This window comes from Microtus pennsylvanicus, chromosome 4 (assembly GCF_037038515.1).
Source record: "Microtus pennsylvanicus isolate mMicPen1 chromosome 4, mMicPen1.hap1, whole genome shotgun sequence".
NCBI classification, from domain to species: Eukaryota; Metazoa; Chordata; class Mammalia; order Rodentia; family Cricetidae; genus Microtus; species Microtus pennsylvanicus.
Window position 1 is genome coordinate 106747885 of NC_134582.1, and position 68248 is coordinate 106816132.

The following is a 68248-nucleotide window of genomic DNA, read 5'->3' on the forward strand; positions in this document are numbered from 1 at the left end:
CATTTCTATCCTACCAAACCTACTAGGTGAACAGTAGATAGCAACATGTCTACCACATAGTAAATTGTTTAGGAAATATGGGCGGCTTTGGTGGTAGCAAGAAAAACATTAAAAAATGTGCTTTAACATCTTGAAAAGTCGTTAATTGGGAGAAAGTGAGATGTTAACTTATTGGTCATTAACCAAAAACCCGGTGATTTCTCCAATTCTTTCCAGGTGTGTGATGTGCTAAGGGGGTATTCACTCTACAGACAGACCCCCACTGGGTAATAAAGCTGGGGTCCTAAAGCTAGTCTTTCCATTCCTAAGCCAACCCAAGTTGTAAGGTTTCTTTGTTCTTGATCTGAGTTTATACCTGCATCTTGCTAACAAGCAAAAACTATCTCTATAGATCTTTCTCTTGGTTTGTGAGCCTACATAAGGCATCTTCTTACTCTGGAAATATAGATTATCAATTTGGGAACCCACTCGCGTACAGTATTCCTGGTCAAAGGTCAACATTTAGTGCTCACGTGTTCATTTTGATGCCCCCTCTGACGGCACAAGATTCCCTTGCCCCAATAACACACCCTTTAAGGAAAAAGACCGCAGTTGCCTTACTCGCTAGCGTACCCTCCACAAGTTTTCAACTTAGGTCCAGTAATTAACGGACGCCCAGGAACTTACCTGCCACCTTTGCCTTATTCATTTTCCTTCACTTTTTGGAAAAGTATATGAGGCAAAGCGTCTGGGCAGGAGCCTTGTAGACACTTGGTGCCAGCAAACGCACGGGGTCTGACAGAACAGGCTGGACGCTAAAAGGAAAAAGAACTTAAAACGTCCCCACGTCCGCAACAAAAGAAGCGAGTGCTACAACTTTTTTTGGTGAAAGCGTAGGTGGCTCTGAAAAGAGCCTTTGGTTTAAGAGCGAGACGGGCGCGCTCACTTGGAGCTGGTGTACTTGGTGACGGCCTTGGTGCCCTCGGACACGGCGTGCTTGGCCAGCTCCCCGGGCAGCAGCAGGCGCACGGCCGTCTGGATCTCCCGGGACGTGATGGTCGAGCGCTTGTTGTAATGCGCCAGGCGCGACGCCTCGCCCGCGATGCGCTCGAAGATGTCGTTGACGAACGAGTTCATGATGCCCATGGCCTTGGAAGAGATGCCGGTGTCGGGGTGGACCTGCTTCAGCACCTTGTACACGTACACCGAGTAGCTCTCCTTGCGGCTGCGCTTGCGCTTCTTGCCGTCCTTCTTCTGCGCCTTGGTCACGGCCTTCTTGGAGCCCTTCTTCGGGGCTGGTGCGGACTTCGCTGGCTCAGGCATGGCGACACAGTGCAGCAAAACTGTAATGGCGAGTGGGCCGGGGCCTCCCTTTTTATTAGGCGTTATTCAAATGAGGATTAGAAAAGCACACTTCTAATTGGGTAATATTTGGGCGATGTCATCTTAAGCATGGTCCAATAGAAAAACGCGATGACAAAAATGCTTCCCATTGGTCTAAATGAAAAGAAAAAGGCAGCTAATCGGAAGGGTCCTTTTTCGCGCCCAGAGAAAACTATAAAGTCCAAGCTCTTGCTATTTTTCACCTAACACAGTTGCTAACAGCTGTTAAATCTCCGAGATGTCTGGACGCGGCAAACAGGGCGGTAAGGCTCGCGCCAAGGCCAAGACCCGCTCCTCCCGGGCCGGCCTGCAGTTCCCCGTGGGCCGCGTGCACCGTCTCCTCCGCAAGGGCAACTACGCGGAGCGGGTGGGCGCCGGCGCCCCGGTGTACCTGGCGGCCGTGCTGGAGTACCTGACGGCCGAGATCCTGGAGCTGGCTGGCAACGCGGCCCGCGACAACAAGAAGACGCGCATCATCCCGCGCCACCTGCAGCTGGCCATCCGCAACGACGAGGAGCTCAACAAGCTGCTGGGCCGCGTGACGATCGCGCAGGGCGGCGTCCTGCCCAACATCCAGGCGGTGCTGCTGCCCAAGAAGACCGAGAGCCACCACAAGGCCAAGGGAAAGTAATTTGGCAACCATCAGAACTTTAAGAAACCTCAGACCCAAAGGCTCTTTTCAGAGCCATCTACAATATCTCTTAAAGCGCTGAACATTTTTTAACAGTGACACTTTCATATCTAAGGTTCCTGGTGATGTTTCTCTTAACATGTTTGCGATTTCTGTCCTGGAAAGGTGCGTCGGTATTTGTGGGCCTATGTCTAAAAGGCCGGGCGTTGATGCTGTACACCATTTCTCAGCACGCTACAGGCAGGGCCAGGCGGATCACTTGTTCCAAAACAAGCAAAACACAAAATTGAGGTTTAGTTCATCTGGTTTTTCCCTGTCAGCTTCCCATCTGGAATTTAGCGTTAGACGCCCCACGAATTAACATCTATTTCAACCATGAAGGCTAAAGAGTATAAGTGTTGACAATCTCGTGGTAGCAACTCGGGTGGCCACTTTTAAATTTTGAACCTGTGGATTTTTTTTTTTAAAATTGCCTTCCGAGACAGGGTTTCTGTGTTGTATCCTTGTCTGTCCCTGACCTCACCGTGGCCTCGAGCTAACACATCCGCCTGCCCCTGCTTCCGGAGTGCTGGGATAAAAGCACACGGGGCTAAAAAAAAATCTTGGTTTGTTTTTCGAGATCGGGGTTCTCTGTGTAGCCAGGGCTGACCAAGCTGGCCAGATCCGCCTGCCTCTGCCTCCCGAGTGCTGGGATTGAAGGCTTGCGCCACCACCGCCTGGCGACTCTGTATATTTTATAATAAATTGTGTTTTATACCGACACGTCAGGGATCACATTGAAAGAAAATTGTCAAAAGCTCTTTAAAAACTCGCAAACATTGACTGCGTGCCTGACTCTTCGGTTGTTCGATACGTGTGAATTAAGTAAGCATGGTCCTATACAAATAATACTAAAGAAGAATATTAAAAAGTGGGATTAGCTTCCTTTTCGTCTATAGTCTGTAGCGTAAAATTGACGCTGAGGGCCCCTCCCCCAGACACGGGTAGTTCCCGCCACTGCGCTTCCTGTTTTCACTCCGGTCCGCACATTCCCTATAAGAGAGCCCTGGTGGCTAAGGCAGGCCGTCAGTCGGCCTCTGAGTTAGCGATGTCTGGACGCGGCAAAGGCGGGAAAGGCCTGGGCAAAGGCGGCGCCAAGCGCCACCGTAAGGTCCTGCGCGACAACATCCAGGGCATCACCAAGCCCGCCATCCGCCGCCTGGCCCGGCGCGGAGGAGTCAAGCGCATCTCCGGCCTCATCTACGAGGAGACCCGCGGGGTGCTGAAGGTGTTCCTGGAGAACGTGATCCGCGACGCGGTCACCTACACGGAGCACGCCAAGCGCAAGACCGTCACCGCCATGGACGTGGTCTACGCGCTCAAGCGCCAGGGCCGCACCCTCTACGGCTTCGGTGGCTGAGTTGCTCTAAGTAGCTTTTGTCGATTGCTTTCTTTCCAAAGGTCCTTTTCAGGGCCAACCACCTGTCTCCCTGAAGAGCTGGAACATTGTCGTGAGCTCATCCTGTCCTTGTGGGCTGTGATCGCACAGTGAGTGCCTCCTGTTGCTGTGGTAATCGCGGTTATCTGATGGCGTCTGCTGTATTCATTCGTGTTTGTCCAACTTGTGCAGCCAAATGTAGGACCGCAGGTAGCTTGGACGTGTGCGTCTGCTCAAAGGGCTTTAGACATAGATGTAGTTAATATGAGTACCTGGTGGGACGTTGAAACGGTAATGAGAACTTCCAACAGGAGTGGCTTTCTTTGCAGGAAAAACTAGCTTTGTACCCTTTGCCATTCCACCAGGAGCACCTCTACCGACTCACCTGGGTAACATGTCAAGAGATATGCCAGCAGTTTGGACACTTCATCCTTCAGATCTTAATGACTTGCTCTTAATTGGGAGTAAAACGAACCCAACTCACAGACATCTCACTGTGCCACGGTCTTAGCAGGGTCAGCATTTTCTAACAGCTCCTGTGGAACTCTCATACTCTACGGTTTCTCTTAATTCAGTCCCTTGGAGAGCTCATCCGCCCAGGCACTAAACAGCATCTGTCCTTCAAGGCCTTCTAATTTTATATCTTTTTTCTTTTATCTCCAAAAACAAAGCAGAACCTCCAAACCCCCAACCACTTGCGCTGAAGAGATAGTTGATCTCTGTCTGGGTTCAAGGCCAGCCTGGTTTATAAGTGAAGTTCCAGTACAGCCAGAGCTACTAAATAACACTCTGTCTTAAGCCAAACAAAGAAAAAGAATTTAGAAATTGCTAATGCTTATTTTCTGATCTAACGAAACATTAAGTGGATGTAACAAACAGAAATATAAGATTATTTTTATTTTCTATTAGCTGGGCCTGGTGGTGCATGTCTTTACTAAGTATTTTTATTCACTGTGTAAGTATTATACACAGGTGTCCATGGAAACAAGAAAGGGGTATAAGATTCCTAAACACAGGGTACAGGAGGTTATGAGCCCCTGATGGGTACTGGGAACTGCTCAGGTATTGGTATATGCTCTTAACCACTTAAGGTTAACTCTTAACCCTCCAGGCTCGTGATATAACAACTATTTCTTCTTTCTCTCCCTTTCACAGTCAAAAACCACATTTTGAAATAATGGAACTATTAAAATATTAGTTGTATCTCAGTTATCTTTGGAGTTTCCCAAATGACCACAGCCATTACATTTCTTCCTCATTTTACAGAAGACATACTCAGTGTGTAAATACTCATACAATTGTGAAAACTGCTGTGTATAGAAAGGGGCAAATCACAACAGGAAGTTCACCAGAATAAACTCATAAGTAAGAATGTTTACCTGGCAGAAACTTCATACCCCACCAGAGGCCAGGTTGGTATCCTGACACCAGGTATGATGTGGGATTCCCCTCTGTAAGCTATAAGTATGTTTTATTACCATTGCTTATTAAAGAAACTGTTTCGGCCAATGGTTTAGTAGAGTAAAGCCAAGCAGAGCTAGAGGAGAAAGTAGGTGGAGTCAGTGAGACACCATGCAGCCACCTAAGGAGAAAGACAGGATACTACCACCAGCCAGAACCTTACTGGTAAACCACCAGACTCGTGGTAAAATATAAAATAATAGGAATGGGCTAATTTAAGATGTAAGAGTTAGTTAATAAGAATCTTAAGCTAAGCCGGGCGGTGGTGGCGCACGCCTTTAATCCCAGCACTCGGGAGGCAGAGGCAGGTGGATCTCTGTGAGTTCGAGACCAGCCTGGTCTACAAGAGCTAGTTCCAGGACAGGCTCCAAAACCACAGAGAAACCCTGTCTCAAAAAAAAAAAAACCAAAAAAAAAAAAAAACAACAACAACAAGAATCTTAAGCTAATAGGCTAAGCAATGTTGTAATTCATACAATTTCTGTGTGATTATTTCGGTTATGGGAAGTCAGGAAACAGACAAGCAGCCTCCACCTACATAGGTAGGACCGCCTTCCAACCCACTCGTGGTCAACTAGCATAGCCAAAACGTCCCTTACCTCCTTGTTACTATATCCTGACCCACACCTCTGATGAAAGCCTCCTACCCCACTTGAGCCTGGCCTGCTCCCTGAAAACCAGGTAAGTCAATCTCTAGCCATATCTCCAGTCCCAATTTGGGCTGGAATGCCCTGCTGGACCAGAGGTCATCCAGCCATCAGAAGGTCAGCCAACTTGGGCAGAGACCCTCTACTCAAGCACAGATCACTCTAGCCAGAAGATGACAGAACAAAGAGAAACCAAGGAAGAAAACACTCATCCAACAAATACAAATCCAGAAATCAACACCCAAACCAGTAATCACTCCAAATGCACATGTCTAATCTAATGCCAGTAAAAGAATACAATCAACAACAATCAGGGCAACATGCCACGACCAGAGCTCAGCCATCCAACTAAGCAAAGCCCTGAATATTCCAACACAGCTGAAGCAAAAGACAACAACCTTAAAACCAACTTTATGGAGATGATAGAGGTCCTTAAAGAAGAAATGAGTAAATCACTTAAGGAAATTGAGACATTGGAGAGATGGCTCAGTGGTTAAGAGTAAGAGCATTGCCTGCTCTTCCAAAGGTCCTGAGTTCAATTCCCAGCAACCACATGGTGGCTCACAACCATCTGCAAAGAGGTCTGGAGCCCTCTTCTGGCCTTCAGGCATACAGACAGAATATTGTATACATAATAAATATTTAAAAAAATCCTTGCTTTAAAAAAAAAGGAAATTGAGACAAAGACAATCAAAAATATTGAAGGAAATCATTAAATCCCTTAAAGAATGTCAAGAAAATGACATTGAAGGAAATGAATAAAACTGTTTAAGACCTACCTAAAAATGGAAAAAGAAGCAATAAAGAAAACACAAATTGAGGGAATCCTGGAAAAGCAAATTCTAGGTAAGTGAACAGAAACTAAAGATGCTAGCATTACCAACAGAAGACAAGAGATGAAATCGACAATCTGAGATTGAGGACACACTAGAAGAAATACATCAAAGAAAATTTCTTATATAAAACAAGAAACCTGGAATAGTATGAAAAGACCAAACTTAAGAATAATAGAAATAAAAGAAGAAGATTCCCAGCGCAAAGACCTAGAAAATATTTTTAACAAAGCCATAGAAGAAAATTTTCCTAATCTAAAGAATTACATCCCTACAAAGGTACAAGAAGCTTCTAGAACACCAAATAGATTGAACCAGAAAACAAGGTCTTGTTGCCACATAATAATTGAAACACGAAACACAAAACAAAGAATATTAAAAACTGAAAGAAGAAAAAGGCCAAATAACATATGAAGACCTGTTCGAATTAGACCTGAATTCTCAATGGAGACTCTCAAAGCCAGAGGGCCTAGACAGATGTGCTGTATACTCTAAGTGACCACAGATACCAGACCAGACAACAATACAGCAAAATTTTTAATCACCATAGATGGAGAAAACAAGATATTTCATGATAAAGTCAAAATTTAATAGTATCTCTCTACAAATCCAGCCCTACAGAAGAAAGGGTTCCAATCCAAGGAAGTTAACTACACCCAGAAAAACACAGTCAATAGATAATCTCACACCAGCAAAACCCAAAGAAGGAAAACACACATACACACACCCTTTGGGAGACTTCCTACTCCCTGGATCAGTTTTGCCCACCCTGTTACAGCGCTTGGCTTCTCCTACTGTTCTGATCTGTCAAATACTAACTCTGCAAGGAGTCACTACTCCATTGTTCCTGTGTTCTGAACATTCTGACTTTTCTGCATGTTACAGTTAGGAACTTTCCGCCTGACCATTAGACCATGGTTAGGTTGCCTAGTAAGTTGGCTTAGTTACCCATATACACGAGGAGAATTTCCTTTTTTTCCCTTACCTTATATTTACCTGGCTTATTCCCTTAAAAAAATGAGACTTGGTAAGAATCTGTCTTGTCTCCATCTCTTATGTCTCTTGTCCCATCCCTTTCTCACTCCCCCTCTAGGGTCTCCGTTGAGCCGGGGCAACACACGCGCGCGCGCACGCACACACACACACTACCACCATCAACTACAACAAAATAACAAGAATTATCATTGGTCATTGATTTCTCTCAATATCAATGGACTAAATTTCTCAATAAAAAGACACAGACTAACAGAACGGATGTAAAAACAAGATCCATTCTTCTGCTGTATGCAAGAAACACATCTCAATATCAAAGATAGACATTACTTAAGAGTAAGAAGTTTTTCATGCGTTCTAATTGGTATTAACAATAAAACCTGGAGTCAGGTGTTAGGGGGTGAAAGCTGAAAGAACAGAGAAGTAGAGCAGCAGCCACTGGAGATCTTACCTCTGCTACTCTCAGCCCAAATAGAGGATGAGTTCCTGTCTCCTCCTACCTTCTATATCTCTCTCCACTCAGTCATATCACTTCCTGTCTGTCAGTACAGACCTCCAGACATTGATGGTTAACTAGTGGCTAGCTTTGTCCTCTGATCTTCAGGCAAGCTTTACTTGTTACAGCATAAAGAAAATAATCACCATTAAAAAAGGTTGAAAAAAAATTTCCAAGCAAATGGCCCTAAGAAACAATCTTGTGTAGCTATTCTAATATCTAACAAAATAGACTTCAGAAGAGAAGGAAAAAGACACTTCATACTTATCAAAGATGACATTTCAATTCTCAACATCTGTGCCCAATGCAAGGATACCCACATTTGTAAAAGAAACATTACTAAATCGTAAATCACCTATTGACCCTTACATGTTGATAGTGGGAGACTCCAGTACTCCATTCTCATCAACAGTAATGTTTATGTCTATAAACTAAACAGAAAAGTAATGAAGTTAGCAGACATTATGAACCAAATGGACCTAACATACATCTACAGAACATTTTACCTAAATACAAAAGAATATACCTTCTCCTCAGCACCTCATGGAACATTGTCCGAAACTGAATGCATACTCAGTCACAAAACAAGTTTCAGTAAATACAAAAAAATTGAAAAAGCCCCCTGCATGCTATCAGGCCACTACAGATTAGAGCTGAATTTCAACAATGACAGAAACAACAGAAAGATTAACAACTAATGGAAACTGAACAGCTCTCTACTGAATGACCACTACTGAGTCAAGGCAGAAATAAAGAAGTAAATGATAGACTTCGTAGAATTCAATGAAAAGGAATGCACAATGTACCCAAACCCATGGGACATAATGGAAGCTGTGTCAAGAGGAGAGTTTCCAGCACCAAGTGCCTGCATAAAGAAATTGGGGAAATCTCACACTAGCAACTTAACAGCACTAGTGAAAACTCTACAACAAACACAACCAGGAGGAGTAGATGGTAGGTAGGAAATGATCAAACAGAGGGCTGAAATCAATAAAATATAAACAAGGAGAGCAATGCAAAGAATCAATGAAACAATGAGTTGATTCTTTGAGGAAATCAACAAGATAGATAAGCCCTTATCTAAACTAACCAAAAGGCAGACAGAATATCCAAATTAACAAAATCAGAAAAAGAGGGCATAACAAGAGACACTGAGGAAATCCAGACGATCATTAGGACATATTTCAAAAGACTGTACTCTACAAAACTAGAAAATATAAAAGAAATCAACAAAATTTCTTGATAGATAACACTTATTTATCAAAGTTAAATCAAGATGAAATATATAATTTAAATAGACCTGTAACCTCTAAGGAAATAGAAGTAGTCATTAAGTGTCTCCCAATAAAGAAAATAAAAACAAAACAAAACAAACAGGGCCGGCCGGATGGTTTTATCACAGAATTCTATCAAACTTTCAAAGAAGAATTAATATCAAATAATCCTCAAATTATTCCACAACATAGAAACAGAAGGAACATCTCAAAACTCATGTTACCAGGCCACAGTTACCCTGGTACCCAAACCACACAAAGGCTCAACGAAGGAGAATTACAGACCTGTTTACGTCTTGAACATTGATAGTAAAAATACTATCAATACTATGAACCCAAGAACATATCAAAAATATCATCTACCGGGCTGGAGAGATGGCTCAGAGGTTAAGAGCACTGCCTGCTCTTCCAAAGGTCCTGAGTTCAATTCCCAGCAACCACATGGTGGCTCACAACCATCTGTAATGAGATCTGGCGCCCTCTTCTGGCCTGCAGGCAGACACACGGGCAGAATATTGTATACATAATAAATAAATATTTAAAAAAAAATATCATCTACCACCATCAAGTAGGCTTGATCCCAGAAATGCAGGGATGATTCAACATATGAAAAACTGTCAATGTAATCCACCCCAAAAACAAACTAAAAGAAAAAAACCCGCATACCTTCTTGACCAACACTCTTTCAGATGTTTTCACTTTCAAATTGTCCTCTCAAACTTTAGAAAAACATTTTGTGAAATGTCTTTCAATATATCAGGAACTTAAGAACAATGCCTTTGGCTGGGAGTGATGAACTATGCCTTTAATCCCAGAACTCGGGAGGCAAACACAGGCAAAATTCTATGAGTTTGAGGCCACCCTGGTTTTCATAGTAAACTCAAGGTGAGCCAAGGCTACATAGTGAGCTTTTTGAAAGAAAGAAAAGACAGGAAGAAGAAGGAGGAGGAGGAGGAGGAGGAGGAGGACGAGGACGAGGAGGAGGAGGAGGAAGAAGGAGGAAGAGAAGAAGAAGAAGAAGAAGAAGAAGAAGAAGAAGAAGAAGAAGAAGAAGAAGAAGGTGGTGGTGGTGGTGGTTGTAAGGTATTTACCAGAGTAAATTCATTCATTGGTTTAAGCCAATAGAAAGTCTTTACGAGCCACCCAGTTACTATACTTCACATTCAGGATCCCAGTGTAGATGTAAGACTGTTTGCTTGTTTGTTTTGAGTGAGACAGGTTTCTCTGTAGCTTTTGGGCCTGTCCTGGAACTCCCTCTTGTAGACCAGGCTGGCCTCGAACTCACAGAGATAGGCCTGCCTCTGACTCCGGAGTGCTGGAATTAAAGGCGTGCTTTTAATCAGGGTGAACTTTTTAAAAAACATGTTTTGGGGGCTGGAGAGATGGCTCAGCGGTTAAGAGCGTTGCCTGCTCTTCCAAAGGTCCTGAGTTCAATTCCCAGCAACCACATGGTGGCTCACAACCATCTGTAATGAGGTCTGGTGCCCACTTCTGGCCTTTAAGCATACACGCCAACAGAGTATTGTATACATAATAAATATTAAAAAAAAAAACATGTTCTGGTGTGGGAGCCATGTGTGACTCAGTTTCCATCTAGAGTCCATTCTGACTTATAAGTCATTCGAGTTCAAGCTTGCCTGCTCTGCTTTTGAGGACTGTGAGACTTCTGATTTAGCCCGAGAAAAGAACACTCTATCTAGTAGACAGTATACTGCTGAAGACAGACCTCAGGAACATCAAGGATCAAGACAGAAAGTGAGGTTGCTTCTGAGCAGCAAATGTGTGTTAGATAGGAGGCTGCTCGGTCAACGACAGGAATGGCCTTGCGGTTAGACACTGACTGACCGTCGGAGCCCTGCTTTGTTCTGGTTTTGCATATAAGCAAGTTCTGAAATAAACTCTGGGCTGTTTGACTGTTTCAGCATGACCAGGAACCCTAGCTGACTTTGTAGGAGGGGCTCCTACAGGTGGCGCCCAGCAGATTCCTCAGGCACTAGGAGGTGCCTTAAGCACATCCCCGGAGTATAAGCAAGCAGTTGCACAGTGTAAATACAAAAAGGAGGTTAGCTGCACAGCGTGAAAAACCAGTACGAAGTAACTTTAGTACAACTGTAAAAAGTAATTATGGGCCAAGAAAATACTAAACAGCTGTTTGTACATTTACTGAAAGATATTTTAAGTTAGAGGTGCCAAGGTAGGGAGGGCATCAACAACTGTGCAAAATTTTAGAATTTCTACATTTACTTATAGATATTTTAAAGGCTAGGGGTGCTAAGGAAGGACAACGGCAAGGGTTTCCGCTTTTGAAATGTGTAAACGCTGTGTGCCCCTGGTTCCTGCAGAAGGGCCGTGAGCCTAGAGATTTAAAAAGGTGTAAATGAGCACGCTTTGTCCTGGTCTGTGTTTGGACTGTTACTATGTTGCTCTTCTCTTTTGTGTGTTCATTGAAAGACCCCCCAGTGCTGAGGAGATTCTCACTCAAGTCTCGGGATAACACGACCCCCCCCTCCCCCCCCCCCAGTAACTCACGAAAGACCGTCCTTGATGCAACCACAAGAGGCTTTAATTGATGAGATGAAACAGGAACCAGTGCACTGGGGCCGAGACTCATAACCCACGCAGGGGAAGAGTTCGACCCCGAGTGACCTGGAGAAGGGGTTTTTATAGGAAGAAACCACAGCCCAATAATAGGGGCAGGGAGAGTGTCACAGAAAGTCACAAGGGGATAACTCCCTGCCTCTCAAGATCACTCAAGGCCATAATCAGCTAGTTCCTAAAATCACAAGGGGAAACTCCCTGTTTCTCAAGATTACAATCTAATTTTATCTTCAGCTAGTTCCTGAAACACAGTCACTGAACCGGCTAATCCTAGATTTTTGATTCTTCTCTTCCTGCTTGGGTTTTTGGCTATTTTCTTCCTGCTGGGGAGGTCTGGATTTATCCAGGTCTTTCACACGTCCCTGAAAAGGTTAAGTGGCGCCCGTGTCTGTTTGTCTGTCATTATAGTCCATTTTTGTCTACTGACCTTCTTTGTTGTCCTGGAGGAGATGAGGCAGGCAGCCTCTGCCTCTAGGTCCTTGTCCCTGTGCATTTTTATTTTTATTTTATTTTATTTTATTTTATTTTATTTTTTTGGTTTTTCGAGACAGGGTTTCTCTGTGGCTTTGGTGCCTGTCCTGGAACTAGCTCTGTAGACCAGGCTGGTCTCGAACTCCCAGAGATCCGCCTGCCTCTGCCTCCCGAGTGCTGGGATTAAAGGCGTGCGCCACCATCGCCCGGCCCTGTGCATTTTTATTGATTAGGTTCCAGGACTTTGGGTCCTGAAAGAAAAATTTCTCAAAGGAGAGGCAAGGCAAGGGCTCCCTCCCTCCGTTGTTCTTTGGTCCGCAGTCAGCCAGCAGCTCCTGCTGAGAGCGGGAGTGCGCATGCTCAGGTAGGCAGAGCGCCTACACAGAGATATATACTACAGAGAGATGCTCAAGTGGACGGGGCGGCAGGGAATTGGTTGCTTGCAGTTGAAAAACTTCACGGATGTGAACCAGAGATTGTTTGATTGTGGCCTGAAAAGTTAAAATTCTTTTTTTCAGGGATACTGGAAGTCAAGGACATATTCTGTGCCCACCAGCGCTGCTCCCCCTCTTTTCTTTCCTAAACCCAAGTTCTTTCCTGTGGTAACACTCAAGGTCTCTTCCCAGGGCCTGCAGCTTCCCTTCTTAACCCTTCTCTGTCTTGATACTGCTTGTAAAAAATGTTGAACTATACCAAACTGGATATTTTAGGAAGTGCTGATTTTAAAGTAAAAGTCAAAGATACTTTATGTTTGGGGAAAATTATGTTTCTGTTTTCACAAGAAAGAGATATATGGGTGTTAGTTATTTAGATCCAATGGGTTACAAATACTTATCTTTTAAGGAAATTGGGTGCAAATTATTACTGATTAAGACCAAGAGAATTCATATTGATACAGGTTTTTATGTTAATGCAAATTTAAGTTATTCTTTGTTCTTGTTTTTTGAGACAGGGTTTCTCTGAAGCTTTTGAGCCTGTCCTGGAACTAGCTAGCTCTTGTAGAGCAGGCTGGCCTTGAACCCACAAAGATCTACCTGCCTCTGCCTCCCAAGGTTTGGCTAGTTGTTCTTGTTGTGATACATACACATATTTTGGTAGGCTCTTGTTTGAAATGTATCTATGCAATCTTTTGGACTGCTGGAAGAAAGACGAGACATTGATGGAGATTTGCATGTAGGACTAGGGGACGAACAAGAGATTGAAATGATCTAGGAAAAGGAATTCATCTACGTATAATACTGAGTTTTAAGGGAAACTATAAAAAAGTTAAGATTTTACCATGTGAAGTTAATTCTGGTTGACTTTCTTCATTAATAAGGCTGGTGATTCGTCACTGCAGAATAGTTATGTTAATAATAGGATCATGTTCTCTAAAGGTGAAAGGAGGACTGAGGTCCTAAATACAAGTTACTAATTAGCCGGGCGATGGTGGCGCACGCCTTTAATCCCAGCACTCGGGAGGCAGAGGCAGGCGGATCTCTGTGAGTTCGAGACCAGCCTGGTCTACAGAGTGAGTTCCAGGACAGGCTCCAAAACCATAGAGAAACCCTGTCTCGAAAAACAAAAACAAAAACAAAAAAAAAAAAAAGTAAAAAACAAGTTACTAATTAATCATCATGTTGCAACCCTCTGTGTAAACCACTTTTGGGTGGGTTACTCAGTCTATGGGTTGTAACCCACCCTGCAGTCAGTTATTCCAGGGTCACGGAGAGGCACTATCTGGAAAATAATGGGGTAAGAAAGAGGAAGAAGGCCAAGCGGGGGTTCCTGACAAAGCCTCCGTTTATTAGAGACGGGGTACAGCTTATATAGGGTAAGGAGTTGGGGGGTGGGCACAGGGGCCTGGACTCTTGCCGCATAGTTCACGTTGGTCACATAGGCCAGGAGGTTACGTTCGGTCATGTCACGTAGGCCAGGAAGTCACAACTAGGAGTTGACACACCTAGTTCTCTAGATAGTTTGGAATGTGGGGCGGGTTCCGCTAACAGATAGCTCTCCATCAACAGCCAATTTGGGTGTGGGGTAGGCTTTGTCAATAGAACGATTCCTAACACAATTAGGGGTGTGGGGTTCTCTGCAGACTCCCCAGGGTGATGGTTCCTGCAATAATCCTAGGAGGAAACGGCTCCTGACACCTCTGAGTTACAGGGTTCTATATGATCGGCCTCCTATGAAATGACAAAGCTAAAGCTCTTTGCTACTCAGACTTTCATAGAAAAGTCCAAACATGTTCCTTAAAAATTGTCAACATCACATCTGAGGTCTGAAAATGAACACTGCATTCCAACTGCTCCTATAATGGTTATAAATAGGGAAAAATGCTTATATTTTGAGTCTATATAAATTCTGAGGGTCTAAAAAATATAATGGCCTAAGGTCATCTACATAGGTTGTAAGGATCTGAAGGCATAAAAGTGTGGATTATATGGGTCTGAGGGAATATCCAGAAAACTTATAAGAAATAATGGCTGAAGGGGTATACAGAAATTATTACAAGATTTCTTGCTATTAGGAATATTTCCTAACGCAGGCTCTCTGCCAACGCAAAAATCCCAATCAAGCCAAATCACAACAAGCCAAATTAAGAAATATCCAGGTTTAATGGAATTCCTGTGCTCTCGAGTGGCCCCGAGGGGGAACCGGGAGGCTGCGAACGTGACCACAGTGGGGGAGAGGAAAGAGACAACGAGAAAACTTTCCAGGGAAGCAGTTTAAATAGACTGAGGACATGGTCAAGATTTTCTACAATATGGATTTTAGTACAGATTCACAATGCTAATATATCTGAAAATTTTATGTCCTTTTATAAAATGGAGATTCATACAAACGTCAGAACATGGAGAGAAGTATAAAACTTGGATCCACTTCTCACAAATAAAAAGGATTGTGATATTTTCCCTTTCTCCTGGTCTTGAGACCCTTCCCCTTTCTCAATCACTGAGAATGAATCTACAAGTTTCAAATGAGTTCGTAAATTTTAAGTTCTGCTCCCAGTCTGCATCAGTCTTGCCAGGTTTCCATTTGCCTGACAAACACATCCACGCATCATTTGCTGATAACAACCTGCTCCAAATGAGTCCTAAACTTGCTGAAACCTGATGTGGACCAATCCAGTCAAAGTCATTGCCTTTTCAGCTTCTCAATGAACCAGATGCTTCTAAGTCCCTATGTTGCCTTTGGCTCACATTCTAGCCTTTCAGGGCTCTAAGAACAATGTCCTAATGTCAGCAGGAAGTAATTACAGAAGCCGATACATCGTCCCTGCCCCCCTCCCACCCCCCAGATGTTAGATCAAAATGGAATTTCTTGTCATAAAAAGCATGAGATAAAATACTTTTTGGTCCCCATTTTCGTTTCCAAGTTGATGTCTTAAATAAATGATAATTCCTGTCTGGGTACCGTTAAGCTAATGGTGTTAAAACTCCAATATCAGTCTCTAGAACAAACCTATCTCAAGAATTTGAGATGATGCACTATTAAAGGGCAGAAAATTGTTGAAAGGGCACATGGGAATTTTAAGACGCAATTAAAAATAAAATAAAAAGGGGTGAGTTAGAACCATACCCATAGTCACATATATGTTCTTTATTTTAAATTTTTAAAATATGGATGTCTGTGAGCAATATTTCATGAATAGTTTTTGGCATGAAAGTACCACCACACACTTTGTTCAGGTCTAATGGAAAGAGCCATCTACTGGTTTCTGACGGAGTTCTGATCTTGTTTTGGTATGAGAAGAGAACACGTTTGTGTTTTTTCACAGGATGAAAATAAAGGTCAATTGGTGCGATGTGTGAAGCCGAAAGATGCTGATCCTGACGCTGCTGCTGCTGATCCAGAAAAGCCAGAGAGATCTACTGAGCCTGTGCTCCCAGTCCACCTATTTTACATCCTGCTGTGTGGGAAGGAAGAGAAATGGTGGTCACTGCCGATGATACACATCTTTCAGACCGACCTGCCACACAAGAGTTCCTGATCACTTGAAAATTTTCCTATGCTGGGTATGGCAAAGGAATTCCTGTATGTTTTGCAAAGAATATTGATTTTGAGGGATGTCTTGGAGTGTTTCCAATACTAATTATGGGTCATGATAAACAATGTACATATTATACCAAGTTATCATTCAAGGTAACTGGGTAAATGATATTTCATTCCCTCAGTGATTTCCTCCATTCATGGAAGAATTGCGAGGAAGGAGCTAATAGAACTTTGTTGTGGAGATGATGTACTGGAATTATCCCATTAAAGTACAACATCACAGCGACATCACAGTACATTCTTGGCTGGTCTGGAAACCAATATGATAGTGACTGTTATCCTTTGTTGGTGGAGCCTGCTCATTTGTTCCTGGCTGCCCAGACCCGAAATAACCACAGAAAAACTATTTTAATTACGTCATTGCTTGGCCTATTAGTTTGTGCATATTTCTAGCTAGCTCCTACATCTTAAATTAACTCGTTTCTATTAATCTGTGTATCATCATGTGGTTATGGCTTACCAGGCAGAGTTCGGGCGTTTGTCTCCTCTGGCCTCCCTGACTCTGCCTACCTTCTCCTCCATCTGCTTGGAGTTCCCGCCTTGCCCTCTTCTGCGCTGCAATAGGCCCAAAGCAGCTTCTTTATTAACCAGTGGCAGTCACAGCATACAGAGGGGAATCCACATCATTTGTCTACAGCAGAGCCTTGGGATCAAGAATTGTCAGGTGGAATTATTGTACTCTGGTACAAAATTTTCACAGACTTATATCTGAAAACTTGAGCTGCCTTGGGGAAAGTGGCAGGACAATTGAGTTTTTCAAAACCTGTTTGCCCCCTGAAAGGAACTGTCTTGGTGTGTGTAGAAATGCCTGATGTTCTTTTGGTGGGAGAGATAAAAATCTCCACGAACGGTGTTGTTTAATACATCATGCCCTGATTGTGTTTTGACTAATTGTACTTCTCAAGTGGATGATCATACCCGTGTATTGGTATTAAAACAACCTTCTTCTGTTACGTTGCCAGTGCATGTAAATGATCCATGGTTTGATGACAAATGGTCTGTGTCGGGCTTTGTTCTGTTTTTGTTTATAAACAAGTTCTGAAATAAACTTTGGGCTGTTTGACTGTTTTGGCATGAACCAGACAGACCTCCCGATTCCATTATCTTCTATCTCAGCTTCTCTCTTCAGACGTTTGTTTGGCCTTGAGGATCCCCACTCTAGAAACCCCAGTTGACTTTGCAGGAGTGTGCTCCTACATTCTAAAGGCTTCAAGGGAGCCACTAACCTTAAATTACTATGCAAAATTAGTGAGTAAACACTATTACTTACTTTTATGCTTACCAGAAAAGGGACTCATGACAGGTGAAGAATATCTTTGGTGCTACTTAGCAGAAAAGGAGTCATTACTGTAACATGGGTGAGAGACAGCTGAAGGGCAAAAGTTTGTATTGGTCGAATGCAGACGTATCTCATTTGGACGGAAATTTTGAGGTTTAGCCAAATGTTGCTTGCTTAAATATCAAAACCTGGGTTTTGTAGGTAGGGGTGCTGGAGCCTAAATCCAGGGTCAAGTAGGCACATCATCCTTTTGAGTCAGGGTCTGTTGGCTCCCTTGAAGTCAGTCTATCACCAGGATAAACCCAAATGAATCAGAATAAAATACCACATAAGCCAGACACGGGGTGGCATTGAGGGTGGGGGCGAAGACACCAGATAATTTGTGATTCTTTTATGTTATGTAAAACAATATATTATATATTAATATTATATATAATAATGCATGCAGGTGAGCACAGGCATGGCTGCATGGATAGGGAGACCAGTGAGAAAATGCCAAAGGCACAAGTTCTTGACAGCTATCGTACCGTGCATAAGGTTATGCCAACATGAGCGCTTCCTAGACCTCACTTCCCTATCACACACGTACATGTACAGTGAGGTGAGGTATTAGACGTAAAACATTATCACTCCAAACCATGCAAATACAAACTAAGGGTCTTGGTTGGGTTCGTTTTCTCTACCGACTAAATCCCGCAGTAGCAGAGGCCAACCTGAAATATTTCACAGCCGGAAACAGAAGCAACAGTTAAGAAAGGCATTTAATGGGGGTAAGGAAAAACACGCTAGCAACTGCCAGACCCGGGAATAGCTCTTGTGCGAACACTATTAAGACAGACAACCCAGTCTGTTTCTGTAGAGCTGGGTTCGTTTTGCTCCAATTAAAAGCATGTCCAGATTAAGATCGGATGGTTGAATATTCCCACTGTTGGGCAATACAATGTTGTTACCCAGGTTGGCCAGTAGGGGGCCTCCGTGGGTATGTAATGTAAAGTTATAAAGCAAGTTTTTCTGTAAAGGAGGAAACTCCTGTTGGAAGATCTCACTAACGTAACATACCACGAGCACTCCTATGAACTGTATGTCTACAGACAGCTGAACCGACATTCCAAGTTACCTGCAGTGCTATACTTAACTTTCACAACCTGGACAAACAGGAACAGACGCAAACCAACTAAGCAGCTAACCGCGCTACCGACAGCAACATGAGGCACTGTGTGAAAGACCGTCACAGCCCACAAGGAGAGGATGAGCTCACGACAATGTCCCAGCTCTTCAGGGAGACAGGTGGTTGGCCCTGAAAAGGACCTTTGGAAAGCAATCGACAAAAGCTACTACTTAGAGCAGCTCAGCCGCCGAAGCCGTAGAGGGTGCGGCCCTGGCGCTTGAGCGCGTAGACCACATCCATGGCGGTGACGGTCTTGCGCTTGGCGTGCTCCGTGTAGGTGACCGCGTCGCGGATCACGTTCTCCAGGAACACCTTCAGCACCCCGCGGGTCTCCTCGTAGATGAGGCCGGAGATGCGCTTGACTCCTCCGCGCCGGGCCAGGCGGCGGATGGCGGGCTTGGTGATGCCCTGGATGTTGTCGCGCAGGACCTTGCGGTGGCGCTTGGCGCCGCCCTTGCCAAGACCTTTGCCGCCTTTACCACGACCAGACATCTCTAACTCAGAGGAAGAAAACCCGACTGACGGCGTGCCTTAGCCACCAGGGCTCTCTTATAGGGAATGTGCGGACCGGAGTGAAAACAGGAAGCGCAGTGGCGGGAACTACCCGTGTCTGGGGGAGGGGCCCTCAGCATCAATTTAACACTACAGATTATAGACGGAAAGGAAGCTAATCCCACTATCTTTTAATATTCTTCTTTAGTATTATTTGTATAGGACCATGCTTACTTAATTCACACGTATCGAACAACGGAAGTCAGGCGCGCAGTCAATGTTTGCGAATTTTTAAAGAGCTTTTGACAATTTTCTTTCAATGTGATCCCTGACTTGTCGGTATAAAACGCAATTTATTATAAAATATACAGAGGCGGCGGGAGGTGGTGGCGCACGCCTTCAATCCCAGCACTCGAGAGGCAGAGGCAGGCGGATCTCTGAGTTCAAACCGGCCTGGTCTACATGTACAGAGTGAGTTGCAGTACACACGGAGAAGCCGTCTTGGAATACAAAAGCAAAAAATTTAAAAATAAAACAAATATAAAGAAATAACGGCTGGAGAGATGTTTTAGAGGTTAAGAGCACAGATTGCTCTTCCAGAGGTGCAGAGTTTAGTTCCCACCAACAACACAGTGGTTCACAACCATCTATGAGATCTGGGTCGTCTTCTGGTCTGCAGGCAGAACACTGTATATATAATAATTCTTACAAAGGCAAAATTGTAGCAATTTTATTCTTTCCACTATTTGGGCATAAGTATGATTTTTCACTTTAGAGATATAGATTAAAAACCGAATAATTGAATGACCAAAAATAGTCTCATTCATTCATTCATTCATTCATTCATTCATTCATTCATTCATTCATTCATTTATTCATTCATTCAGACTACACAGCACTGAGGCGGTGGTGCCCGTATTTGACCACAGCCAGACTTCTGAGGTATGGGCAGGAGCATCTAGCCAGCTTGATCTGCCCTGACTACACAGAGAACCCCGATCTCGAAAAACAAACACAAACCAAGATTTATTAGCCCTTTGTGCCTTTATCCCAGCATTCTGGAGGCAGGGGCAGGCGGATGTCTAACTCGAGGCCACGGTGAGCTCAGGGACAGACAGGGATACAACACAGAAACCCTGTCTCAGAAGGCAACAACAAAACCTACAGGTTCAAAATTTAAAAGTGGCCACCTGAGTCGTACCACGATATTGTCAACATTTTTCTTCGAACCCCCCATGGTTGAAATAGGTTAAGTACAAAAGAAAAATAATGAACGTGTAATGTCCAATGCTAAATTCCAGATGGGAAACTAACAGGTTAAAACTAGATCGGCTAAACCTTAATTTTGCGTTGTTTTGGAATAAAGAGATCCATCTGGCCCTGATGTAGCATAATGAGAAAAGGCGTGCAGCATCACCGCCAGAATTGTTAATCATAGGTCCAAATACTGACGCACCTTTCCAGGGACAGAAATCGCCAACATGTTAAAAGAGAAACATCACCAGGAACCTTGGATATGAAAGTATCACTGTTAAAAAATGTTCAGCGCTTTAAGAGACATTGTAGATGGCTCTGAAAAGAGCCTTTGGGTCTGAGGTTTCTTAAAGTTCTGATGGTTGTCAAATTACTTTCCCTTGGCCTTGTGGTGGCTCTCGGTCTTCTTGGGCAGCAGCACCGCCTGGATGTTGGGCAGGACGCCGCCCTGCGCGATCGTCACGCGGCCCAGCAGCTTGTTGAGCTCCTCGTCGTTGCGGATGGCCAGCTGCAGGTGGCGCGGGATGATGCGCGTCTTCTTGTTGTCGCGGGCCGCGTTGCCAGCCAGCTCCAGGATCTCAGCCGTCAGGTACTCCAGCACGGCCGCCAGGTACACCGGGGCGCCGGCGCCCACCCGCTCCGCGTAGTTGCCCTTGCGGAGGAGACGGTGCACGCGGCCCACGGGGAACTGCAGGCCGGCCCGGGAGGAGCGGGTCTTGGCCTTGGCGCGAGCCTTGCCGCCCTGTTTGCCGCGTCCTGACATCTCGGAGAATTAACAGCTGTTAGCAACTGTGTTAGGTGAAAAGTAGCAAGAGCTTGGACTTTATAGTTCTCTCTGGGCGCGAAAACGGACCCTTCCGATTGGCTGCCTTTTTCTTTTCATTTAGACCAATGGGAAGCATTTGTGTCATCGCGTTTTTCTATTGGACCATGCTTAAGATGACATAGCCCAAATATTACCCAATTAGAAGTGTGCTTTTCTAATCCTCATTTGAATAACGCCTTATAAAAAGGGAGGCGCCGACCCACTCGCCGTTACAGTTCTGCTAGACTGTGTCGCCATGCCTGAGCCAGTGAAGTCCGCGCCCGCCCCGAAGAAGGGCTCCAAGAAGGCCGTGACCAAGGCCCAGAAGAAGGACGGCAAGAAGCGCAAGCGCAGCCGCAAGGAGAGCTACTCGGTGTACGTGTACAAGGTGCTGAAGCAGGTCCACCCCGACACCGGCATCTCTTCCAAGGCCATGGGCATCATGAACTCGTTCGTCAACGACATCTTCGAGCGCATCGCGGGCGAGGCGTCGCGCCTGGCGCATTACAACAAGCGCTCGACCATCACGTCCCGGGAGATCCAGACGGCCGTGCGCCTGCTGCTGCCCGGGGAGCTGGCCAAGCACGCCGTGTCCGAGGGCACCAAGGCCGTCACCAAGTACACCAGCTCCAAGTGAGCGCTCTGACTCCAACCCCAAAGGCTCTTTTCAGAGCCACCTACACTCTCACTAAAAAAGGTTGTTGCACTCGCGTCTTTTCTTGCGGACGTGGGGACGTTTTTAAGTTCTTTTTCCTTTTACCGTTCAGCCTGTCCCCTGTGATACCCTGTGGGTTTGCTGATACCAAGTGTCCACAAAGCTCCTGCCCACACCCTCGGCCTCTTCTGCCTTTCCAAAAAGTGAATGAAAACGAATAAGGCAAAGGCGGCAGGTACGTTCCTGGTCATCCGTTAGTTACTGGACCTATGTTCAAAACTTGTTGGCTAACCTAAAGAAGAGTGTAGGCCAGCGAGTAAGGCAACTGCGGTCTTTTTCCTTAAAGGTTGTGTTTTTTTGTGATAGGGAGTATCAAACTGTACACGTGCATTAAATACTGTTTTTAACCAGGGAATATTGTGGGGCGAGTGGGTTCCGAGCTTTAAAAAACCCTCTATAATCACCATGTTCATTTCCTGTTTTTCAGGACAGCGTTTCTTTGTGTAAACGTGACTGTCCTGGAACTTGTTCTGTAGGACAGGCTGGCCTCGAACTAAAGACACCCGCCTCTGCCTCCTGGTTGCTATGATTCAGGGTGTGTGCCTTGGTAAATTCCTGGTCTTCCGTTTGTTAGTTTGTATTATAATCTCCGATTCTGGGGTCAGTTATTAGGATTGAACACTGCTGAAATCTGGGAAGTTTGCAGATTTAGGTGGAAAGAGGCTTGAGGTCACATCCGATTGGCTCACACATCTGGCAACGGATGTTGATTGTACTGGGACGCTCAACACGACCCACCGCTGCAGAGAGTCACATTTGCCATCTGATAGCTCAAGTTTGGAAAATTGCGTTCTCAGGACATCCAGTTGGCAGGTGTGAAGCTTCATTTCATAAGAAAATATGTCTTTGAGAGTATGCTTCAGTGGAAGGCACAGCTGAGCAAGGATTTCACTGCCCAACAGGATTCCCCAGGAAACTTGACCAAACGTTCGCCAACAATAGGAGGGCCTCGGGATCATTCTGCGTGGCAACAATTGCTCTTGGCACTGCAGGACTTCAGTCTCTGACTTTTTTGTTGTTGTTTTTTTCGAGACAGGGTTTCTCTGTGGCTTTGGAGCCTGTCCTGGAACTAGCTCTGTAGACCAGGCTGGTCTCGAACTCCCAGAGATCCGCCTGCCTCTGCCTCCCGAGTGCTGCGATTAAAGGCGTGCGCCACCATCGCCCGGCAGTCTCTGACTTTCTTGCCTTGCAAAATGTGAAATGTCAATTTTATGTTCCAGAGACGCAAAGCACCCATGTGTTGTCAACACCTGCCTCGAGAGGGCAGTAGAGCTTCATGGAAAACAATCTTTAACATTGCAGTCAACCTGAGTACCTGGAAGGGTGGGAGAGATGGAGGAAATGGTGGACGAAGGGAAATGAGACAGAGACACAGGATAGATTCGAGAGGCCTCTTGGCCAATACCAAACAGCCCAGAGTTTATTTCAGAACCTGCTTCTATACAGATTAAGGACAGAAAGCAGAACAAAGCCCATGCAGTCAGTTAATCACCTCCCTTCTCTGTCCTTGGAAGAATGAACAAGTGGTTACTATCTATTGCTAACTGCTAGAAGCAAGCAGCTTCTTTTTTTCATCTGGATATGCCTTTGGCTGGCAGTCAGCAGCCTGTATCTTAGTAGATAATGTGTTCTTTCTTGTGGGCAAAATGCTCTTTCCCATGGCTTAATCAGAACATTCTCACAGCTCTCAAGGATAGTGGAGCAGGCAGAGCAGGGAAGCCTGAATTTAAATGACTTAAATTTGAATGGCCTCCAGATGGAAACTGAGCCACTTGTGGGCCACCACAGACAGGCAGGCAGAAAGAAACTAAAGCAAAGACCATAGAGGGATCCTGTTTTCTGACTTACTCCAATTCTTTGTACTATACCAGCTTCCTTATACAGCCTTCAGCAGCTGGCCACGGTGGCACTACCTAAAGTCAGCTTGGCCGCCGTACATTAGTGATAAATCAAGAAAATGCCCTTCAGGCTCATCTGATGGAGGCAGTTCCTCTGTTGAGGTTCCCTTTTCTCAGTGGGATTGCAGTTGATGTCAAGTTGACAAAAACTAACCACTAAACGGTGGCAGTCCCCTTTCCCAGCTCACTCAAAGCATGACCCTGCTGGGTGAATACACTGACAGCTTGATTCCATGGACGTTTGCAGTTACATCGTGTGCTACTTCATGGATGCATTTACCTTCTCTGAATGCTTTTACTTCCTGCAGGGATGAAATAAACAGGAATTATGGCCAGTGTCCTTCCTTCATTCACCAAAAACATGTGGGCTTTACCTATTATGTTAATTATGTTAGGCTCAGCACCAAGGATCCAAAACTTAAAAAGATGAGAAATACCCAAAACTTCACTTCAAGGAATAAATTATTACTTTCCATACTATGAGGTGGCAGCAAACCCAATGGAAAGGGTGTTGCAGCTTACCTGAACCTCGAGTTTTGGAACTGTTAGGGAGGATAGCATTCTAGAACCACGAGGAACAAACCTACTGATGTCCAGGTCCAGTGGAAGTGAAGAAAGGCCAGGCGCCCCTAATGAGGGCTGTGAAAGACTTAAATAAGTCAGGTCGAAATTGCATCTAAGGAATGACTGAGAAGGAGCTCGGAGAGCAGGCCCAGCAGTTGCTAGGATACCCAAGGCCGCTCATCACCAGCTCAAAAGTGAGAGCAAAGGAGCCGAGGTTCAGACAAAGGTAGGTTGGACTGAGGACTTGGTAGCACACGAGTTGGGACCCTCACAATATTAAGGAACTTCCTGTGCTGTGATGCAGTAGTGAGGTATGTTTCTCTTCCTTTTGCTCCTGAGACTAATAGTACATATCCAAATAGAAGTATTTGTCTTTTTATATACAGATATGAAGTGAAGGAATTTGCTAAACGCTACCCCAAATTACGTCCTTTGCACTGCCGACTGAGGGTGTTTGAGAACCATTAAATTCAGGGCGGACTTGTTTCCCTTAAATGAACAAAGGCAAATGCCTAGAAGTTACCACAATGTGGCTTTCTTTCAAATGTACCTCAAGTACAGACTGTCTCAGCAGAGACTTAAGATCAACTCCCTGCTCATGTAGACTTGCTGCAAGTGATTTCCCAAGAGCATGCCCCAGGTCAGTTCCTTTCCACCAGTTTTCCAGTATTTTCTCCCTCTTCCACTGTAAAAGAATATAGACTTCAAGATATCTCTGAAGTGTAGGTATTCATTCACTTTGCTTTCATGCAATAGATGTACACACTTTTCTTTGGCTTCTCTGTTTATCATCATCTACTTAATCATGGCACACTCTGAGAAGGAAAGTTTACCCTCCACAGGAATTCAGCTGAAAGTCTTAAATCTCTAAACTGCAGCTGATGGAGATGAATATAGATGAGGAAGGAGGCTTTCTCCTTAAGCCTTGCTACAGAGCAAGACTCCTCTCTCGTTCGCATACACAAAATGGGGGGGGGGGGGCGCAAATAAGCCATCCCCAGAAAACCCAAACCCAAATGAAGAAACAAATGGATGCAATTGTATTACATTCTGGGACAAATAAAAACATTTATTTAATAATGTAGTAAGTAGTTCTTTCTCAGGACCATATTTTGATGGGTCTTTCAGTTTGGTTTCACCTCAGACAATATTGAATTTATGTTGTGACTTCAGTTTGGTCATTTTAATTTCCTCATCTTTAAAGAAAGGATAACAACAGATTTTGTCACACAATATGCTGTAGAGATTAATGGGGATGATTAGGGAAAATGGTTAGGCTTTACCAACGTCTCACCAGTCAGACAGTAGCTGACATACATTTTTCAGAAGTAGTGTCCTAACATATGTTTGATATTCAACTAGTTCAAGTTGTTCTTATACTTTATTTGCATATACCAGACTAGAGAATGTAAAGAAAATGACTTTTTCCACCCAAATTTCTTTTTGAATAAACCTTAATTGACTATTTGGTGCTCAGAAAACTCAAACACAATTGCAAACTAAGTCACATTAAGACCCTCTTTGGTGTTTTCTCCTCCACAATCCATTTTCAATTTTATCAGTAGAGTATATATTTAAGAATATATTTATATACAAACCACACACACAAAATCTTAAAATCAAGAAATAAGTACAGTGAAGGAGAAACAAGAAAATTATGTAAGTAACAAACCACTTAAGAAAACGGAAAAAAAAAACCTTTTCTACTTTTCTAAGTGCGGGGTCGTTTTAAGACCAAGCCTGGTGATAGAGGATTTTAATTTCAGCTACTCATGATGTCTGAAGCAGTAAGATCCATTTAATTAGAGGTAAGTGGTGATACCTGATGTCAAACCAAACAAAACTTAGTGTAAACAAAGAAAATGGGACCCGTTGCATTGGACTGTGCCTCTAACATCTTCAGTAAGCATCATCTCACATGCAGAGCTCTGGGACCTAAAACCTAGCTATAAGAGAAAAACAGGTAACTTTGAATAAAAGCTGTATTTCAGCTTTAGCAGTTATCAAGGGGATTTAAAGTACTATTACCTCATAATAACACGGACAAGGCAGGGCAAATTCCCACTCTGTGGGATCTGGAATTTCAAAAGCAATGTTAGTGCCGCGAGTGTGTACAGTTTTAGCACCAGGACCCAGACAAAACTAACCTCCTAAGCATAAACAAGGTCAGTCACTGTTGCCAATTAGTTTAGAAGCAAAACAGCTCCTCTTTGAGAAAGTATGTGGCTCTGAAAAGAGCCTTTGGGTTAAGGGTGAGGTCGGTGCGCTCACTTGGAGCTGGTGTACTTGGTGACGGCCTTGGTGCCCTCGGACACGGCGTGCTTGGCCAGCTCCCCGGGCAGCAGCAGGCGCACGGCCGTCTGGATCTCCCGGGACGTGACGGTCGAGCGCTTGTTGTAATGCGCCAGGCGCGACGCCTCGCCCGCGATGCGCTCGAAGATGTCGTTGACGAACGAGTTCATGATGCCCATGGCCTTGGAAGAGATGCCGGTGTCGGGGTGGACCTGCTTCAGCACCTTGTACACGTACACCGAGTAGCTCTCCTTGCGGCTGCGCTTGCGCTTCTTGCCGTCCTTCTTCTGGGCCTTGGTCACGGCCTTCTTGGAGCCCTTCTTCGGGGCGGGAGCGGACTTCGCTGGCTCAGGCATGGCGACACAGTCCAGGAAAACTGTAATGGCAAGTGGGCCGGGGCCTCCCTTTTTATTAGGCATTATTCAAATGAGGATTAGAAAAGCACACTTCTAATTGGGTAATATTTGGGCGATGTCATCTTAAGCATGGTCCAATAGAAAAACGCGATGACACAAATGCTTCCCATTGGTCTAAATGAAAAGAAAAAGGCAGCCAATCGGAAGGGTCCTTTTTCGCGCCCAGAGAAAACTATAAAGTCCAAGCTCTTGCTATTTTTCACCTAACACAGTTGCTAACAGCTGTTAAATCTCCGAGATGTCAGGACGCGGCAAACAGGGCGGCAAGGCTCGCGCCAAGGCCAAGACCCGCTCCTCCCGGGCCGGCCTGCAGTTCCCCGTGGGCCGCGTGCACCGTCTCCTCCGCAAGGGCAACTACGCGGAGCGGGTGGGCGCCGGCGCCCCGGTGTACCTGGCGGCCGTGCTGGAGTACCTGACGGCCGAGATCCTGGAGCTGGCTGGCAACGCGGCCCGCGACAACAAGAAGACGCGCATCATCCCGCGCCACCTGCAGCTGGCCATCCGCAACGACGAGGAGCTCAACAAGCTGCTGGGCCGCGTGACGATTGCGCAGGGCGGCGTCCTGCCCAACATCCAGGCGGTGCTGCTGCCCAAGAAGACCGAGAGCAGCCACCACAAGGCCAAGGGGAAATAATTCCCTTAAATTTCTCAAAGGCTCTTTTCAGAGCCACCCACTCCCTCTTTTAAAAGAACTGAGCATTTTCGTGAATAGCAATATGGATTGGAAACAATCAGTTTGGTCTGAAATTTTTTCTTGTTTAGTGTCCCCCTACACATTTATAACTCCACATAAGCTTGAAAACCTTGCTTTAAAATATGTAATAGTTTTACTAGTATACCTGATTAAAGTAAATTTTTCCGTAAGAATTGTAAGCATGCTCTTTTGAGTTAAATCGTGTATAATGGTGTTGATGGAAAATTAGTCCTTGAATTTTTTTTTTTGGTTTTTTTCGTGACAGGCTTTCTCTGTGGCTTTGGAGCCTGTTCTGGAACTAGCTCTTTTAGACCAGGCTGGTTTTGAACTCAGAGATCCGCCTGCCTCTGCTGGGATTAAAGGCGTGCGCCACCACCGCTCGGCTAGTCCTTGAATTTTTAAGCTATATATTAAAAACCGGTGAAAATTTTAAAATAATTGTGTAGAGGTCTGAGACTGACGGTGGCCACTTGCCATTTGAGTTGGAAATTTGATACCCCCAAAATTGATATATAGATGTGTTGAATTTTTTAAGGTCCATAACAAAACGTTTGAGAGCATACTGATTACGAGCGATAACTGCGAGGAATCATTACCTGGCATATTTATTTACCGTTTTAGTGTACTAGGGAAAACTTGGCACTCGCATTTATGTCAACTGGAAAAAGCATGTATGAAACAACGTATTTATGAGGAATAAACAAACAGCCCAGAGATCACCAAGGGTATCAAAAGGTTTGCAAACATTTCTTTGCAACAAGATCACTTACTATATAATTTAGACTGTTCTCCCCCTAGAAGCGATTCTCCTGCCTCAGTTTCCCGATTGACGGGTGTACTGGTTTAAGATTCTAACATCTCCATTTCAGACGTTAAGTGAAGGATTAGAAAAGAAAAAACAAGCCAACGCGCCTGAACAGTTGACCAATACCTTTACAGTTGAGTGGGCTGGGCCCAGTGTATTCTCGTCCAATCAGCTTCAGATTCTGATTATAAATAAACCTTCAGCAGGGTCCGTAACGCAATACTTCCTTCTGCACGGACATGGCTCGCACCAAGCAGACCGCTCGCAAGTCCACCGGCGGCAAGGCCCCGCGCAAGCAGCTGGCCACCAAGGCTGCCCGCAAGAGCGCCCCGGCCACCGGCGGCGTGAAGAAGCCCCACCGCTACCGGCCCGGCACCGTGGCGCTGCGCGAGATCCGGCGCTACCAGAAGTCGACCGAGCTGCTGATCCGCAAGCTGCCGTTCCAGCGTCTGGTGCGCGAGATCGCGCAGGACTTCAAGACCGACCTGCGCTTTCAGAGCTCGGCCGTCATGGCTCTGCAGGAGGCCAGCGAGGCCTACCTGGTGGGTCTGTTTGAGGACACCAACCTGTGCGCCATCCACGCCAAGCGCGTCACCATCATGCCCAAGGACATCCAGCTGGCCCGCCGCATCCGTGGGGAGAGGGCTTAAGTTTTCTCTGGCTTGTTCTTCCCCAAAGGCTCTTTTCAGAGCCACCACATTTCTCACTAGAGAGGCTGATTGCACTAAGCGCCCCAGGATATCTTGTATTAACGTGTTGAATATTGTACTACAGAATCTTCGGAAAGTAGACTTTGTTTACCTTAAGATTTAGTTCATAACCTTCCGTGACACAGGAGTGGCCGGTCCCAGCGGTTAAAATCACTTGATTTCCCTAACCCACAATTCTAAGGTTGCCAGCAGTGATACTGCAGCTTGAAACTTCCTAACTAGGTTATCTGAAAGCTTATTGAAATGTACCAAGGCAACAATGTGTGTGTGCTTGTGTTTGAAGTAAACGAAATAGACTGGTTTGGTGGAAATGCTGCTCCATACAGTATTTGACTGGTGCTTGTAGTGCGAAGGGGAATTGCAAGGCTTATTGATTCTTGACCTGTGTGCAGTAGACTCACGGGTATGGAATGCGGCGTTGCAAAGGAGAAAAAGGATTCAACTTCCTTTCACCAATGCCTAGCTTTTGCGGACTGCTATCTAGTTTCTACTTCCTGTTCTGTTGAGGAATTTTGTCTGGTAACTAGAATTGGGAGAAAAGACGAGGGTGGGGGAGTGCCAGGAATTTTTTTCTCAGGTCCTCCACTCTTTGAGTACTGATCTCTGAACCTCATCTAGGAGAATAATACCAAAGTAAGCCAAGGTCACCAAAACTAGCTACCTTTCAAAATACCTCGCACAGGGTACTTAATATTTGACCCTAAGTATATTACTTAGACATAAGGATTAGTTGAAGCCAAAACAGTGAACACAGTGATTGGGAGACACTTGGTAGAAGTTTCCCTTTTCTTCAAAAGTTCATAAATGGAAATTTCCCTAAATTGTCGGGCCTGACATACCAGAACATCATGCTCCCAGGAATTCCCACGAGGTTACCTTTCCTGTCAGAAATTTACTCCTGCATTTACCATTCCACATATTAACTTCCCTTACCCTTAGAATAGCTGCTAAGTTGTATGGTTGACTTTACTGGGCTTGTTGCAAAACTTTTCTTTGTAAATAATTTTCCCTGTTAACATGCTTTTGTCAGGTTAATTTAAAGGCCCCAGGCACTGAACCTTAAAGTACAGGAAATATTTTTTTATTATTTTTATTTTTCTGTTTTGAACTTTCATTAGAGAGAGAATCAGAGCCACGATTTCTTTTTCAGGAATTGAAATTGTGCTCCTCGGGCTCTTCCTATTTCATAGAATGCTTCTTGGTCTTCAAGTAGTTCTTACAAGGAAAGGGGATTGTTGAACCTTTTCTGCAAGATAACAAAACCAGTCCCTTACAAACTAGTAACTCCATAAGAAATACTCAATAAGGGACATGAGTGTGTATTGTTTTGTATGTGCAAACCACACTTCAAAATGTACTTAGACAAACTGCCTGGTTAAGATTCAATGTGACTTTTTTTCCCCAAGAGTTCTCAACTTGTTGACACATTGTAAAGGCAAAGTCACTGACACTGAAGATAAGAGCAGTAGGTGGCTGGGAGAAAACTCAGTTGCTGTGAAAGATAGGACCGGGCCAAAGAGCTTGAATCTTGGGAACCAAACAGGACTCTTGCCTTTCCGGTCTTCCAGTGAGAAAACCATCCTCAGTCATTCTTCCTCTTATTTGGAAGTGTGAAGAAGAGGCGGCCTGGGTGCTTCCCACTGGTAGAGGGAGGGGACGGGGAGGTCTGGGTGCTTTCCGCTGGTAGAGAGAGGGGACGGGGAGGTCTGCACAGCCCTTTCCTACCTCTGCACACTGTAAATTAATACAGAGCAAAAACCCTGCTTCTTGGATGATTTCGAAATGAAGAAAACATGGACCACTTCTCACCGGAAATGTGGCAAGGCTGAGAGAAACAAAGGGATTGAAAGCACACGACTTGGGTTTGAATCCCTCTTACTGAAATATTTATATATGGAGCAGAGACAAGAAGTACCGTTGGCAATTGGCAGCAAACCGCATGTAAGCTCCAGTAACCCTGCTGCCACTGCAGGCATCCACTGTTCAGGCTGTTTAGCTCCCGTTAGGAAGAAAGCGCTGTGCACACCACACGTCAGAAACAACTCGGTCAGAACTGAGAGTCCCAAACCCCTCAGCCACGAGACTATTGTATCCTTGCTGTGAGCGAAGCAGGCTGGGAGCCTGACTCCAAAGCCAGGGTGGCCCGCTAGCAGTGGGTAGCTCCAAATATGACGTGGCTGGAGAGATTTTCCCACAGGCCTCAATAGACTCTGGGGTTCCAGTGCTTTCCTTTTTACTGAAAATTCTGATAAAGTTCTGTGGTAAATATTGAATAAATGTTGGTGGCACAAAGTGTTCCCTATCAGATAAAAAAAAAACCTGTTTATAAAATAACAGTCTGATCTTATTGTCTTTTGTATCTGGCAAATCTGACCACATTAAAAGAGAGAAGGGCCTGGCTAAAGTCCGTGCTAAACGCCCCTGCAAAGACCTCAAAATACACAGGATCATCACCTAGCATGCCATCTGTCTGGCGCAGCAGGGCAGCATAAATTTCTGTATAGGCTGCTGTTTGTATGAATAATTTCGGGGTTTCTTTACACTTGAACCGTGTAACTTTGTAACTAGTAAACGAACGCCAATCACGAGCCAGTGTCCCGAGTTAAATCTCAATGCCCTCGGGGGTTGTAAATACAGGAAGTTGCTGGTTCACCATTTTGAATGTTTTCGCGCCAAACCCGCAACAGTTGCGAGAAAGGCAGTATGAACTGCAGTTTCTAACGCAGTTTCCTGGGACAGAACTGTTGGAGCCCTTCTTGCGTGCGATCAAGTGTGAGATGTGTGGATGACTCCAGGAATTAGTAATTTCTTGTCAATTTTCCATTCAAGGTTTTCATTAAATTTGTACCGCCAAATGGCTCGTTTTTCTAAGCAATAAAAACATACTTTGATTTTTTTTCAAAGGAACATTTTTTTTGTGATCATAATTCCTGGGATATGCTAGAGTAATTGTTACGTCAAAATTGGAAATTGTACATTTAGAAGAAAATGTAGGCGACGAGTTCCTTTCTAGTACTGGGTTTCAACGCGGACCAATCCCTTGTCTGGTTCTATGATGTCAGCAGTTTGCTGTCCAATCCAGCAGGGAGAGTCGTTATATAAACGCAGGATTTTTCAGGCAGTTCATTCGTTCCGCTCTTCTTACGTCCTAACATGGCTCGCACAAAGCAGACCGCTCGCAAGTCCACCGGCGGCAAGGCCCCGCGCAAGCAGCTGGCCACCAAGGCCGCCCGCAAGAGCGCCCCGGCCACCGGCGGCGTGAAGAAGCCCCACCGCTACCGGCCCGGCACCGTGGCGCTGCGCGAGATCCGGCGCTACCAGAAGTCGACCGAGCTGCTGATCCGCAAGCTGCCGTTCCAGCGTCTGGTGCGCGAGATCGCGCAGGACTTCAAGACCGACCTGCGCTTCCAGAGCTCGGCCGTCATGGCTCTGCAGGAGGCCTGCGAGGCCTACTTGGTGGGTCTGTTTGAGGACACCAACCTGTGCGCCATCCACGCCAAGCGCGTCACCATCATGCCCAAGGACATCCAGCTGGCCCGCCGCATCCGCGGGGAGAGGGCATAAATTTCCTGGTTGTCTTCTTCTGCAAAAGGCTCTTTTCAGAGCCCCTCCCTTATCACCAAAAAGGAGCTGGTAAACTTCATTCACAAGAATTATGAATTCATGCTATTGACCAATTCTTTATTTGAGGCTTCAATGGCTTATCAAATTATAATGTTATCTCGTGAGCACCTTAAGCATACAATTCCATTACTATAAATTCCATTCTCGGTCGCCTTTAGACACGAAGTCCATAAGTGTTTCTAATCCTTTCTGGCCCCATGTTTGCACACACGAATATTTGCAAAAATGGAATATCAAAAGTATGTCCTTTAACTGCACCCTTTGAAAATGTTATTAGTTAATGTATATTACCGTCCACCCGTTCTGCATTTCAGTGTTCCCAAGATCTGGGATTTTAGTTGTTGAAATTGTTGGCTTAAAACTATCCTATTCATTTTTTTTTTTCCTTTCAAGCAATGCTTCACTCTAGACCAGGCTTTCCTGGAACTATTGCTAATTTTGAACTCTGGCAACCTGGCCTGTTGATGTTTAATTAGCCTGGTGCTAGATGAAGAAGTGAAGTTTTAAGTTTTCAAAGTAACATACCATCTTTGACATTTTTTTCTTTAAATGATATTTTTTGTGGTTAAAGAAGTTCCTACTTTGAGAGTCATACAATTTACTATGATAGTTTGGCTATTTTGTACACACCATTCTCAGATCATTTCTAGCAAAAATATATCTTGGCGTCTCTTGCGTCCTTGATTATGTCAGGTATTAAGTATTGGTAAGGCAGTTTTTATTTATTTATTTATTTATTTTTTAGATAAATTCTCAGGAAACTTGTTCAGTGTTGGAATCACCTGAAGATGTAGCAACAAAAGACCTTGTAATCTTGCCTCCGCTGCATTTGTAGGTTTATCTGCATGCCCAGGTAAACCTGGATCAAGACTGTAACTGTCAAAAGAAACTGCATTTTTCTTTTTAAAATAAAACAACAGCATCCTTTGTTATTTTACATCTAACTCCATCTGATGATGTCATAAATTAACTACAGACCTCTGCTCATCTTCCCCACCGATAGTCTCTCCCCATAAAAAGCTTTACTTTTTCCCATATAGCAAACTTCTCCACACCTTTTCCCTTTACCTTGTTTTGTTCTTCTCAAATTCTTTGAAATTTTAATATAACTGTTGGCCTCTTAACAATATTCTAATATATTTTCCTGCTTGGCATCTGAACATGCCAAAAAAAAAAAAAAAAACCAAACAAAACCAAACCTATATTGACATTGACTATTTACTTAAGAGCATGCCTGTTTGCTCTGTGTTTTCAACTTCTCACTGGCAGTCTCATCCGAATGCATTTGAGGGCTGGAGAGCCACCCTCATAATTTTCTGACTATTCTAGAATTTTCCTAATGTAAATTATCTTTTGTATTTTCTGTCTTTAAATATCAATAGGAAGTGACAGTAGCCCCGTCAGATTCACATCTAATTTATTCTAACTCGGAATTAATTAGGTTAGCCTCTGAAGTCTGATTTGTTTTTGAATATTTGAGTTACTTTTTTAAAGCTTTGTGTATGAGGTTTTGCCTACCTGTATATATATACCATATATATATATACACCACATATCACACACACACACACACACACACACACACACACACACACACACACACACACACATATGTTCAACACTTACATGCCTGATATCGGGAGAATCTATAAGGAAGCCTGAGATCCCTGGGGTCAGCATAAGACAGTTGAGTGCCTGTGGGTACTGGGAAACAAATGCAGATTTGCCTGCTAATCCATTTCCACAACTCCTAAAGTCAATAATGTCTAATCTTCCTAATTAAAAAAAACCTTTAACAATTGAAAACTTGCTTTCTCCATTGAAGATACCAATGTGTGGAAAGCACCAGGAGCCTGAGCCATTTCAAAGAGAAAGCTCTCCCATGGTTAATTTCAGTCTGTAGCCCATCCGGTACCTGTGTTATTTGCTACACTCAGAAACAACGTTTGTACTCAAACAAAAACATCTATTCCTTTTACTCTTGCAAAAATTAAAGGCAGGACTTGTGGACAAATCCTCTTAAATAATGTTCCTTGTCTACTTCGTATAAGTTTACAACAATACCCAATTAACTATGAGGATGCCTTCTGCTTGGTGGATTCTTCGTGAACACTGGAGGGATTTTTAAAAATATCTTTGCTCAGTTGAGTGTGATTCAAAAAAGCATACACAGGTATGTGAACCCGAGGGCTGTTCTCCTTTGGAACTTCAAATTGTCAATTTCTGTGCCATTATTTTCAGCAGTAAGTAAAAATTTGGGGACTAACAAACACAATTTGGGATTGTAACCTTCAGTCGCGGCGGCCAGAGGGCGGCGGATTGGACACTCCACCAATCACAGCCCAGCTCTGCCTTATATAAGCCCGGAGCCTGAGCAAAGGAGCATTGCAAAATTTGCTCTTTGAGCTAGGTTTTCTTAACTTTGCTAGCATTTTATATTCTCGCCATGTCCGAAACTGCTCCTGCCGAGACTGCTGCACCAGCTCCTGTGGAGAAGTCTCCCGCGAAGAAGAAGACGACAAAAAAGGCTGGCGCTGCCAAACGCAAGGCTACCGGCCCGCCGGTGTCCGAGCTCATAACTAAGGCTGTGTCTGCCTCCAAGGAGCGCAGCGGCGTGTCCCTGGCCGCGCTCAAGAAGGCTCTGGCTGCCGGTGGCTACGATGTGGAGAAGAACAACAGCCGCATCAAGCTGGGGCTCAAGAGCCTGGTGAGCAAGGGCACCCTGGTGCAGACCAAGGGCACCGGCGCCTCTGGCTCCTTCAAGCTCAACAAGAAGGCGGCTTCCGGGGAGGCCAAGCCTAAAGCCAAGAAGGCTGGGGCTGCCAAGGCCAAGAAACCTGCAGGCACCACTCCGAAAAAGCCTAAGAAGGCTGCGGGGGCCAAGAAGACCGTGAAGAAAACGCCGAAGAAAGCAAAGAAGCCTGCGGCGGCTGGAGTAAAGAAGGTGGCCAAGAGCCCTAAGAAGGCCAAGGCTGCAGCGAAGCCCAGAAAGGCAGCTAAGAGCCCGGCGAAGCCCAAGGCTGTGAAGCCAAAAGCGGCTAAACCTAAAGTTGCCAAGCCAAAGACGGCTAAGCCTAAAGCTGCTAAGGCGAAGAAGGCTGTTTCCAAAAAGAAGTAGGTTTGCTTCTGACAGCAACAAAGCCCCAAAGGCTCTTTTCAGAGCCACCCAGAGAGCTCTGTGAATGTAGCTGTACACTGTTTTTAAATGGTCCGGTCCTTGAGTCGAGGCACTTGGCTACAATTTTTGGCTCAATCGCTAAGGTTAGAAATACTGGCAGAGATGAGGTTTTTAATGTGATAAACTACTTTTAGTTTTCCACAGTTCACATGTATTACAGTGAAGCTTTCACAATTTGAGTAACGCAGAGCGCGAAAAGAGACCGAGTTTATTGGTCGAGCATAACAATCTAAGCCAAACAGCACCATGGTTTTCTTCTAATCTTACCCTGATTGGACAGTTAGTCGGTGACGTTTGCAGATACTTGTTACTTGTTTAAATTGCCAATGAGATTTGAACACTTTTCTTTTAAAGTTCGCGTTCTTCGCAGTACTTCAGCCCGCGAAGTCCGCGCCCGACTGGAAGTTCTTCCCTATGTAGGCGGTGACTGGGTCGCTGGACCTCTAGAAGCCAGCCCCAAGGAGTAGGTTTACACGTGCTTAAGGAGCTACACCCAGTACCGGCATCTCTTCCAAAGCCCCGTGCCAAACACGCCGCGTCCGACTGCAGCAAAACTGTCCAAGTCATTTACACTTTTTTTTTTCTTTTAGAGACAATGTATGACAGCCTTGACTGTCCTGGAACTAGTTCTGTAGAGGAGACTGACCTCGAACTCAGATCCGTCCGCCTCCGCCCCGGAGTGATAGGACTAAAGGCGGAGTGATGGGATTAAAGGCACCACCACCACCCGGTCCTCATTTACACATTTTATGCAATGTTTACTGGGTTCTGCCATTGGTGATACACAGACACTGAAGTTCCTTGAGAACAGTCCTTTTGTTGTTTTAAAGGTTTAATAACGTGGCTGGTGTGACACCCAAACGGGAGTTTTGTTTTATTTATTTAACATTAGGTCGATTTTAGGCGTTAGAGATTGTGTGTTGTTTTCAGTTTTAAGGTTGGATTGCTGTCAACATTTCAGTGATCCATTGTTAACTGTTTCAGGTTTCCCACCTGGGAGGGCAGTCAAGAATGCTTAAGTAAATAGTTTTTAAGGGAACAACTTTCAAGTCACGTTTTCTTTAGATGTAAGTATTGGGAATGCGGATTCTTGGTCGCTGCAGGCTTAATTTACGTGAAATGCCTGAATGTTCATGAAGAAGTTAAATTATACTTAGTCAAAGCATCGCACAGTGGTGTCAGGAGCCGTTTCCTCCTAGGATTATTGCAGGAACCATCGCCCTGGGGAGTCTGCAGAGAGCCCCACACCCCTAATTGTGTTAGGAATCCCTCTATTGACAGAGCCTACCCCATACCCAAATTGGCTGTTGATGCAGAGCTGTTAGCTGAACCCGCCCCACATTCCAAACTATCTAGAGAACTAGGTGTGTCAACCTGTGAACTCCTGGCCTACGTGACCCGACTGAACGTAACCTCCTGGCCTATGTGACCGTGGACCACGCGGCAAGAGTCCATGCCCCCGCCCCCATCCAAGCCAAACTCCTTACCCTATAGAAGCTGTACCCCGTCTCTAATAAACGGAGGCTTCGACAAATCTGCCTAGCCTTCTTACTCTTTCCCCCCATATCTTCCAGATAGTGCCTCTCCCGGACCCTGGAATAACTGAACTGCAGGGTGGGTTACAACCCCTAGACTAAGTAACCCACCCAAAAGCGGTTTACACAGTGGGAATTAGAATTGGCTTTTTGTGTAAACACTATGCTGGCAATTCGAATTTTTCTGTGGATTTGTGTATCTGATCTATACAGAGCAAAGTAACTGGAATTTCTGTTGCCATGTTTTCTTCCTTCCTTCCTTCCTTCCTTCCTTCCTTCCTTCCTTCCTTCCTTCCTTTATTATTTATTTACTTTTTTCATGACAGGGTTTCTCTGTCGCTTTGGAGCCTGTCCTGGAACTAGCTCTTGTAGCCCAGGCTGGTCTGGAACTCACAGAGATCTGCCTGCCTCTGCCTCCCTGGGATTAAAGGCGTGAGCCACTACCGTCCAGCTATTTATTTATTTATTGAGACAGGGTTTCTCTATAGCTTTGGAAACTGTCCTGGAACTAGCTCTTGTAGACCAGGCTGGCCTCGAACTCACAGAGTTCTGCCTGCCTCTGTCTTCCGAGTGCTGGCCATACTTTTTAATGAAGTTCCTACAATGACAAAGCTAGCTTCATTTTGCTGCCTATGTTTTATTTGCCTTCTAATGTTTTGCCCCTCTAGAAGTTCATTTTGTTATTACTCATTATTTTTTAGGTATGGCCACAACCCAGCCCACACTGACTGCCACCAGAAAGCAGTTCTTACTGAACCTCAGCGCTGGGATAGCAGTGCTTTAGAATGTGGGCGACATCCGGCTTGTTTGTCATTAATTCCACAGTGTTAGAATTTTCCTTCATCCACAATGGAGATTTGTCTTTTAAGATTAACTCTTTGTTTTATTTTGCTATATTCTTTCTATTCTGCAATGAGGGGACAAAATTCTAAGCAATAAAGCAGTATTTCTGAATGTGATGCCTCCTTGCCTTAAGCAAAGACCAGGAGTGTCCCTACTCCCATTTCAGGACTTCATTCTTGAGGGATGTTAAATGACCACTTTGAGTACGTTGTAGATTAAACACCTTAGGTTCTCAATATGCTTGTATATGTATTTTCAACAAATAGAAAATTAGGCATTAAGTGACTAATTGGTAGGACAATATATTTTTGAAGTTGATTGACAAGGGTTTTTCAGAAGTTTGCTAGAGAGACAAATAGGTAGGCAAACAGATCTTGCTTCATCTTTGCCTCTGAATTCTTTTTTTTGTATTTTTTCTTTTGTATCTCTTCATAGGAATGCTACTCTATTTATTTGTTTGGTAGTTCAAAAGGGAACACTGGAAGGTTTTGTGAATTTATAGATATTTTTACTGCTTTGACTTCATCATCACTTTCAATATTTAAATTTTTAATCTTATATTGACTCCTATATGCAAAACTGAAGTATAGTTTGCAGGGAGGTTTCTCCTTTACTCTAGGATCCTGGCAGTGACCCTGTAGCAATGATGATGTAGAACACGGTTGACAACACTCGGCCCAAGACAGGACGGAGACCCAGAGCAGAAGGGGATGGAAGACAGGGCTGATGAGAATCTCGACATTTTCGTTATCAATTGTATTTATCTACCAGCGGAAGAAATGGAAACCAAGGACGTTGAGTGGTAAATGTGGTTATGCCAAGACTCCAGCCTCTGGAGTAGAAGGGCAAGAACAGCAGGAGAGAAAAGGGAACACTGATTTAGGTGGGGTTCTTCTTGCTGCCATCCATGCAGAAGGCACAGAGCCCTGGGCCCCAGACCTGGAAAGAAGAGATGGCAGCATTAGTGGAGGAGTCGTCAGCCAGAGCCGACTTCCCCCTCAGTACCCCACACCCACCTGCGTCCCTGCTGCTCTTGCTCCCAGCCCTGGCATTTTCCGGCTCTTGGCACAACTGTTACATGACATTTACGTCCACCTTCACTGCTTTTTAACTTTGCTGTATTACAAAAGAAATGAAACAGAAATTGGTTAAGGAAAATGGATTTATGTATAGCTTGACCCCAATCAGGGAAAGAATTTATTCTCCACTGTGCCTGTGGCAATCTTCTATTTTATAGGAGTTAACTAGAAAAGGACAGGCTATAGAGAAGAAAGACAGGTTTACAGGTCTTTTCCCGGGGTGAACACTATTAAGCCGGAGGCACAAAACTGACCTCCTCTCCCAGTTACATAGCCCAGGCTTGCTGTAAATGTTCCTCAATCCTGCTATCTAGGACCAACTGCAAAACAGTGAAATCCTGACTTTTCTAGGGATGATCCTGTGGGTTAGGAGGGAGTGGGCTGGACGGAGAGGAACTTGCAGTTGGGAATGGCTTTAAGACAATCTCTGCCGTCAAGCTTGGCCACCCTGTCTACCCATTGCTCTTCTATGTCAGCCACTGGGGGTGGGGCTGTGCTTTGACGGGGTGGGGTAGGATCTGCACAAAGCATTTTAATAGGTGTCGCTTCCAGACCCAGGTCTCATGTGCTGGGTTACTTCCGGACTGAGTTGACCAGCGACAATGGGACCTATTATTCCAGAGGGGTAAAGTCTAGTGCTGCAGCACACTGTGCGGCACACCGAGACTCAGCTCAGAGAGACATAGGAGAGAGTAAATCAGAAGACAGAGGGAAACATGGAGGACAAAGGGACAGGGAAACCCCAAGGAGACGGGAGAGGGAAGGAACAGAATATGGGACCCAACGGAAATGGAGCAGCCCAGGGTTCCTAGTTGGGTCAGGAGAGGCTCCTGCTTCTCTGAAGCCTATTGTGACAGGATGCCTGCAGTGTGCCCTCCCATGCTACCCTTGAGACCAGCAATTCTAAACGCTTGGATTTCTCAGCTGCACAAAAGGCTTGTTGCACTAGATCGTGCTCCTTTCTGCTTCTTTGGGGACCAAGTACACATCAGGAGTTGTTCTTGAGGATGAACTTGTACCAGTGTGGGAGCCCATGTGCGACTCAGTTTCCATCTGGAGTCACTTCTGACTTAAAGAAGTTATTTGAGTTCAAGCTTGCCTGCTTTGTTTTTTCCATGAACCTTGAGGGCTATGAGTAACGTCCGTATTAGCTCTTAGAAAGAGCATTTTTGCCCAGATGAAAGAACACATTTTTTTTTCTATTAAGATTTGGGCTGGTGTATGACAGGCAGAGCACTCCTCGTTAGAGAATAGAAGCTGCTTAGCTGAATAAGTTAACGCACCGGTTTGAGCTTCCTCTCAAGGACAGTGCAGGGAGGTGGTCAGCTGACTGTAGTGCTCTCTATTCTGCCTTTTGCCTGTAGTATGTACACTCAGAAACTGAGAAATAAACTCGGGGCTGTTTGGTGTTGGCTTTTAGTCCTCCTAGTCTATCATATGTTTCAGGCTTCATTTCTCTCAATCTAACATTTCCTCAGCCTCTGTGCCCCCTCCCAGGGTACCCCCAGCTGATTTCTGCCGGAGTGGGCTCTGATATACCAGCCCATGTCTCAGTATTTTTCCAAAGCTTGTGGAACTGAGGTTAGCTGAATTTGGTACCTCGGTGGCTCTTGACTTAAGACCACATCAAGATCCAGGGAGGGATGCATGACGTTTGGAACCCAGATTGAATTATTCTGCAACAATTGAAAAGATCTTCTCTGATTCCTCTGACTAGAATGTTTTGGCCATCATATTTGCCCTCCTACTTCATACAGCATTTAAAATGTGTTGTGGAGTAACAAAACGGAGAATTGTTATTACCCAGAAAGATAATTGTAGAAAATCCCAGTTGGGTCAGGCTGAACTGCTGCGCAGACAGGCTACTAGAATGCCAAAGAGAGGGAGCGGGAGTAGGAGAGTGACAGCTGTCTCTCTTACATCTAAATGCCACTCTTGAGGACAGGGAGAAAAGGCTGGTCTTTTTATTTTAAGACTTTGGGTGGAGAACTGTACCCTCATCAAACTTGGAACTTCTGGCCTCAGTTATTGGAAAGCTCCTAAAACACAGCACAGACCATTTTCACCGTTCATGGTCTACTATTCAAGCTCTTCCTATTGCCCTCTAGGTCTTGTCCACGAAAGGTATTTTGACTCCAGCCTTTACATTTGCATTCAAACAGCAAAATATAAAGAATGAACCAAAAAGAGTGCTCTTGCTCTGGGGTGCTGGAGAGATGGCTCTGTAGTTTAGAACAGATACATTGCTTTTGCAGGGGAACCAAGTTCAGTTTCTTGCATGTACTTCGGGCAGCAACCACATGCCTGTAACTCCAGCTCCAGAGGGATCTGATGACCCTGGCTGCCAAGGATTCATACACTCATGCCTGTGTAAACACACACACACACACACACACACACAATTTAAATAAAGGTTTTTTTTTATGCGCATTGTTTCTGTAAGCCTGTATGTGAACCATGTGTATGCAGTGCCTGTAGAAGCCAGAAGGTGGAGTCAGATTCTTTCAAACTGGAGTTAAAGAAGGTTGTGAGGCTTCTGGGGACTGAACCATGGATTGCTGCAAGAATAGCAAGTGCTTTTAACTATGGAGACGGTTCTCCAGCCATCAAATAGTTTTTGAAATGTAAGGTCTCTGACCTTGCCAACTATCTCAAGGCTGGAAGTCAGACACACTGCCTCACGTGGCTGCAAGACAGACCAGGAAGCAGATAAATAAGAAGGATAGATGGGAATGGTGACTCAACAGAAGGCTGGATGCCTGATCGGGGATGAGTGGATAGATGGATGCGTGGATTGCTGGTTGGTGGCTGGATAATGGATGACAGGTACTGTTTGACTTTGTTTGGTTCGGTTTACAAATGCTCCTACAATGGGAATTTGCTGCCAGTTTGGTGATATGGGGACAGTCCCGACCTTTAGCATACAGGACCCTTTTGGCAGGCCCTTAGGTCACTGTGGGCAATGGCCTTGGAAGTAATCAAAGTAATTGTGGAAAGCCCTAAGTTAATTCTGAAGAAAGGCTTATTGCTATTGCAGAGAGTGAGCCGTCCTCCATTGAAGCCCCTCTCTTGGAAAAAGTGATCTTTTCAGGGATTCTCAGCATTTGTCATGTGTCTGTCAGTATCTTTAGACTTTTGGTATCCAATATGGTAAGCTAGCCAAAACTCTGTCCTTCAATAGGAGCCCGCTTTAGGTATTTTGTAGGATTTGATAAAGATTGACAAAGGGAGCTGGAAATACGAGTGAGTAGTGCAGAAGCCCTAGGAGTGGCCAAGCGACCAAGTTCACAAAGTAGAGCCTTCCCAGCATGCCTCTTACTTCTTGTTTTCCACTCCTCTTTCCTCCTTAGGACCTGCCTCAAAGCTTATATGCTCAAGTTCAGGTAGCCTGTGTAAGACTTTAAGACAATTCTGAAGCCATTTCTGACAATTCTGAACCCTCTCAGCCTCCGTGCCATAGTGCTTCCCCTCCTCCCCTGGGAACCAAGGACCTAATAGCTACACGTGCATGTACTCAGTTCCTCAACAATTACCCACACACGTATGTTTTGATTCAGTCCCCTAGGAAATGGGGTCAAAATGACCTCTTACCTCATCTGATCTGGCAACAGCTCTCCAGCCAATTATTGGTAATAGCCGTTTTGAATAAGCCAATTATAATGGTCAAAGAACAACCCCCTTTGCTTCTGTGGCCTTCTCCTGTAGCTTCCCGAATGCTGGGGGACCCTGTCATGACAGAATTAATAAAATCCTCATGCTTTTGCATCGGCTGTGGTGTGTGAGGTGGTCTCTGGGGGTGACTCCTCCTCGGTGTTTGGATGCTAGAGTCTAACACCTGCATCTCCACGTAGGGCTCTAAGTAACCCTTCCTTACTTTTGTGTCAGCCATTGCCACTCTCCGATGCCCCTGCTCATCTTGGCACAACTGTTACATGACATTTACGTCCACCTTCACTGCTTTTTAACTTTTTAACATCCACTTTAGTCCTCAGGCTGTCAGATGCGAAAGGATGTGACTGTAAGATCCCACTGCTGACCTGTGAACCTGCCTCTAAGGGCATGGTCAAGAAACATTGAAATGAGGAACATAAAAGTTAGAAATACTGGGAGATGGAGGGACTTTTATTTTTATTATTATTTTTTAACAGCCTTATTACTTATAGTGGTTTGAGTGAATGAGAGATGTCCTCTGTTGTCACCAGCATTTGAACACTTGGTTCCCAGTTGCTGATGCTGTTTGGAGAGGTTTAGAAATGAAGCATCGATGGAGAAAGTTGTCACTGGGAGGCCAGGTTTGAGAGCCTCGGGCCTAGCCCCATTTACAGTTTGCTGCTAGCTTTATTCTCATGGTGAGATTTGAACTCACAACCTTCAGCTTCCAGTCCCAGTGGCCATGCCTGGTCTCTGCCATTATGGACTCTCTTTGGGGTTGTATTTCAAAATAAAGTTTCTTGTATAAGTTGAGTTGATCTTGGTGTTTCATTACAGCAGAAGAGAATTAGCTAATACTATAGCGTTATTGTTACATTGCATCTGGCTTGATTTCCCTGACTGTTAGCACTTGGGCTCCAATTGCCTTTTGTGATGTTACTTTTTGTTTGGTGTGTTTGAATCTTATCTGAGTCCTTCCTGAAGGGTTCAAAGCTTTTGCAAAATTTGGTCATGAGAGGACTTGAAACACCAAGAGCTCTTGTGACTGAGAATTGCTTTAGTTAGCATTTGATTTTTAGAATCCAAATGCTAAGGTATAAATTGTATAACAATAAAAAAAGACCTTTTTGCAAAGCAAGGGCAGTCAGTGCCTGGAAGCCTCTCTGGCTTCTGAGTGGCCCTCATCAGAGGCAGTCAGGCTTTAACACCTGTCCTGTAGGGAGAGAACGCTCTTCTACAGGCTCTGCGCTGTTCATGGGTTTTCACATTTTCAGCTATGGTAGGAAATCTCACTCTGCCGGTGTCCCACCGGCTCCACTTTTCCTAATACTGTCCCTGCCACTGCTACTGCTGCCAACAAGATCCACTAAGTGGCTGTTTTTTTTTTTTCCCAATACAGGGTTTCTCTGTAGCTCCAGGAGCCTGTCCTGGAGCTAGCTCTTGTAAACCAGGCTGGCCTCGAACTCACAGAGATGCTCCTGCATCTGCCTCCCAAGTGCTGGGATTAAAGGCGAGTGCCACCACTGCCCAGTAAGGTGGCTGTTTTCAATTCCAGCCTTTGCTCCCTTTGCAGCTTATTGTGTGGCCACTCCTGCTAGGCAATAGGGTGGACCATGCCTCTAGGTCTCTCTTGTTACTATATTTTAAACTCCCTTGGCTCAGAAAATGTGGTCGTCCTCACCCTACCCTGCTGTACTAGGAAGATCCAAGAGGCAGGTGCATCTCTGTGAGTTCAGGGAGGGGTCAGGACTGGCCTGCTGGGATTTGAAGTCCAGACCAGGCCTGGGGGCTGATATAGATGCCAGGGACTGGGGCCTAGGCTCCCAGCCTAACATTTTCATTATACAAAAAATATCTGTCACAGTCATTCTGATATAAATATACTGCTGTTTAAATTTTCACAAACCCAAAGAATTTTTTTGAGTTCCAGGGAGCCGAATTAAAGGATCTACCTTAAACAGTCAGATACATCCCTGTCAATTCCTTGGTCCCAATTTTTTTTTCCCCTAAACTTAATTTTGTCCTCTGTTCTGCCAATACCTTAAACATGTGTAAGAGACATTAGACATTTCCATACCACAAATACCAGACAAGAACAGAGACCAGCTACCCCAGAATGTGACCAGCACCCTGCTTTCTCAAGTCCCCCCCCAAGTTGACGCCCACATATAAGCAGGAAGCATTCTTGAGAATCTGCCGCCCCAATTCCTTTAACCTGTTGTGCCTAACCTCCTGACTTTTTATTATAAAAGAAATGGGAATGTAATGGTTTGTCCTGTCCCGTTAAGAGTCAGGCCCCACCCACTCACTTCCCCACCTGCACTGCAGAGGCAGGCAAACCTTCCTTCCTGCTTGCTGGCAGAGTCTCTTCCCTCTCCATCTCTCTCTTCTGCCTCACTCCCTCTCTCCCGCTTCTCTTCTACCCCTCCTTTCTCCTCTCTCTCTCCCTCTGTTCTTCCCCGTTTTTATTTAAGCCATTACAAGTTCACCAAAAACTGACTTTCCTGCTGCTTCAAGTCAAAATGCATCCTGGAAGTGACTGATTTTTTCCCACGGATCCACATAAAACAGAACATGCACACAATATATTACCTTTTTTCTGAAAAAAATTTTTTTTTAAGTTTTTCTTTGTGTGTGTGTGTCTGTCTGTCTGACTGTGTTCATGTGCATGTGAGTGAAGAAAATGGCCACTGCTCCCCTGGTTCTTGCGACTGAAATTGGGTCCTGCACCAGAACGTTATGTGCCCTTCATCACTGACCATCTCTCCTTGTTGTTTGGTCTTTGAGACTAGCAGGCAGGTCTGTGAACCATAATCTGCCTGTCTCAGTGTTATGATTTAAACAAAATGCTGCATGTCCCCGAGTGGCCGCAGGCAGTGTGCAGCAGGTCCCGAGACCAAGGTGGGCCATGAAGTCAGCCAGTCCCAGTCAGGGAGCCCCCAAGGGACAGTGGGTCCTAGGCAGGGAGCCAAGTGGAGGGTGAGAGACAGAGCTGGGTAGGCAAGCCATACAGATATTTATTTAGTGGATAATGGAAGGAAAAGGGGGAAGGGAAGGAAGGAGAAGAGGAAGGAAAAAGGAAGGGAGAGGGAGGGAGAGAAAGAGAGAGAACGCAAAATGAGTGTGGGGGATGGGGGGGATAAGAGGAGCCATGGCAGTCTCTTTGAGAGAGAGGCACAAAGTCTCAGGCTGGAAGCTGAAGATCAGCTTGCCTCAGTGGCTGGGGGAGGGAGTAGGTGGGGCTTATTTCTTAAAGGGACAGGACAGCAGGATAGACCATTACACTCAGTCTTCTGATTTATTTATTCTTATTTATTATCCATTTATTTACAATGAATAAAATTTTACTCTTCTAGTTTCTTCCCCTTCCCCTTATCTTGACCACTTTCTATGCCAACATTTTCACTTAAAAAATTTGTTGAGTTTCCATTATTTTGACTATATAGATGGTTTTCTGGTCTTAATAAAGTATACATGCTGATTAAATTTCCTCTCTGTGGTGGTTTGAATGAGAATGGCTCCTATAGGTTCCCATATTCCATGGCTAAGACCCTATTCACTATTCTGGGAAGGATTAGGAGATTGGCCTTGTTGGAGGAGCATGTCACTGGGGTGAGCTTTGAGGATTCAAAAGCCCAAGCCAGGCCCAGTCTCTGTGTCTTTCTCTGCTCACTCCCTTCCCCCTCCTGGTGGATTAGATGTGAGTGAGCTCTCAGCTACTCCTCTGGGTCCTTGTCTGCCTGCCCCCTGCCATGCTTCCCACCATGATGGTCACGGACTCACCTTCTGAAACTGTAAGCAATTCACCAAGTAAATGCTGTCTTTGATGAGCTGCCTTGGTTGCAGTCTTTGCACAGCAATAGAACAGTGACTAAGACACTCCAAGAGAACGGTGAAAAGCATATATTAAAGGGGGCAGCATAGTGGAACACGAATGACAATTGCAGGAGCCAGCCATGATAAGCTAAATAGAAACAGATCACCTGTTAGGATTAATGAGTCCTGGCCTTCAGTAGCTTTTCTAATATAATTTACTAGAAGCTGTGCCTAGGTAGAGGATCAGAGGACCACCTGTTGACCATTAAGTGCAGTGTATTTAAGTCTACATGGTGTTAATAAAGATAGGCTTTCTGAACCAACGTTTGGGAGCTGCGTGTGTTGGTCTGTCTCTGCATCTGTGTCTTCAACCTCCAGCCCCCTTGCCCGAAGCTCGCGAACTGGGTGCCAGCGCACAGAGCACAGACACAGGGGCGCAGTGCGCAGCAATCAGCCAAAGGAAGTTCTTTACTTCCAGCCATGATCACCTGATAGAGTAGGACTCAGCCATTGATAAGTTTAATGGATGCCTGACTCTCAGTAGTTTACCCTGAAGCAACACCTGGTTTCAGGAAGGACCACAAACTGAGGTTACTTGAGCAACCACCCAAGAACTGACCTTTCCAAAGGAAATGCCTAAAGTTCCAACCATTGTAGATAGGATCCCCTGCCAGCAAACACTCACCAGACCACCCCTAGACAAATGTCAGCCAATCAGGAGTCCTGAACCTTAGAAATCCCTTCCCCTGCCTTTACTATTATAAAAACCCAACTCTAACAAAGCTCAGGGTTCTCTGATTATTTCAATATGTTGGACACACAGAGAGACCAAGTTTGCAAACTTGTATAAAATAAAGGCTCTTTGCTTTTACATACGGGACTCAGTCTCCTTGTTGGTTTTTTGGCTGACCTTGTGGATCTTGGCATAACAACAATGCCACCATGAAACCCATTTATTTTGGCTGTTAATTTTTTAAAAAAGCAAAAAAAAAACCCAAACAAACATCTAACAAACTTTTTTTTATTTCCATAATTCTCAAACGTGTCACCGTTACAAAATGTTTGTGAGGACATCATAACAAGCCATTTATACCCGAATTTCCACATTTATAAGAACAGAATTGTAGCCGGGCAGTGGTGGCGCACGCTTTTAATCTTAGCACTCGGGAGGCAGAGGCAGGCGGATCTCTGTGAGTTCGAGGCCAGCCTGGTCTACAAGAGCTAGTTCCAGGACAGGAACCAAAAAGCTATGGAGAAACCCTGTCTTGAAAATCCCCCCCCCCAAAAAAACAAAAAAAACCCCAAAAACAAACAAACAAACAAAAACAGAATCGTATGATTCACTCTGTTATTGACAACACTAAAATCTGCTAAATATTTAACCTGGAAACTTTTACAAATGTACAAATAATAATATGTGATGTAAAAATTGCAGCATTAAGGAGTGATTTCTTTTTTATATTGTAGTATGCCTTTAGATTTCAAGTCAATGTCTTTGTTAAGTTCCTTGTTTGTTTATTTTTTACTTTATGTGCATTGGTGGTTTGTCCACACATACGTCTGTGTGAGGAGGCTGGATCCCCTGGAGCTGGAGTTACAAATGTTGCCAGGGGACGTGTACGTGCTGGGAACTGAACCTGGGTCCTCTCAGCCAATGCTCTTAACTGCTGAGTCACATCTCTCCAGCCCCAACATTTGTAGTTTATTGAGACTGATTCTCATTATGTAGGTCAGATTGGCTTTGAACACATAGAGATACACCTGCCTCTGCCTCTTGAGTGCTGGGATTAAAGGCATGTGCCACTATGCCTGGCTTTGTTTTAATTCTGTTATGAAAAATAAATATGCTTTTAGTTTGTAAGTTATAGGCAAAACAACTTAATATATTTAAAGGCTATATAAGTTCTTAGTAAATAGAGCATATGTAATTTAATACAGATAGAAGGGCCTCGGCATCAAGAGACAGCTAATGTTTAGACACAAATGGGAAACAGTAAATAGAATTCGTCACGGGACACACTCAAACATTAACTACTCACATACTTTCAAATCACACCCAAGCTGGGGATACCCTAATTCTATATTGAAGAAATGATATCATCTGGGCACGGTGGCAGAGGCCTCTAATTCCTATGCTCAGCAGTCTGAACAGGAGAATCCTAAGATTAAAGCCAATCTGGGCTGCATGCATAGGTAGCATGCACTCTATGTGGAAGTGGTAGGGAAGGAGGGAAGAAAGGGGGTTAGGGCAACAGAACAGGAGGAGGAGAGGAGAGGGAGAAAACGAACTCCTTAGCTCTTCAGCAGAGAAATGGACGGGTCCCAACAGTGGTCAGGTCTACTCATCTTGCTCTCCCTCAAAGTCATCGTGCAAAGTAAGGCAGAGATGATTGATTTCCAATTCCAAACTCCTGATTCTGAGAGCTGGCTCCTTTAGCCCATCTGTGCCTTAGACTGTTAGCGTGCTCATCTTCTCCCCCTGCTTCTTGCTCTGTGCCTCAAGTTGATTTAGTGAACTGCCACTCAGTCATCCAAGCACTTCAGAACCTTTCAATTCTGTGCCCCCCAGCCGAGCCACACAGTGCTGTACTTAAAGGGCATCAAGGCAGCTTATGTGTTCTTGTGGTTCCTGTTCGTCTCCAGAGGAACTGTATTTGGAATCACAAAGGAGACCCACCTCTGTGTGTGTCTGTGGTGGCGTTTCTAGCATTTGACTGAGGAGGGAAGACATATCTTGAATTTGGGTTGGACCTTCGCAAGCTTGGGCTGGATCCTAGACTGAATAAAGATGAGATCTAGGAAACAAGAAGAATGCCAGCATGCATCTTTCTGCTTCTTGGTGTGGATGCCATGTGACAGGGACTTCACAGTCCCACTACTATTTTTAGTACTGGAGTCTTTGCAGTTAAACCTGGGCTACAGCAAGCTGGGCATGGCCACTCATTCTCAACACGGTGGCTGACTAAGGAGACAAGCCATAGAGACTAGCAGAGAAAGAGGATTTGTTCAATGTGTTCACAATGGGAAGAGGAGCAAATAAGGAGGCACAGTGAGCTTTATATTCTTTCTTTGGGTTTTGACACAAGCTTAAATCAGAAGCGAATGGGTATATATAACTAGCAAGTCCTGATGTAGGCTTTGCCTACCCAACACTGGCCCATCATTGTCTCAATTTCCTTTGGTCCAGCAAGGTTGCCTGATTGTCAGAATTATTTGAAACCTCTTCTGAGGAGGCAAGTTCCTTTTCCAGTTGGCATCAAGGCTTTAACCTTTTCTTTTCCTCAGTATGCGATTCCCAGGGGGCAACTTTAATTTGGGTAAAGTTTCCACCCTTTAGGTAGCCTGATATCTGAAGGGAGGATCTTGAATGTTTATCAGTAGAGCATCTCCTCCCCTGCCAGGATGGTTACCATGCCATCCCTACTCTGAAGGACTGTATCCCTTCAAATCAGGAGCTAACCCAACCCCTTCCTCTCTTCAGTTGCTTTTGTGAGGTGATTAGTCACAGGAAACCTCTCTAAGATGCTAACACTAAGTTTGCAGGGTTACACCAAGAACCTGGGGGAGTCATCTTTTGGTACTATCAGAGGGTTAGGATAGACCTGGTAAGGGCTCTGAGGAGCACTGTGCACAGCATGCTTAGGGCACCTCCCAGGGTCCTTGTGGGGAGGAAGAAGCAGATGGAGAGATTTCGAACAGGAGATGTAGCACACAAAACTCGCTCACATCAGCGGGTGTGAGACAGGAGCGGATGATGATTTTTTTTTTAAATGACTGTTTGAAAATTGCTTACCTTTATTATTTTTCAACTTACTTTTTTAAAATTTAAAAACAGTCTTTTTTATTTTACATACCAATCCCAGTTCCCCCTCCCTCCCCTCCCCTTCCCCCCACTCTGACCCCCTTCTTCTCCTCAGAAAGAGTCAGGCTTCCCATGGGAAGTCAACAAAGTCTGCCACACCACGCTGAGGCCTGAACAAGGTCTTTCCCTAACATCTATGATGAGCAAGGTACCCCTTCATAAGGAATGAGCTCTCAAAAGCCAGTTCATGAATTAGGGATTAATCCAGTTTCCACTGCCAGTGGCCCCATAAACTGCCCAAGCCACACAAACGTCTCTCATTCAGAGGACTTTACTGGGTTTCCATTTGTAATTCTCACTTAAACTGAGTGGTGGCCTTAGGGGGTTCAGACTATTATCATTTATACTAATGACTCTATTTGGATTCTAGGACCCTATGACAGTAGAGATTCTTTGTTTCCCAATGAAGGGGGCTTAAATTTGAATTAATCTTATTATATGTGAGTGGAAGGACTTCCTATTTGTATTAGGCATGACGTTCATTGTTTGGAAGTTAGATCTAGGGTATGGTTATTTAGTATTCGTAATGGAAAAAAACAGAAGGGAAGAAGAATCTGTTCATTTTCACAGCTAAGGCTTTTAAAGGAAATATGAAAAAATTTTTATAAGTTAAGTGAATGGGAACAATGTTGAGGACTCTCAGAGGTGTGAGTTCTTACTAACACTTCCTAAGGTAGTGCCACAGATTGGAGCCCTGCAGCTTTCTGCTTGCACCAAATGGAAAGGCAATAATTAGGATAGTTGTGTAATAATTATACCATCTCCATGCATAATAACAGGTCTGAGGAGTCAGTATGACATGGGGGCAGGATGTCTCCCTCCTCTCCTCATCTGGAGCGAGGAGCTACTCAAGAACATCTTTGGAAATTAATAACATTAGGTAATGTTTGGGCTGAAAAGGAGCTTTATGGAAATTTTTTTTAACAATGAGAGTGTTCTTTTTAAAAATGTCATATAATAGTACAGCATGTATTACTCATCCTTACTTTTTATGACTGGAGAAACCTGTTGGGATCAATCAGAAGGATCTGTGTCTTGTTCCAATTGTTCCTTGTAGACTGTTTAAATGCTAATTACTCCTGTAAATTTGAGCTTCCAGAATATTTACATACTTCTATCTTGGATTGGTGTTTGGATGCCTGTACAGATGGATCAAGCTTGAAAGATGTGCCCTCTTTGTTTTTGCTTTATGATATATTGGATCAAATGAAGAAAATGACTAATTATTGATATTATGTTGTATAGTGTCTCTGTGTGTGTGGTGCTTGTTCGTCCCAGCCGCCCAGAACCAAAATAACTGCACAGAAACTGTGATGTTTAAATCACTGATTGGGCCATTAGCTCTAGCTTTTTATTAGCTTAACTCTTACATCTTAATTTAACTCATCTCCATTAATTTGTGTATCACCATAAGGTCGTGGCCTACCAGCAAAGTTTCAGCACGCCTGTCTCTGGCCACAGTTCCATGGCTTCTCTCTGACTCTGCCTTCCCTCTCCCAGCATTCAGTTTAGTTTCCCCCACCTAGCTCTGTTCCCCATGGCTCTGCTATAGGCCAAAGCAGTTTCTTTCTTTATTAATGGTAATCACAGCATACAGAGGGAAATCCCACATCAATATTGGGAATTATTGCCATTGCTACCACTGCTATAACTGCTGGAATAGCTCTACATCAAAGTCTTCAAATTGCATGATGTTAAAAATGATACTCTTATTCAGAAAATGTATGTACTACTCCAAGACATACAGATAGTAGACTATATGCTGAAATCACTGATTTAGAGTCAGCTGTGATTATGTTAAGTGACCAAGTTGTTAACTTAAAAAGACTGTCATTAAGATATGCTTGGAATGTGAATCATTTCTACTCGATGGGATAAGGTCAGAAAACATTTATTAAATCATGGTACTATAAATCTGAAAATATTAAAATTACTGACTGCTATTACTCAATGTTTGTAGAAGATTATCTGTTAATAAATTATTGGTGGGGATTGTTGGTGTCTTGGGAAAGTTAAATCCATTTGATCAACTTGAGATTTCAAGCTCTTTCTATGCTGTAATATTTATATTGATTATTTGCTTGGTTTTGTTGTTTTTAATAGTCTAGGAAAAAAACCCAACATCAAAAAAAGTAATTCAAAGCCGGGCGGTGGTGGCGCACGCCTTTAATCCCAGCACTTGGGAGGCAGAGGCAGGCGGATCTCTGTGAGTTGGAGACCAGCCTGGTCTACAAGAGCTAGTTCCAGGACAGGCTCCAAAGCTACAGAGAAACCCTGTCTCGAAAAACCAAAAAAAAAAAAAAAAAAAAAAAAAGTAATTCAACACCGAGCAGTTGTATTCAATATTATATAACAAAATATGATTAAACAAAAAGTGGGAAATGAAGGCGACTTGGTGAACTGATGTCAGCCCAGGACAATCCACTTGCCAGACAACCCTTGAAAGCAAGAGGATGTTTGCAGCGTTATGGCAGAATGCTGTTTTCACACTCCAGGAAGCGTTTTCCGTGGCCAGGTGTAATTTTTTTAAAAAAAAGTTTATCTTCTGGGAAAATGCGCAATTAAAGACATATAAAAAGCTGCTCTTTGTCTAGTAAGAAAAAAATTCCAGCATTATAGGTTGATATCTTGGGCACTCTGTATTTTGTAACCAGAGCTGCAACCATATAGTGTGGCTAAGAATAAGGCTCTGCACTCTGTTTTTCCTTTTGGCATCTGTGGTCTCTTTGACTGGATCTTTTAATCTTTCTTTTTTTAAAAAATTAATTTATTTATTAAGTATTTCTGCCTCCTTCCCGCAACCACCTCCCATTTCCCTCCCCCTCCCCCGATCAAGTCACCCTCCCTCATCTGCTGGAAGAGCAATCAGGGTTCCCTGACCTGTGGGAAGCCCAAGGACCGCTCACCTCTATCCAGGTCTCCTAAGGTGAGCATCCAAACTGCCTAGGCTCCCCCAAAGCCAGTACGTGCAGTAGGATCAAAAACCCACTGCGATTGTTCTTGAGTTCTCAGTATTCCTCATTGCATGGGATAAATCCGGATCTTTTAATCTTTCAAATTTAATCCTAGCCTAAATCTGAAACCATGAGCCTTATTATTGGCCTCCTCCGTTAGTACTTCTCTTCCTTTTTCCTCTTTCTAAACAAAAATAAGACTACCTAGAAAAACTAGGTTCTCATAGATTTTTCTACATTCAATGAGCTTAGAGCTTCTTTGTTTACACAGGGTTCTTCAGCTCTCTTTTGTATCTACACTATATCATATAGTATCTAATAACAAGCAGGCTACAGGAAACACACACCTAAAATGTAAACCCAATTCTATGAGGCACCCAAGACCAAACCACTGTGCTTTACCCGTTACCTTGGCAACCACTAGCACTGAAGTAACCTCTGTCTAATAGTTTTACATTTTCATTTACCAATTTTTAAATGAACTTTAAAACTAATGAGTTTGGTTTTATTAAATGCCATTGTTTGCAAACCTTTTGAGGCATGACTCTGAAATTAATTTATTTCAGCCATTTTCTTCTTTATATGAAATGCATTATGTCAATTTACCTCAACTATAGTTATTTCTTTTATATGAATATGTTGTTATTTCTACTAGTCTGTCTGAAAGAACATCTTTGTTACTAAAACGAACACTACCCCCCACTCCACATCTCCTGTTGCTTGTGTTTGCAGCATAGTCTCATGAAACCAGCTGGGAGCCATTAGAATATCCTAATCATATGAAATGTACCAACAAAAGAACTGAGCAAAATAAACGTATTGTGGAAGTGGTTTCATGTGGATTCTAGATAAAGATTTTTGAAATATTTCAATTTTGCTACTACATATTTGAACTGAACAGCCTATTTTAATTGGGGGTGGGCAGTAAGCAAAAGCCTTCTGGTTTTTCTTTTTAAGTCTCTACCACGCGTCAGAAACAGACAAAAGAAACTAACAGGGAAGCACCGCATGAAGAGGCAGGAAACAAAACGCTTCCGCGAAAGATTCGCCTCTTCGGGAAAAATATTTGGCGCGATTTTTAAATTGCCCGCGCGGTGCGTGGATTGGCCAATGAAGTCACTAAGTAGCAAGGCTACTGACATGAGCAGAAATTCTTTTGCTTACTTTCACTTTTGGTAAAACGCTCCAGTGGCAAACCAAATAAACATGCATGAACAGCACTGCACACAAAAGCAAACGTTAAAACTGAGCAATAGGTGTTATCTGTGCACAGGTGCTTACAAAGACCTGAAAAACTTTGGTGTCCAAGGCGCTAACGTTTCATTAATAAGTGCTCAAGAACCTTACCAAGTCATCATCCCGACGACCTCTGGGTGGCTCGCTGTTACAGCTAAGAAATGTCTATTCACAATAGTGCCACTTCCTACCAGTAGAGTGGCTCTGGAAAGATTATTTGAGCAAAGACTTAAAAGAGATCATGGACATTCAAATCCCAGAGCCTTGTAGATGGCCTGTCATTTCTACAGCATTGCTGTTGTGTGGTTACAGTCCGTTTTCCACTTAGGATAGAAAAAGATAACTTTGCAAGGGACCAAACACCAATGAAACGCTAACGTTAAGATCTGAGAATTCGGTGCTCTTACAGAAAAGCTCTTTCAAAAAAATCAATGCATACTCCCTACTATTGGCCTTTATGGTTTGTTAGAGGCCGCACTAAACAAAGTCTGAAGACATGTAACAGCTATTTCATATGAAATTGTGGTGGCTCTGAAAAGAGCCTTTGGGTTAAGAGCGAGATGGGCGCGCTCACTTGGAGCTGGTGTACTTGGTGACGGCCTTGGTGCCCTCGGACACGGCGTGCTTGGCCAGCTCCCCGGGCAGCAGCAGGCGCACGGCCGTCTGGATCTCCCGGGACGTGATGGTCGAGCGCTTGTTGTAATGCGCCAGGCGCGACGCCTCGCCCGCGATGCGCTCGAAGATGTCGTTGACGAACGAGTTCATGATGCCCATGGCCTTGGAAGAGATGCCGGTGTCGGGGTGGACCTGCTTCAGCACCTTGTACACGTACACCGAGTAGCTCTCCTTGCGGCTGCGCTTGCGCTTCTTGCCGTCCTTCTTCTGGGCCTTGGTCACGGCCTTCTTGGAGCCCTTCTTCGGGGCGGGAGCGGACTTAGCAGGTTCAGGCATGGCGAAGAACAAAGAAAAAACAAAGAGAAATGGAAGTGAGTGTATGAACGTAGTCTGCACAGGCCTCTTTTTAAATAAACTTGTGTCTATGCTTATCGCGATTTGCAAACGTCATTCACAAAGTGTCCAATCAAAGCAAGAAATTTTCAAAACCACGCTGTCACTGGCTTAGATGAAACTGCTACACCTAACCAATGAAATCGCTCCGTTTTCGCGCCATGCGTTGACTATAAATGGAACCAGTGTAGCATTCTCATTGCTGAGATCGTTCTCACAGCTAATTTTCTATTGTCATGTCTGGACGAGGCAAGCAGGGTGGCAAGGCTCGCGCCAAGGCCAAGACCCGCTCCTCCCGGGCCGGCCTGCAGTTCCCCGTGGGCCGCGTGCACCGTCTCCTCCGCAAGGGCAACTACGCGGAGCGGGTGGGCGCCGGCGCCCCGGTGTACCTGGCAGCCGTGCTGGAGTACCTGACGGCCGAGATCCTGGAGCTGGCTGGCAATGCGGCCCGCGACAACAAGAAGACGCGCATCATCCCGCGCCACCTGCAGCTGGCCATCCGCAACGACGAGGAGCTCAACAAGCTGCTGGGCCGCGTGACGATCGCGCAGGGCGGCGTCCTGCCCAACATCCAGGCGGTGCTGCTGCCCAAGAAGACCGAGAGCCACCACAAGGCCAAGGGGAAATAGGTTGATTGCCTGTCTCTTGGATTGTCCTGGTGGAAGTAACCTTAAAACAAAGGCTCTTTTCAGAGCCACCTACGAAAACTGGAAAGCGCTGTATGTACTACTTGACGGTGGTAGAACCAGCAGTCTGTTCTATGTTAAAGGGACAAAGAAATGTTAAGTGAACTCCTTTATTTATTGATGAATAAATTAGGCCTTAAGGTAAGATATGCTACTTGTTACCCACTTAAATACTGTGCGAAGTCTGTGTTATAACAGTAAATTGGCATTGAAAATCACGCGTTCTCTATTACATGAGTAATCGCAAGTAATAATTTACGTTTATAGGAGGACTTATAGTCTTTTCAATACCTTAATTATTTGTAGTTTTATGCTAGTTTAAAACTTTGGATTTTTGCTTTGTTACATAAGGGTATTATAAAAATTATGAAGGCTGCTATTCTTGGGTTGGTATTGAATTTTGGAAGGTACATGCAAAATTAAGCACGGGGTGGTGGCACAGGCTTTGACGAATCCTAAGGTGAGAGATTGAATTCTGAGACATCTTGGAGTCCATAGACTAATAGAAAAGTTAAAATAAAAAGTTCTGCTGCCGAAGGACTTAGAAACTTAATACAAAATGCAAAATTCGGTGCTTTTATATTTATCACGAGTTCATAGACGTTAGTGGGAAGAGCAACTCTAGAAAGAAAAAGTTTAAATAATTTACTAAATTTAATCACCAGAATCCCTATTTTATCTGAAAACAACTTGCAGTATATATTAGCAGTAGTTACATTTAAAAGGGTGCTGGAGAAATGGCTTAGTGGTTAAGAACAGTTGCTGATCTTACAAGAAGACCAGAGTTCAGTTCTTAGGACTGAACATCAGATGGGGGGTGAGCGGTGGGGTGGGGTCCGGTTCTGGCATTGAGGCATATAGAAACACCAAATTTATGCAAACAAAACAGAACAAACAAAACAAAACTATTCATCTCATAGGTTGAGAATATACTGCCTGTGGTTTTTTTTGTCAACCGTCGGTTACTTGAAGTGAACCAAACATATCATTTCTGTATGAGCAGAACTCAAGGACTGAAGGAAGACGGTCAATCAAAACCAGGAATTCTATTGGATCGCCCTGCCTGCCTTGGGATTCTGTGATGAAGATCTTCAAGTTAGTGTTTAAATGACAGATTTGAAACTCAGAGGAATAAGAAATCCCAGCTCTTCCACTTTTTGTTGTTAATTTTCTTTTTCTCATGAGACTTGGCCTTCCTCAGCAAAGACAAGAGTCATGAGCACCTATAGAAAAGTGCCAGCATTTTACTAGGTTTACTAAAGTAGTCACAGTCACACGCTTGCTTCCAGCATGCAGACTGGTTCTTAACAAACCGAGACTTCGTCAGAGTAGTCGGTGTTGCTTTCTCCACTGAAAAGCTCAGTGGAGACGATGGGATCTCACTGCACCTCCTCACTGCTCATCCATCACCCTTGCACACATAGACACTTGCAAGTACATGTTCACTCTCATGCATATTTGTACACACACACACACCCCTAGGAAGTGTTCTTTCAGTGCCTGGCAATGCCTAGTGTCCCACCCACCAGTTCTCCACTCCACAGCCCTCATCTCCCTTGTATACAACCATCTCTATATTAAAATGTAGGCTGGAGTGGAGGCCTGAAAAGATGGCTCAAGGTTCAGGAGCTCTTGTGGTTCTTTCAGAGAACCTGGGTTCAGTTCTCACGCCCACATGCTAGTGCACAACTGTCTACTTCAGTTCCTGGAGAGCTGATGCTGTATTCTGGCCTGTGATAGACATCAGGAGCACATGTTGTATGTATATATATATATATATATGCAAGCAAAACACTCATCCACATAAAGCTAAATAAATTAAAAGAAAAAGTTATGCCTTTTTTTTTATAAGTAAGAGTTATTTAGGTTCTAAATTGAAATGACGAATATGTAAACTAAAAAAAACAATAAAAAAGAAGAAAAAACAAATATTCAAAGTATTCTATAAAGTTTTTGCATAAAAGAAAAATTTGTTATTTAGCCAGTCTGATACTCAGGCCTGCAAGGCCAGGGCTCAGGAGGTTCAGATAGGATGGCCCAGAATCTGAGGCCAGGCATAGCCTGTCTGGGGAGCATGAACTGCAGTGCTATTTTGGCTGCTACCAACCACTGTTGAAAAATGTCTTATAGATACTTTATGTTAAGTTTAAATTTTAGTGTAAATGCAAAATCTTGGGGAATTAAAAAAAACATGGGTTTTTTTTTACACTGGAATAGAATTTGTATAGAAAAGATTATTTCAACAACTAGCTTGCAAATGTACATCTTTACACATAAAAGTAAAGTGTGTTTGAGAAAAGATTAGGCTTTATTCGTAGAAAGTTCCTGCCCAGGGGCTGAAAAGATGGCCCAGTGGTTGAGAGCATTGTCTGCTCTTCCATAGGACCCGGGTTCAATTCCCAGCACCCATAAGGCAGCTCACACTTGTCTATAACTCAAGTTCAGGGAGATCTGATGCCAATGAACATAAAATAAAGTTAAATAAATGTTAAAAAAAAAGAACGAAAGTTCTAGCCCAATGAGTGCCACGGTGTTGCAATATGGGAAGCTGTCAGTATATTGTGTTTGGGAGTTAAATTTAATTCGAGCTCACAGTTCATTGTTCAGGTCCAGGTTGTGAAACTGGGCCTCGCAGAGGCTGTTTATCCTGGCAGTTCAAACAGGAAAATACTTAGGGTTCAACTTCAAATGGGGTCCTTTCAGGAGACCTGAATACACACTTACTGCTAATCAGCCAATGGCTACCAGTATCCATACTGATTGCATCTGATGGCATTCTTTGGTTTTGGATTGATTTGGAAGCTAGTGGTCTGCAATATTAAGGCTACAACTGACTTTTATCTATTAGCCACAAGGTATTGGTTTCGACATAGAGGTGGACAACCACATTCAGGGCCTTATAACTAGCCAAAGATGAGACAACCACCCCACGGATCAGTAAGATTCCATCCTCTGTTAGGTCTGGGCATCTAATTCTCCACATCATCTCAGTCCTAGTCAAGGAGTCTTTGAAGACACTGCTCCCCAGGAGTTCTCTTCACAGATCCTAACTTACAAGTTAAGGAAAAAATAGTTCAGGAGATTAAGAAAAAAAAAAGCATTTTCATTTTGCTTGGACTATGCATACCAGTCACAGACGAACGACCAGCCTTGAAGATTTTATCCAAACTTCATAGAAGCAGTTGGATGATTCTTTGAAAATATTGGTGAAAGCCAATTAAATAGAAAATATGTGAGAAGAAATGAGATTTCCAATATGATGCAATTTATATGTGAAGTTTATAATATAGTCAAAATGGAATGGAAATATCAGTATCGACCCTAGTATATTAAGTAAAATTATCTTATATGTGAAAAATGACCTTAAGCTTGACGCATTCAACAACTGATGCAGGTGACCAAATCACCGATTCATGTTGCTTTTATGAAAAATTCTTAAGAGAATAATAATACTGATATTAAGATGGCATTTTGAAAGCTTTAGCTAGAGGAAATTATTTGAAATGTAGTCACTGTAGAGAAGGAACCCAAGGTGATTCACAGCGGTGTGCGCCTTAGAAAGTGTGCACTGCCCGCCAGTGCTCTAAGCAGCAGCCTGCGGTGCTCTCTCTGGACCGGGTAACCGGTTGTTAGGGGGCCGCTCGGCTTTTTGTATTTTGCACAAAGTCAGTGTTATTGCTTGTGCGCCCGATTCTCCAAATTTAAAACAGATAAGGAGTTAGTTCCATTAAAAAGCACAGACAAGGAAACAAAAGCGCCTTTTTTTTTTCCCCCCCTCTTAAACCTTCCCCTCCCCCACAGCGGCGGGCGCAACTTCCCGCCTCCTCCCTCAGGTTCTCAGTTCGGTCCGCCGTCTGCTCTATAAAAGCCGGTGCTCGGCTTCGGTCCCCGTGTTTCAAGCTCTCAGCTCTCGAACGTCCAACCATGTCAGGTCGCGGCAAGGGCGGGAAAGGCCTGGGCAAAGGCGGCGCCAAGCGCCACCGCAAGGTCCTGCGCGACAACATCCAGGGCATCACCAAGCCCGCCATCCGCCGCCTGGCCCGGCGCGGAGGAGTCAAGCGCATCTCCGGCCTCATCTACGAGGAGACCCGCGGGGTGCTGAAGGTGTTCCTGGAGAACGTGATCCGCGACGCGGTCACCTACACGGAGCACGCCAAGCGCAAGACCGTCACCGCCATGGACGTGGTCTACGCGCTCAAGCGCCAGGGCCGCACGCTCTACGGCTTCGGTGGTTAAGCTGTTATATTTCATGCTCAGCTTTCTAAAGGTCCTTTTCAGGGCCACCACATTTTCTGAAAGGAGCTTAAACGCTACGGTATGGTAAGAATACAATCGTTTCGATGGCCTCTGAGGCTGGAAGCCGACTGGTATGAGTCTGTCCAATCAAAGCAGACCTGTCTATGCTCCTCATTAGCATGTCATTTATCAAAGTGCTCTCTGCAGGATCGCTTTGGAATCAGTCAAGTGGCTGTCGAAGCACTTAAATTGAGCATGTTTAGAATCTTTCCACTTGTAGTTAAATATCCTCGCCCTTTTTCAGAGCTTCTAGCCTCCTATCACAACTTGAGGTTGCTCTGACTTGACACGTTTTCTCATGCAGTGACACTTTCTAATGACTGAAAGTTGCCACCTTAGGGTACTGAGCTTCTAAATTGAGACTTTCTTTTTTTTGTAAACTTTAACGTCACCTAAGCAAAATTGACCGATCAAGAGCCTGTTGTGCTCAGATTACGACCCCCAGAGAGACTACCAGAGGGTCCCAGACTGTAATGACCAAGGCTTAATGAGCATAATACAAACATGTTTGGAACTCATCTCCATCCCTTAACGTTACAAGGTAGAAGGGAGCTGTATCTCCTCTGGGATAAGCTCTTAAAGGCATAACTACAAAGAGAATCTTTAAAGATGCCTTGGCACGGGTACAAGGACTTGTGCTCTTTTCCATTCTGTTGAGTCAGCCTTTTCCTTGTTTTTAGAGCAAGGCCACTGTTGTTGAGTTAGGCCATCTTTATCAGCCTGTACCAGGTGGCTGGCTGGGCTGAGCTAGGTGACCTTGTGCTCGGAATCCCCTGGGTGGGAGAGGGGACCGCCGGTATCTTCCTGGGAAAATATTCTAGGAAATTTCTTCTTGCCCCTTTTGAGAATAAGGGGTGAGGGTCCCACAGAGTCAACAGCTAAAACTATAGTTAGTATACATTCTCAACTAACGCTCCAACGTTCAGAGTTTTAAGCATCAAATGTATTTTATGCCCTAATCCCTCTGAGAACAAAAGTCCAGGACGGAAATAGCACTAAAAACATAATTAGTTTTAAATAACTTCTCCAATATCTGCACTCATTCTTTATTCCCTTATACATGTCCTTTCTTGTTCTCGTCGTGTTATGCTGTACCCTTGTGTGCATTAGTTTACACATATCTTTTTTGCTAGTTTCGCGTTTGAGAGCATCTGGGTTTTTCTAAGACTGTGTGTCCTTGCTTAAAATATATTTTATAATTACATTATAAATTATAATTACATTATAATTCCATCTATTTTACTGCATTTTCTGACTTCATTTTTCCTTAGAGCTGAGTAATATTCAAGTTTAATTATTTATATACTGAATTTTCATTATCCGTTCCTCTGTAGTAGACAACGTGGTTGATTCCAATTCTTCTCCATAGCGAACGAAGCAGCAATGAACATCGGGGTACAAATATCTCTATGGGATGTATGGCGTTCCCTAAGTATATGTTCAGATATGAAAAAGCTTCAGCATATTTTTTTTTGAGAAATCTCCAACTGATTTCCACAGTGGCTGTATTTATTTGCACCTCCACCCACAGTGAATCATGTTTCTTCCACATCATTGCCAACATTTTTTGATGATTGCCATTCTTAGTGAAATGGTATTTCAAAGTAGTTTTAATTTGTATATCCCTGATGTCTTTGATTATTATTGGCCATCTGCCTTTAAATTTCTTTTAACTATTCAATTTATTTACTGATTGGCAGTTTCATTTTTGGGGTAATTAATTCCTGTGATTCTTTGTAAATTTAGATATAGTCTCAGGCCCGAAATGTAGCAGGCAGATTTGTAGGTTATCATTTGATGTTCTTATAGTGGTATATTATTTTTATTTTAATAAATTAATCTTGCCTGAAGACCGGAGGCAAAGCTCCAGCCACTGGAGGCTAGGTAATGGTGACACGTGCCTTTAATCCCAGGAACTGGGAGGCAGAGGCTCGTGGATCTCTGTGAGGTCAAGGCTACCCTGGGTTACACATGATCAACTCAGAAACAAACCCAGGTGGTGGTGTTTCACCTTTAATCCCAGTTCTAGGGAGTCATGCCTTTAATCCCTGCACTAGAGAGAATATAAAATACGAGACGAGAGAGGCTTGTCTAATTGGTTTTCAGTCGCCCGGCCTTGATATAAGTAAGACTTCATTAGTGGCTTGGCTGACTTGCTTTTCTGGTCTTCAGGTAAGACTTATTTATTAAAACACAAATAATATATGGCTATATGTTTTGATTGCTTATTTTGCTATACAGAAATTTTTATTTTCATATTGTTCCACCTGTTGATACTTGGCTTCAGTTCCTGTGTTGTTTGTTTTTTAACAATTCTTCCTACTACATAGTCTGTAGGGTATCCTCTGTGTCTTTGTATAAAAGTTTAAATGCTTTAGATTTTTGATCCATTCTGAAATGATTTTTGTACAAGATGAGAGTTATAAATTTAAGTTAGAAATATAGTTTTATCAGTACTGTTTGTTAACTGTTTGATCTGTTCCAAAGTGTGTTTTCCCCTTTGTCAAAAATGTGGTGGGTAAAGATTTGCCTTTTTATTTCAAGGTCCTCTATTCTGCTTCAGTAGTCTGTCTACTTGTCTCTTTTTATGCTATAGTTCTGTTGTATGATGAGATCAGGTACGGCCTCGAGCATTGTGCTTACTCATTAGAATTCCTGTGGCTATTTTATGGTCTCTTCATGGTTTTATATGAATTATTCACATTTTTCCCTAAACCTGTGAAATGTGACTTGGACATTTCCATAAGTATTACATTAATTCTGTATATTAATTTTGCTACTATAGATGTTTTTGTCATGTTATATCAGTTATTTAGGAACATGGGATTTTTTTCATTTTCTAGCATCTTCTGTTGCTATATTTTATGTGAGAAACTTACACACCATCATACACATAAGGACAAATTAGTGTTTTTTATTTTTGGCCAGCCACCAAGCATGGGCTAGAGCAGAATAATGTCTCTTGGTGCCAAAACTCAAAGGAGACTATGTTTTTATTTTTTCATATTTATTTATTTATTATGTATATAATATTTTGTCTGTGTGTATGCTGCAGGCCAGAAGAGGGCACCAGACCCCATTACAGATGGTTGTGAGCCACCATGTGGTTGCTGGGAATTGAACTCAGGACCTTTGGAAGAGGAGGCAATGCTCTTAATCTCTGAGCCATCTCTCCAGGCCCGGAGACTGTGTTTTTAAAAGTGCAACAGCCCACAATTATGTCAATCTTAGGAGAGGGTCAAAGTACCCTTATTTATGTTCTTCCTCAACATAGTAGTTATTTCAGATACAACAAAATAATTTTATCACTTATTTTAGTTTATTTTTAGTTTGTACAAACATTAATGATTTTAGTTAATACATGTGTTCATCGACAGTGCAAATGTATCCCCAAGACAGACAAGGCCATTGTAGGGCTAGAGAGCCAAGACGTGTCTACACACGCAGACAGAAAATGGAGTCAGAACAAGATGGCCTAATCTTAGACACTTCACTGTGGTTTTCCTTTTTCAGTATCTTAAAGTTCTTGTTGCAGAGCTTTTGAATTTTTTTTTGGTTGGATATATTCATGAATTATTTATTAGGGGTAGTTTGAATGGAGTGTTTTTCCTTACTAGTCTAGGATGCTCAACTGTGTGTCACATGAAAACCACTGTTTTCTTTGTTTTTGTTTTTATTGATTTTTTTATATGCTGGGACTTTATTATGTCTATCTATAAGAAGTCCATGGGGTTTCTGATTGACTCCATGATATCTTTAACAGACTGCATAGGGTCTTTTAAGAATCCTATCATCTTTAAATAAGGATAGTTTGACTTCCTTGCTTTCTGTTATTACCCCTGGTATGTCTTTCTCTTGTCTGCATCCTAAAGATAAGCCATTCAGAACTACATGGACTATGATTGGGGAGAACAGTCACCCTGTCTGCTCCTGCTCTCAGAGGAAATGTTTCCACTTTGTTTCCATTTAATACCCTGCTGGCTGTAAATTTGTTGTAGATAGTATTTATTATTTTGAGATATTTTCTATATATTCCTAAAGCCTGCAGAACTTTTATCAGGAAGGAATGTTAAACTTTATCAAATGGTTTTTTTAGAGTCATTTGTAATCATTATGTGGATTCTGCTCATGAATTTCTTTCCATTTCTTTTTTTTTGAAATTTAATATTCCCACTCGGGAGGAAGAGGCAGGCGGATCTCTGTGAGTTAGAGACCAGCCTGGTCTACAAGAGCTAGTTCCAGGACAGGCTCCAAAACCACAGAGAAACCCTGTCTCGAAAAACCAAAAAATAAATAAATAAAAAATTAAAAAAATTAATATTCCGTCAATATCCTACAAAGGTTTATTATATATCTGTGATATGTAATATCTCAAATCAACTCTCCATTGATTTATTGAATATCTTTGTTGGGCCAAAAACCGAGGAGGAGACGCCCCCCAGAGATCATCTCTCACACCACAGCTGATGTAAAAACATGAAGATTTTATTAATTCTGTCATGACAGGGTCTACCAGCATTTGGGAAGCCGAGAGACCCCGAATAGATGGTATAGGCTACTTTTAAAGATAAAGTCATAGAAGTAAGGGGTTGTTCTTTGCCTATTATGATTGGCTTATTCGGAAATGCTGTTACCGATAATTGGCTGGAGAGCTGTTGCCAGATCAGATGAGGGAAGAGGTCACTTGGATCGTTTCCCAGGGACTGAGTCAAAACATACGTGTGTGGGTAATTGTTCAGGAACTGAGTCAATATCAGGGAGATGGAAAGTTCCCAACATTTCAGTAGTTGTTAGGTCCTTGGTTCCCAGGGGGGAAGGGGCAAACATTACTGCTGAGACTGAGAGAGCCCAGAATTGGTCAGAAATGGCTTCAGAATTGTCTCAAAGTTTTACATCTTTATTTTGATATCTAAGTAAAAAGGTGAAGTTTAGTCTATAAAATTTAATTCAAAAGTAATCTTATATCTATAGTTTTAATAGTTTTCTTATGGATCCATGACTAATACTTTTGGTTATTATTTCTTCCAGTTCAATGATATACTTTGAAAAGAGAAGTTTATAAAGTGTTATAGTAGATAGTTTTGACGTTTTACTAAGTACAGAGAACACATTACATTGTTTCCTCATTTTATAGAAGACACACTCTTTTGTTCTTTTTTTTTTAAATGCTGCAAGATCCCCGGTGGCAGTAGGCAGCAGAAATGCTGTAGGTTCCAAATGGTGGTGGCGGGCCATGTGGTGGCAGGCAGCGGGCTCTGGGAGAAGCCAGTCCCAGGCAGAGACAGCTGCTGGTCTCAGAGCAGTGGTGGCGGCCATGTGGCAGCAGGCAGTGGGCCCCAGGCAGAGATGGCTGCTGATGCCTGAGCAATGGCTGGTCCCAGGCAGGGAGACACATGGCAGGCGGGCAGAAGACAGAAACATGGATAGACACGACAAGCAGGGTGAGGTTGAATGTTTATTCAGGGGCTTATGGAGGAGGAAGGGTGAAGTGGGGGACAGAGAGAGACGGAGAGAGAGAGAGAGAGAGAGAGAGAGAGAGAGAGAGAGAGAGAGGAGGAGAAAGAGACAGAGAAGGGGGAAGGAGAGAAGTGGGGAGAGAGGCAGAAGCGAAGCTGCCTCTCCGAGAGGAAGACAGAAAAGAGAACAAGCTCCGGCCGGAAGCTGAAGATCAGCCTGCCTCAGTGGATGGGGAGGGGTGTGTGTGTGACTTGTCTCTTAAAGGGACCAAAACCATAACATTCCCAGGTCTTCCTTATAATAAAAAGCATGCACATCAAGGAAGCAGAAAAGGAAGGGCCCAAGATGGCTGTGAGCAGGTCAGAGGTAATGGGAGTGGGTGTGGCTTGTCCCTTAAAGCGACCAGAAAGTACAACACACTCTATGTAGGATAAGTCATACAATTAAGAACAAGTAATTTATCTTATGATAATTTTATCACTTAAATAGAAGAACAACATATTTATATCTATTATGTATAATAGATATTATATATTTATATCTATATATATGATGCCATATAATTACATCTGTTCCAGGGGTGGATGATACTTGGAAAAATTCATAATCCTGGTATCCTGACATTTTAAAAATGTCTCCCTGGTACTATTTGAAATTACTTAGTTCTGATACTAAGAAACAAATATGATAAATAAAACAATAAAGAATAAATTGTGCAATCATGTTAATGTGTTTAAAGGGATAAAGACTCAAGAGACTAATAGTACTTGTGAAGTACTTAAACATGAAAAACCTGGATGCTAATGATATACTAAATATACTTTGTATATGGCCTGCCCAAATTCAGTCACACAGTGATAATATCCATTCTAGATCTATGTCCTTTTATCCACCAAACCACAAATAAAACTTGAAAGTATTCTAGAGGTTTGTGTTGAACCACAGCTGTGACTGGGTTTGTTTGTCTCCCAGCCTAATAAAGGGGAACTTAAAGTTGGAAGGCCTTCCAACTTTGCCCAAACGGGGACCCTTGTCTTCATAGCCAGTGAAGGAGCCTGATGCAGCAGTAAGAAAAATAAGCCAGAGGTGGTGCTGTCTGTTGTAATTCAGACACTCTAGAGATGCAATCAGGAAAATCAGCCAGGAGTTCAAAGCCGGCTTCGGTTACAAAGTTAATTCAAGCCTAGCTGGTAGTATGTGAGACCCGATCTCAAAAAAAAAAAAAAAAAAAAAAAATCTCCACGTTCCATTTCTTTCCCTTTGGTTTAGGATTTGAATTTGATTTTTTTTATTTTTTTTTTATTGAGAAAAAAAAATTTCTGCCTCCTCCCAGCCTCCCACTCCTCCCCCCCTCTTAAATAAAGGTCAGTGAGTCTATAATTGTATATCCTAAAGTAGCTAAATAAGAAGGTGAACCCAAAGAAAAACATATAGCTATCCTTCTGGGTAGGGGAAGTAGACAAGATTGCCAGCCAAAAAATCGGGATCTTAAGGGTGGGGTGGGAGGGGGGTAAGGCGAGATGGGGCAATAAAAGTGAGAAGGGTAGGACGGGGAGAACTTGGGGCAACGGGATGATTGGGATAAAGGAAGATTGGATAGGGGAGCAGGGAAGCACATATCTTAATTAAGGGAGCCATCTTAGGGTTGGGAAGAGACTTGGACTTAGAGGGGCTTCCAGGTGCCCAAGGCGAGGTCACCAGTTAGTTCCT

The 68248-nt window shown here is 43.8% G+C and overlaps 14 protein-coding genes across 14 annotated transcripts; 9 read left to right on the forward strand and 5 right to left on the reverse strand.

The window, feature by feature from the left end:
* Window positions 1-876: 876 nt before the first annotated feature.
* Window positions 877-1302, reverse strand: LOC142848292 (histone H2B type 1-C/E/F/G/I). The gene has a single exon (XM_075970106.1). It carries the CDS (start codon window positions 1300-1302, stop codon window positions 922-924), a length of 381 nt encoding a protein of 126 aa, XP_075826221.1. The 3' UTR covers window positions 877-921.
* A 285-nt stretch (window positions 1303-1587) lies between these two features.
* Window positions 1588-1994, forward strand: LOC142848285 (histone H2A type 1-E). Its single transcript, XM_075970100.1, has one exon. The coding sequence runs from the start codon at window positions 1601-1603 to the stop codon at window positions 1991-1993; it is 393 nt and encodes a 130-aa protein (XP_075826215.1). The 5' UTR covers window positions 1588-1600; the 3' UTR covers window position 1994.
* Window positions 1995-3080: 1086 nt separating this feature from the next.
* Window positions 3081-3397, forward strand: LOC142848303 (histone H4). Its single transcript, XM_075970117.1, has one exon. The coding sequence runs from the start codon at window positions 3081-3083 to the stop codon at window positions 3390-3392; it is 312 nt and encodes a 103-aa protein (XP_075826232.1). The 3' UTR covers window positions 3393-3397.
* Window positions 3398-18697: 15300 nt separating this feature from the next.
* LOC142848302 (histone H4) lies at window positions 18698-19172 on the reverse strand. Its single transcript, XM_075970115.1, has one exon. It carries the CDS (start codon window positions 19158-19160, stop codon window positions 18849-18851), a length of 312 nt encoding a protein of 103 aa, XP_075826230.1. The 5' UTR covers window positions 19161-19172; the 3' UTR covers window positions 18698-18848.
* A 1457-nt stretch (window positions 19173-20629) lies between these two features.
* On the reverse strand, window positions 20630-21191 carry LOC142848286 (histone H2A type 1-E). Its single transcript, XM_075970101.1, has one exon. It carries the CDS (start codon window positions 21175-21177, stop codon window positions 20785-20787), a length of 393 nt encoding a protein of 130 aa, XP_075826216.1. The 5' UTR covers window positions 21178-21191; the 3' UTR covers window positions 20630-20784.
* A 284-nt stretch (window positions 21192-21475) lies between these two features.
* LOC142848293 (histone H2B type 1-C/E/F/G/I-like) lies at window positions 21476-21870 on the forward strand. The gene has a single exon (XM_075970107.1). The coding sequence runs from the start codon at window positions 21476-21478 to the stop codon at window positions 21854-21856; it is 381 nt and encodes a 126-aa protein (XP_075826222.1). The 3' UTR covers window positions 21857-21870.
* A 4747-nt stretch (window positions 21871-26617) lies between these two features.
* On the reverse strand, window positions 26618-27068 carry LOC142848278 (histone H2B type 1-C/E/F/G/I-like). Its single transcript, XM_075970093.1, has one exon. The coding sequence runs from the start codon at window positions 27042-27044 to the stop codon at window positions 26664-26666; it is 381 nt and encodes a 126-aa protein (XP_075826208.1). The 5' UTR covers window positions 27045-27068; the 3' UTR covers window positions 26618-26663.
* A 247-nt stretch (window positions 27069-27315) lies between these two features.
* Window positions 27316-27887, forward strand: LOC142848284 (histone H2A type 1-E-like). The gene has a single exon (XM_075970099.1). It carries the CDS (start codon window positions 27343-27345, stop codon window positions 27736-27738), a length of 396 nt encoding a protein of 131 aa, XP_075826214.1. The 5' UTR covers window positions 27316-27342; the 3' UTR covers window positions 27739-27887.
* Window positions 27888-28841: 954 nt separating this feature from the next.
* Window positions 28842-29639, forward strand: LOC142848282 (histone H3). The gene has a single exon (XM_075970097.1). It carries the CDS (start codon window positions 28843-28845, stop codon window positions 29251-29253), a length of 411 nt encoding a protein of 136 aa, XP_075826212.1. The 5' UTR covers window position 28842; the 3' UTR covers window positions 29254-29639.
* A 2817-nt stretch (window positions 29640-32456) lies between these two features.
* LOC142848281 (histone H3.1) lies at window positions 32457-32883 on the forward strand. The gene has a single exon (XM_075970096.1). The coding sequence runs from the start codon at window positions 32467-32469 to the stop codon at window positions 32875-32877; it is 411 nt and encodes a 136-aa protein (XP_075826211.1). The 5' UTR covers window positions 32457-32466; the 3' UTR covers window positions 32878-32883.
* Window positions 32884-35312: 2429 nt separating this feature from the next.
* H1-5 (H1.5 linker histone, cluster member) lies at window positions 35313-37528 on the forward strand. Its single transcript, XM_075970092.1, has one exon. It carries the CDS (start codon window positions 35384-35386, stop codon window positions 36053-36055), a length of 672 nt encoding a protein of 223 aa, XP_075826207.1. The 5' UTR covers window positions 35313-35383; the 3' UTR covers window positions 36056-37528.
* Window positions 37529-55610: 18082 nt separating this feature from the next.
* LOC142848290 (histone H2B type 1-C/E/F/G/I) lies at window positions 55611-56063 on the reverse strand. Its single transcript, XM_075970103.1, has one exon. The coding sequence runs from the start codon at window positions 56040-56042 to the stop codon at window positions 55662-55664; it is 381 nt and encodes a 126-aa protein (XP_075826218.1). The 5' UTR covers window positions 56043-56063; the 3' UTR covers window positions 55611-55661.
* Window positions 56064-56315: 252 nt separating this feature from the next.
* On the forward strand, window positions 56316-56998 carry LOC142848287 (histone H2A type 1-E). The gene has a single exon (XM_075970102.1). The coding sequence runs from the start codon at window positions 56336-56338 to the stop codon at window positions 56726-56728; it is 393 nt and encodes a 130-aa protein (XP_075826217.1). The 5' UTR covers window positions 56316-56335; the 3' UTR covers window positions 56729-56998.
* Window positions 56999-60691: 3693 nt separating this feature from the next.
* Window positions 60692-61046, forward strand: LOC142848301 (histone H4). The gene has a single exon (XM_075970114.1). The coding sequence runs from the start codon at window positions 60710-60712 to the stop codon at window positions 61019-61021; it is 312 nt and encodes a 103-aa protein (XP_075826229.1). The 5' UTR covers window positions 60692-60709; the 3' UTR covers window positions 61022-61046.
* Window positions 61047-68248: the final 7202 nt, after the last annotated feature.

Bases quoted from the DNA above. Each gene is read 5' to 3' on its own strand.
- LOC142848303 (XM_075970117.1), top strand. From the start codon at position 3,081: ATGTCTGGACGCGGCAAAGGCGGGAAAGGCCTGGGCAAAGGCGGCGCC.
- LOC142848284 (XM_075970099.1), top strand. From the start codon at position 27,343: ATGTCAGGACGCGGCAAACAGGGCGGCAAGGCTCGCGCCAAGGCCAAG.
- LOC142848281 (XM_075970096.1), top strand. From the start codon at position 32,467: ATGGCTCGCACAAAGCAGACCGCTCGCAAGTCCACCGGCGGCAAGGCC.
- H1-5 (XM_075970092.1), top strand. From the start codon at position 35,384: ATGTCCGAAACTGCTCCTGCCGAGACTGCTGCACCAGCTCCTGTGGAG.
- LOC142848285 (XM_075970100.1), top strand. From the start codon at position 1,601: ATGTCTGGACGCGGCAAACAGGGCGGTAAGGCTCGCGCCAAGGCCAAG.
- LOC142848287 (XM_075970102.1), top strand. From the start codon at position 56,336: ATGTCTGGACGAGGCAAGCAGGGTGGCAAGGCTCGCGCCAAGGCCAAG.
- LOC142848301 (XM_075970114.1), top strand. From the start codon at position 60,710: ATGTCAGGTCGCGGCAAGGGCGGGAAAGGCCTGGGCAAAGGCGGCGCC.
- LOC142848292 (XM_075970106.1), bottom strand. From the start codon at position 1,302: ATGCCTGAGCCAGCGAAGTCCGCACCAGCCCCGAAGAAGGGCTCCAAG.
- LOC142848290 (XM_075970103.1), bottom strand. From the start codon at position 56,042: ATGCCTGAACCTGCTAAGTCCGCTCCCGCCCCGAAGAAGGGCTCCAAG.
- LOC142848278 (XM_075970093.1), bottom strand. From the start codon at position 27,044: ATGCCTGAGCCAGCGAAGTCCGCTCCCGCCCCGAAGAAGGGCTCCAAG.
- LOC142848302 (XM_075970115.1), bottom strand. From the start codon at position 19,160: ATGTCTGGTCGTGGTAAAGGCGGCAAAGGTCTTGGCAAGGGCGGCGCC.
- LOC142848286 (XM_075970101.1), bottom strand. From the start codon at position 21,177: ATGTCAGGACGCGGCAAACAGGGCGGCAAGGCTCGCGCCAAGGCCAAG.
- LOC142848293 (XM_075970107.1), top strand. From the start codon at position 21,476: ATGCCTGAGCCAGTGAAGTCCGCGCCCGCCCCGAAGAAGGGCTCCAAG.
- LOC142848282 (XM_075970097.1), top strand. From the start codon at position 28,843: ATGGCTCGCACCAAGCAGACCGCTCGCAAGTCCACCGGCGGCAAGGCC.